General features: G+C 37.1%; 1 protein-coding gene and 1 pseudogene across 1 annotated transcript; one reads left to right on the top strand and one right to left on the bottom strand.

The window, feature by feature from the left end:
- Window positions 1–12,644: 12,644 nt before the first annotated feature.
- Window positions 12,645–14,545, top strand: LOC125112647 (polypeptide N-acetylgalactosaminyltransferase 1-like; annotated as a pseudogene).
- A 3,361-nt stretch (window positions 14,546–17,906) lies between these two features.
- On the bottom strand, window positions 17,907–42,850 carry AADACL2 (arylacetamide deacetylase like 2). The gene is given in 5 exon segments (XM_047754971.1): window positions 17,907–18,522; window positions 31,195–31,366; window positions 33,499–33,568; window positions 39,347–39,569; window positions 42,713–42,850. Coding segments are annotated over 5 exon segments (1,203 nt in total). The 3' UTR covers window positions 17,907–17,922.
- Window positions 42,851–67,963: the final 25,113 nt, after the last annotated feature.

The raw sequence follows: 67,963 nt of genomic DNA, 5'->3' as shown, positions 1-67,963 counted from the left end.
GATCTCGGCAGTCTGACAGACCTGGAGTTCAAAAGAGAAATAGTGAAAATACTGAAGGAATTAAGAGAAGATATGAACAGCAATGCAGATACCCTCAGAAAGGAACTAGAAAATAGAAGGAGGAGCCAAGAAAAACTAGAACATTCATTGGCAGAGATGCAAACTGAACTAAGGGCAGTAAAAACCAGAATCAATAATGCAGAAGAACGAATCAGTGATATGGAAGATAGAATAATGGAAATCACTCAATCCGGTCAACAGACAGAAAACCGAATCAAAAAACTGGAAAGCAATATAAGAGACCTATGGGATAATATAAAGCGGGCCACTCTACACATAATAGGAATTCCAGAAGGAGTAGAAAAAGATAAGGGGATGGAAAATATATTTGAAGAAATTATCGCTGGAAACTTCCCAAATCTAAAGGATGCTGGGTTCAAGATACAGGAAGCACAGAGGGCCCCAAACAAACTGAACCCAAATAGACCCACAGCAAGACACATCATAATAAAAATGGCAAAAGTTAGTGATAAAGAGAGGATCCTAAAGGCAGCAAGAGAAAAACAGAATGTTACCTACAAGGGAACCCCCATTAGAATATCAGCTGACTTCTCTACAGAAACACTACAGGCCAGGAGGGAATGGCAAGAGATATTCAAAGTGCTCAAAGGAAAAAATATGCAACCTAGAATACTCTATCCAGCAAGAATATCATTTAAAATAGAAGGGGAAATAAAAATTTTTTCCAACAAACAAAAACTTAAAGAATGCAGCAACACAAAACCCAGGTGAAAGGAAATATTGAAAGGGCTTCTCTAAACCAAAAAGAAAGGAAGGAAAGGGAAGAAAAAAGAAAAGAAAAAAAAAAGAAGAAGAGGAAGAACTAGGACTGAGGAAACCGCAATCAGAGAGCAGTCACTCAAATAAGCCAGCATACAGATTTAATCATGAACATGCTTCAAACAAAACAAAATTAAAAAGAAAAAAATAAAAAAGAGTCATCAAAACCATAAAATGTATGCAAGGGATGTTAGGAAGTAAATAACCCTTTTTGTTTGTTTGTATGTTTCTCTTCTTAATTTTAATGAAGTGTTTGAACTTACAGGACCATCAGGCTAAAACACACAATTATGGGAAGGGGTTAGCATACTTAAAAAACAGGGCAACCACAAGCCAAAACCAAATATTGCGTTTGCAAAAAATGAAAAAAAAATACACTCAAGCAGATAATAACAGGAGACCATCCAACCAAAAAAAAAAAAAAAGAAAGGAAGAATGGAGAACCATAGAATCAACTGGAACACGAGGTTCAAATGGCAATAAATAATCATCTATCAATTATCACCTTAAATGTCAATGGACTGAATGCCCCAATCAAAAGACACAGAGGGGCTGAGTGGATAAAAAGGCAAAAACCTTCAATATGCTGCCTACAAGAAACTCACCTTAGGACAAAAGATACATATAGATTGAAAGTGAAAGGGTGGGGAAACATATTTCACGCCATGAGACATGAAAGAAAAGCAGGAGTCGCAACGCTCATATCAGACAAAATAGACTTTAAGACAAAAGACATAAAGAAAGACAAAGAAGGACACTACTTAATAAATAAGGGATCCATCCAAGGAGAGGATGTTACTATCATCAACATATATGCCCCAAATACAGGAGCACCCAGATACATACAACAAGTATTAACAGACATAAAGGGAGATATTGAGGAGAATACAATCATAGTAGGAGACCTTAGTACCCCCCTCACATCAATGGACAGATCCTCTAGACAGAAAACCAATAAAGCAACAGAGATCCTAAAGGAAACAATAGAAAAGTTAGACTTCATTGATATCTTCAGGACACTACATCCAAAAAAAGCAGAATACACATTCTTCTCAAATGCTCATGGAACATTCTCAAGAATCGACCACATATTGGGACACAAAGCTAACCTCAATAAATTATGAGCATAGAAATCATCTCAAGTATCTTCTCTGACCACAATGCCATGAAATTAGAAATCAACCATGGGAAAAGGAAAGAGAAAAAACCTACTGCATGGAGACTAAACAACATGCTACTAAAAAACCAATGGGTCAATGAGGAAATCAAGAAGGAAATTAAAAACTACCTTGAAACAAATGATAATGAAGACACAACCGCTCAAAACCTATGGGATGCTGCGAAAGCAGTGCTCAGAGGGAAATTTATAGCCATACAGGCCTTTCTCAAAAAAGAAGAAAGATCCCAAATGGACAACTTAACCCTCCACCTAAACGAACTAGAAAAAGAAGAACAAAAAAGACCTAAAGTCAGCAGAAGGAAGGAAATTATAAAGATCAAAGAAGAAATCCATAAAATAGAGATTCAAAAAACAATAGAGAAAATTAATAAAACCAAGAGCTGGTTCTTTGAAAAGGTGAACAAAATTGACAAACCACTGGCCAGACTCACTAAAAAGTGGAGAGAAAGAACCCACATAACCAAAATTATAAATGAAAAAGGAGAAATCACAACGGATACAGCAGAAATACAAAAAACCATAAGAGAATACTATGAACAACTATATGGCAACAAGTTTGACAATCTGGAAGAAATGGACAATTTTCTAGAATCTTACAGCCTGCCAAAACTGAATCAAGTAGAAACAGACCAACTGAACAGACCCATCACTAGAAATGAAACTGAAGAGTCCTAAAAATCACTCCCTACAAATAAAAGTCCAGGACCAGATGGCTTCACAGGTGAATTCTATCAAACATATAAAGAGGAACTGGTGCCCATCCTCCTTAAACTCTTTCAAAAGGTGGAAGAAGAAGGAATACTCCCAAAGACATTCTATGATGCCACCATCACCCTCATTCCAAAACCAGACAGAGACACCACCAAAAAAGAAAACTATCGCCCAATATCATTGATGAATATAGATGCAAAAATTCTCAACAAAATCTTAGCCAACCAAATCCAACAACATACCAAAAAAATTATACACCATGACCAGGTAGGGTTCATACCAGGTTCACAAGGATGGTTCAACATACGCAAATCAATCAGCATCATACACCACATTAACAAAAAAAAAGTCAAAAATCATATGATCATCTCAATAGACGCAGAAAAAGCATTTGACAAAGTCCAACATCCATTCATGATCAAGACCCTCGCCAAAGTGGGTATAGAGGGAACATTACTGAATATAATCAAAGCCATTTATGACAAACCCACAGCAAATATAATACTCAATGGGGAAAAACTGAAAGCCTTCTCCCTCAAATCTGGAACAAGACAGGGATTCCCACTCTCACCACTGCTCTTCAACATAGTTTTGGAAGTCCTAGCCACAGCAATTAGACAAACAAAAGAAATAAAAGGCATCCATATAGGAAGAGAAGAGATAAAACTGTCACTGTATGCAGATGACATGATACTATACATAGAAAACCCTAAGGACTCAACCCCAAAACTCCTTGAACTGATTCATAAATTCAGCAAAGTAGCAGGCTATAAGATTAACATTCAGAAGTCAGTTGCATTTCTGTATACCAGCAATGAAACATTAGAAAAGGAATACAAAAATATAACACCTTTTAAAATTGCACCTCACAAAATCAAATACCTCGGAATACACCTGACCAAGGAGGTAAAGGACCTATATGCCGAGAACTGTAAAACTTTAATCAAAGAAATCAAAGAAGATGTAAAGAAATGGAAAGATATTCCATGTTCCTGGATTGGGAAAATCAAGATTGTAAAAATGGCCATACTACCCAAAGCAATCTACAGATTCAATGCAATCCCTATCAAATTGCCCAGGACATTTTTCACAGAACTAGAACAAACAATCCAAACATTTATATGGAACCACAAAAGACCCAGAATCGCCAAAGCAATCCTGAGAAACACAAACCAAGCAGGAGGCATAACTCTCCCAGACTTCAAGAAATACTACAAAGCCACAGTCATCAAAACAGTGTGGTACTGGTATCATAACAGACAGACAGACCACTGGAACAGAATAGAGAACCCAGAAATAAACTCTGACACCTATGGTCAATTAATCTTTGACAAGGGAGGCAAGAACATGAAATGGGAAAAAGAAAGGCTATTCAGCAAGCATTGCTGGGAAACCTGGACAGCTGCATGCAAAGCAATGAAACGAGAACACACCCTCACACCATGCACAAAAATAAACTCAAAATGGCTGAAAGACTTAAATATACGACAGGACACCATCAAACTCCTAGAAGAAAACATAGGCAAAACACTCTCTGACATCAACATCATGAATATTTTCTCAGGTCAGTCTCCCAAGGCAACAGAAATAAAAGCAAAAATAAACCCATGGGACCTCATCAAACTGAAAAGTTTTGCACAGCAAAGGAAACCCAAAAGGAAACAAAAAGACAACTTACAGAATGGGAGAAAATAGTCTCAAATGATGCAACCGACAAGGGCTTAATCTCTAGGATATATAAACAACTTATACAACCCAACAGCAAAAAAGCCAATCAATCAATGGAAAAATGGGCAAAAGACCTGAATAGACATTTCTCCAAAGAAGATATACAGATGGCCAGCAAACACATGAAAAAAATGCTCAACATCGCTGGTTATAAGAGAAATGCAAATCAAAACTGCCATGAGATATCACCTCACACCAGTCAGAATGGCCATCATTAATAAATCCACAAATAACAAGTGCTGGAGGGGCTGTGGAGAAAAGGGAACCCTCCTGCACTGTTGGTGGGAATGTAAACTGGTACAGCCACTATGGAGAACAGTTTGGAGATACCTTAGAAATCTATACATAGAACTTCCATATGACCCCGCAATCCCACTCTTGGGCATCTATCCGGACAAAACTCTACTTAAGAGAGACACGTGCACCCGCATGTTCATTGCAGCACTATTCACAATAGCCAGGACATGGAAACAACCCAAATGTCCATTGACAGATGATTGGATTCGGAAGAGGTGGTATATATACACAATGGAATACTACTCAGCCATAAAAAAGAAGGACATAATGCCATTTGCAGCAACATGGATGGAGCTAGAGAACCTCATACTGAGTGAAATGAGCCAGAAAGACAAAGACAAATACCATATGATATCACTTATAACTGGAATCTAATATCCAGCACAAATGACCATCTCCTCAGAAAAGAAAATCATGGACTTGGAGAAGAGACTTGTGGCTGCCTAATGGGAGGGGGAGAGAGTGGGAGGGATCGGGAGCTTGGGCTTATCAGACACAACTTAGAATAGATTTACAAGGAGATCCTGCTGAATAGCATTGAGAACTTTGTCTAGAGACTCATGTTGCAACAGAAGAAAGGCTGGGGGAAAAATGTAATTGTAATGTATACATGTAAGGATAACCTGACCCCCTTGCTGTACAGTGGGAAAAAAATAATAATAAATAATTTAAATAAATAAATAAATAAATAAATTTCTTTACCTGCCTGACTGCCCAGTTCCCCTGATGGGAAGAGAGCTGCTGGCTAAAATGGGGGCACAAATTTCCTTTTCTACTGATGGATCGGCCCAACTCAAATTGACAGAACCCCCCTCTCCTTTAATCATGGCTCTTGCTGTAAAAAGGGAAGAGGAATGGCGCTTGTACTCTTCCCCTTCAGAAATGGGGACCATTCTCCCAGAACTAGAGACTTAATACCCATTGGTTTGGGCTGAAGAAAACCCACCAGGACTGGCAAAATGCCACGCTCCTGTCTTGATTGATCTAAAACCTGGAGCTCAACCGGTAAAGCTACGGCAATACTCAATTCCCAGAGAAGCTCGACTGGGAATCCAGGTTCACCTGGATAGGCTGCTTCAGCATGGACTGTTAATAAAATGTCAGTATCCTTGGAACACCCCTTTACTGCCCATGAAAAAACCAGGAACACAGGACTACCGCCCAGTACAGAACTTGAGAGCCATAAATGAAGCAACAGTCACATTACACCCGTCCATCCCTAACCCATATACCCTGCTAGGGCTGATCCCCTCCACTGCTGAGTGGTTTACTTGCCTGGACTTAAAAGACACCTTTTTCTGCCTCAGGGTGGCACCTGCCAGTAAGCCCTTGTTTGCTTTTGAATGGGAAAATCCACATACAGGGACAAAGGAACAGCTCACCTGGACTAGACTCCCACAAGGATTCAAAAACTCTCTCACTCTTTTTTGCGGCACCCTAGCCACTGACCTGGTTGAATTTTCTGGGCAAAAATTGGGCTGTGTTTTACTACAATATGTTGACGACCTCTTACTAGCTGACACCACGGAGGCTTAGTGCCTAGAGGGAACAAGAGCTCTCCTTTCCCTACTGATGGAGGCAGGGTATTGGGTATCAAAAAAAGGGCACATATCTGTGAAAAACAAGTCAAGTATCTGGGCTTCAACATCATGCAGGGCCGACGAATGCTGGGGACTGAAAGAAAGCAGGCAGTTTGTGCCATTCCTGTCCCTACCACCCGCTGGAAGGTTCTTGAGTTCCTAGGGACAGCAGGATTCTGCCAGATATGGATCCCTGGATTTTCAGACTTGGCCAGGCCTCTGTATGAGGCTCTAAAAGGGGAAGAAAAGGCTCCCCTTGAATAGGGACCAAGCCAGGAGGCAGAATTTCAGACAATCAAAACCAAACTCACTGAGGCTCCAGCCTTGGGACTTCCTGATGTAACCAGAGAATTTAACCTTTTTGTTCATAAAAAAAAAAAAAAATGGGGTGGTTTTAGGAGTCTTAACTCAAAAATTTGGGCCTTGGTGGAGGCCAATGGCATATCTCTCCAAACAAATTGACTCAGTTGCAGCTAGATGGCCTCCCTGCCTCCGAGCGCTGACAGCTACCACCTTGTTGGTGAGAGAGGCTGACAAGTTGACTCTGGGATAAAACCTCAATGTTAAAGTCCCACACTCAGTTGTAACCCTGATGGATACCAGGGGCCACCATTGGCTCACACATGCACTAATGACTCAATATCAAGGGTTACTATGTGAGAACCCATGGGTAAAACTGGAGGTTGTACGAACTCTGAACCCAGCCACTTTTCTGCCAGATGCAGCGGGGACCCCAGACCATACTGCCTGGAGGTACTAGATGAGGTGTTTTCCAGCAGGCCTGACTTGACTGATAAACCACTCCAAAATCCTGACCTGGTGTTATATACTGATGGCAACAGCTTTATGGAGGATGGAAAAAGGATGGCAGGATATGCTGTGGTATCTGACTTAAAAGTGATAAAAGCAGAGGTGCTTCCTCAAGGCTGGTCAGCACAGAGAGCAGAATTACAAGCCTTAATCAGAGCACTGGAGCCCAGTGGAGACCAGCGAGTTAATATCTATACTGAATCACTGTATGCCTTTGCAACTTTACATGTTCACGGAGCCTTATATAAAAAAAGAGGACTCCTCACTGCTGAAGAAAAAGGGATTAAAAACCAGGCTAAAATCTTAAAGCTCCTAGAGGCAGTATGGGAACCTAAAGAAGTTGCAGTTATCCACTGTAAAGGCCACCAAAAGGGAGATGACCCAGTGACAAAAGGAAACCGTAGTGCTGATGCAGCTGCCAGAGGGGCAGCCCGGGGACAACAGCCAGACAAACTGAAGGTCTTGCTGGCCCCAGAAGTGCCAGCTGTCCCCAGATATTCTCCAGAGGAAGAAAAATGGATAAGGTGGGAAGGAGGAACTAAAACTAAAACGGGATGGTGGGTCACACGGGACCACCGAGTTTACATTCCAGAACAGCTGGCCTACAAACTAGTCCACCAACAGCATGAGCTAACCCACATGGGCAAAACTGCCTTAGAAACCCTACTGGGCTGGTACTATCTCATTGCTCGTCTTGCTGCACTCTGCTCCTCTGTCTCCCAAAAATGCATAACCTGTTTACAGAATGATGCCCGCCAGGGACCCCACACACCAGCTGGGGCACAACACTGTGGACTGTCCTCATTTGAGGATATGGAAGTGGACTTCACTGAGGTCGCCCCCTAGTAAGGGGTACAAATATTTACTAGTTTTTATCTGTACTTTTTCAGGATGAGTAGAGGCCTTCCCTACCCAGACTGAAAAGACAAGGGAAGTAACCAAGGCACTCCTGAGAGACATCATTCCCAGATATGAAATGCCTCTGACCATCGGGTCAGATAATGGACCAGCATTTGTGGCTGAAACAGTACAACAGGTGGCAAAAGCTTTACAGATCCGATGGAAACTACATTCTGCTTATCGCCCTCAAAGTTCAGGGAAAGTAAAATGCATGAACCGAACCCTTAAACAGACACTGGCAAAGTTATGTCAGGAAACTGGCTTGCCCTGGATAGACATGTTGCCGGTGGCCCTCCTAAAAGTGAGATACTCACCCCAAGTGGGAATACGATTCTCGCCATTTAAAATCTTATATGGAAGTCCACCTCCACTAATCAGTTTAAAAGGAAACACCAGAGAGTTGGGAGACTTGGAATTACATAAACAACTACAAGGACTTGGGCTCACTATTTCTCGGATTCATAAATGGGTCACAGACAGAATACCAGTGTCCTTAGATATAACAGTACACCCCCACAAGCCGGGGGACCAGGTGTGGATAAAGGACTGAAAAAAGGAGCCTTTGAGGCCGGTATGGAAGGGCCCCTATACTGTAATTCTAACCACCCCCTCTGCTCTTAAAGTAACAGGAATAGATGCTTGGATCCATCATTCCAGAGTTAAACCGGCTGGCCCAGCTGACAACCGTGGAGAGTGGGAGACTGCCCTCAATCCGGAGAGACCTCTTCGCCTGACAATACAGAGGAGGAGACAACGATCTCAAAGCCCTGCCCTGACCACACCAGAAGCTGGTCAGTCAACGCACGGCTGAAGCTTGAGGAATCGGCTGCCTGTGAGCCCAAATGGAAGGAGGTTTTCAAAATAAGCATTCGCATTGATAGACAAGGCCTTGACCCTGGAGCTCTGCTACATTTCCAGAGAATCACATTTGTGCTCCAAGCTGCCTCTCACAGGGTCTTTCATTCCTTTTATGAAGAGATAAAAAAACACCCCACCTCCCATTCCGGCCACAACTAAGAACTTGTTCTTAGCCCTGGCAGAAACTATTGCACAAATTCTCAAGATCTCCTCTTGTTATGTATGCGGGGGAACAAACACAGGAGACCACTGGCCTTGGCAAGCCAGAGAACTGCATACCCCCAACTCACCAATGGGGTATGGCTCCTCAGAACTGCTATCATAGGGAGAAACTGTCTTGCAAGGCGGGGAGGACGGTTTAATGTTTCAGTTAGAAGCCTAACATGTTTAGGCCTGAGGTATTATAATCTGACTGCCCAAAAGACTCAATGGTGGTCATCCTCCAATCTCTCAGAGCCCAAGCCTAATCCCCTGTCCAACTTTTCCCACCTCCAACAATCATAGGAAGATATCAGTGCTAATATCCAATGGCAGGCACCAAAGGGATTATATTGGATTTGTGGAGAAATGGCCTATTCCATACTCCCCCCAAATTGGGCTGGGGCATGTGTACTGGGAACAATCAGACCTTCCTTCTTCCTGTTCCCGCTGTCATTAGGGGAGCAACTGGGAGTTCCTATATATAGGGCACAGGGTGCCCAGAGAGACCGGAGGGCTCTCCAAATTGGAGACTGGAAAGATGATGAGTGGCCCCCAGAATGAATAATTCAATATTATGGGCCTGCCACCTGGGAAGAGGATGGCTCTTGGGGATATCGCACCCCTATCTGTATGCTGAACCGCATCATCAGACTACAGGCAGTTTTGGAACTTATAACAATTGACACTGCAAGGGCCTTGACTATATTAGTCCAACAACAAATTAAAATGCACAGTGCAATCTACCAAAATCGCTTGGCCTTGGATTATTTACTTGCTTCTGAAGGAGGGGTTTGTGGAAAATTTAACTTAAGTAATTTCTGTCTACAAATAGATGACACCGGAAAGGTGGTAGAAGAAATTGCTGACTGCATTTACTAAACTAGCCCATGTACCTGTACAAACTTGGAAAGGGTGGGATGCAGACAGTCTCTTTGGTAAATGGTTCTCTTGGTTGGGAGGAATTAAGACGATGGTCAGAATAATCATGGTTATACTCCCAGGGTGCCTACTTATTCCCTGCCTTGTACCTCTCCTGATAAGTATTATAAAAGGTTTTATAAAAACCATGGTTAAAAGAAAAACAGCCTCCCACCTGCTACTTATCAGAGGCTACCAAAGGGTTATGACTGATGATGATCTGTAAAGGGTGCACATGCACCCTGAACATCAAGAGGGGGGAATGAAATGGAGTTTTAACTCAAGAACAACCCCCCCCCACCTTGGCTAAGAAGGCAGCCACAAACCTTTCCAGCTATGCTCGTCACTATACCACCCTTCTTGTAATAATGTAACAACTGTGTGCCCTATGTCCAAGCCAGTAGCCCTGCTAATCATGTACCCAGCATTGCTTATCAGTTCCGCTTCTGTAACCTTGCTTGCTCAGTTTCTTAGGGAGGAACACTGTCTGCTTGGGGATGGGGGAGGTCCGGGATGCTTACATGGGAAAATCAAGACCTTGTAGTGTATAAAAGTTACTGAGAACAAAGACCTGGTGCTCAGACTCTGGAGGTGACTCCTCTGAGCCCGCACTGGTGCTGAATAAACCTTGCTTTTCCATATCTCCGAGTGCTGTTTTTCTCCTTCCATTGCCATGGTTTTTGCAATTTCTGCAACACTATGACTCCACACGGTCCTGGAATCTTCTCTAATTATATGTTACTAATTAATATTCTTATTTTTTTTCCATCTTTACAAATTGAGGGTCATTTATTTTTTCATTTAAAGGCAGCACTGGCAGCATATGGAAGTTCCCTGGCTAGAGGTGAATCGCAGCCACAGCCACAGCAATGCTGGACCCCAGACACACTTCAACCTACACCATAGCTCACAGCACCTCCCTCTGAGGGATAGAACCTGCATCCTCATCGACGCTAGTGGGGTTCTTAATCTCTTGGTCCACAATGGGAACTCTGAGGGTCATTTTCTTTTTTACATACTTATATCTTACCCATGCCTTCTGGGTTTTTAAATCTTTTGTTCTCATTGGCATTCAGCAGTCACAATTATTTTAATATTTCCTATGTACTATTTCATTCATAGTATTGTATTTTTTTTTAGTCTATGATCCTGGGCATAAGTCCTTTGTCTTATTGATCATCACAAATTACCAGTTTCTGATTTACTTATCTACAATTTTGTTTTTCATAAATGGCAAAGCATAAGCCATATTTTAACCCTGGAGAAACATTCTAATGGTTATTTACATCTTTGTATATCCCAAGTGTTATACACACACGCGCACACACACACACATCCAAATATATACACATTAATAAAATTACACCATAATTTGGTTAATATTTCCCTTAGTCTCTATGGAAATATTTTACAGACATATTTTATGACAGAATTAATGCCCAAATATTCACATTAATGGAAAAAGGTGCAATGATAAATACACCAAACCTCGTGGAATATAAAATCATACACATTTGACTCTTGTCATGCATGCCATACCTTGTGACAACAGGAAAGACAGGATACATCAACCAAAGCCTTTGTGAAGTGAGACAGTAGCTCAGGACTAAAGTCGGAAGACCCTTAGTGGGTGCAAGCTGCAGGACAAGTAGAAAACATAATGATTTGAGATGAAGCAAAAAAAGGCAGTCATATACTTGAAAGCAAATATTCTCATTGAGTTTACATAAACGATGAATATATCACACAGGGAGCAGTTGACTTGAATACTGCTGATTCATAAATAGACTGAAATGTAGCAAAATACAGCCTTATACTTACCATAGTAGGCTGAAAAGCTTAGCCACAGAACGCTCCAGCTGTGCCCGCACTGGCCTCCTAAAGACTGAACTACGCATGACCTCATCGCGTCCAAGTCTGCGCACTCACGCTGCAACTCAGCTCACAGAAAAGTGGGAAGGTCCTGCGCATCTGTGCAGCATGCGCCTTGGAGGTGGGGCTCGGCCGGGTCCACCCTCCTAGGTCTCCCGGGCCAAAGCAATGGCAGAGGCCTTAAATTGCTGATGGAGGCACTAGGAGTGTCCTCTGCTGCCGCTGCTGCTGCTGCGTGCATACCTAGGTTATAAGGGTGATTTCTGATGCACGGGAATGTCGAAGTAAATTTCTGAGAGGATTGTTCTATGTATATACATTTTTAAATATATATTTATAATATTTGAAAAAATGCCGCGAGAAAATTTGCACATAGCCAGGTGGATCCAGCCACATCCTTGATTTGGTACTCTTGGATATGTATTTGCTGCTTTACTTTAACAAATGCGATGAAAAAAAAGAGAGGACTTCCTGCTGGAGATAGTGTCAAAGTTGTACATAGGAGTTCCCGTAGTGGCTCAGTGGAAACAATCCGACTAGTAACCATGAGGTTGTGGGTTCCATCTCTGGCCTCGCTCAGTGGACTAAGGATCCAGCATTGCTGTGAGCTGTGGTGTAGATTGCAGACCTGGCTGGGATCTGGCGTTGCTGTGGCTGTGGCATAGGCTGGAGGCTACAGATTGACCCCTAGCCTGGGAACTTCCAAATGCCGTGCAGGGGCAGCCCTACCCCCCGCCCCCCCAAAAAAAATGTATCCAGATAATCTTTCTACACTGAGGCTGAGGCTGATGATTGTGTTCTGAAGTGAGGCTTGGAGCACAATTCTACAAACTCTCCTATCGGTAAGTGTCCTTAATTTCTCACCAAAGCACGTGTTATAAGAAATTGTCCTGGTAACTGAAATCAATGAGAGACATTTTGAAAAGGCCTCTAGAGAGTTATGTGAATAAAACTAAAAGTAGTAGCACATGTAATCCAAGTGAAATAATGTTCTGGATTGATCAGAGCTGGATTAAAAAGGAGTGTTGTGTCTAAAAGGCAAGTGATATCCCTTGTGTTGTGAGTGTACAGTGGGGTGGCTGGAGTTTCCCTTAGCCTTAATCAAACATCTCAGGAGAGCAGTGGTATGTCTTATTACTGATGTGATCAGGATACTTTTGAGTACCTGGCAGGCTATCATGTGACCTGTGGTATATTCAATTGGAAGCTCAATTCTTGCTGACATCCCATTGACCAGAGAGAAGTAGACAGAAGGAAAGTTGTTTGGAATCTTCATGTCAGGAAATCATCGATCACAGGAGGTCTTTTTTCAATACATTGTGTTACTTTTAAGAAATTGCAACATATGATATTTGTTATGGGTTGACTTTTATCCCTCCCATAAAAGATATGTTGGGATTTTAGCCCCCAATACCTCAGAATCTGACCTTATTTGGAAATAGGATCTTTAAAGAGGCCGTCAACTTAAAATGAGGTCATTAGGGTGGGCCCTAATCCAATATGATTAGTGTTCTTATAAGAAACAGAAATTTGGGTAGAGACATGTATACAGGGGAAATAACATGTGGTGATTGCATTTATGCTGCCACCAGCCAAGGATTTACTGGCAGTTAGAAAATAGGATAGATTCTTCCCTAGTGCCTTCAGAGGGAGCATAACCCTGCAGACACTTTGATTTCAGACTTCTGGCCTCCAGAGCTGTTAGACAAAAAATTAAGCCACTCGATTTGTGATATTTCATTATGGCAATCCTAGCAAACTAACACAATTCTGGAATGAGTATTTGAGTTAGAGAACACCTAGAAATTTCCTTTAAGATTGGGTACTGTTGACATACTTTGGAAAGTGGTACTTGCTTACATGTTGGATATGTGCTTTAGAAATCTACACTTTAGGAGTTCCCGTCGTGGCGCAGTGGTTGACGAATCCGACTAGGAACCATGAGGTTGTGGGTTCAGTCCCTGCCCTTGCTCAGTGGGTTAACGATCCGGTGTTGCTGTGAGCTGTGGTGTAGGTTGCAGATGCGGCTCGGATCCTGCGTTGCTGTGGCTCTGGCGTAGGCCGGTGGCTACAGCTCCAATTTGACCCCTAGCCTGGGAACCTCCATATGCCGCGGGAGCGGCCCAAGAAATAGCAAAAAAACAAAACAAACAAAAAAAAGAAATCTACACTTTATATTTCTAAGAGGCACAGGGCAGATTATCAGTAAAAATAATAGAAGACTTGCATAGGTTAGATAGATGAAATAAAGAATTGCTTCTATATAATTCACAGATGTTACAAAGGTAGATAATAGAGATATATCAAGACTTGGTCTAAGACACAAACTGCAATGTAAAACTTTCTCTTGTTACCTAGAGAATAGTTACACTGATTCTCAAGTTCTATATCACTATTTCTCTTTGGGAGACATACAAAATGTGAAACAAATAAATATCTGGGTAACATAGCTAGAGAAGATAATGAAAAGCTTGGTAATTTTAGCTGTTGTGGTATGGATGCAATCAGATCCTCATACTGCCAGTAAAAAAAATAGAACAGATTACTTTGCTTAGATGTTTCCAAACTTAATGGCTTGATCACAATGCTCAAATGCCATCACATAAAAGGCAACCAACTTTGGGAGTATGGCTCAGTGAAACTAACCTGAAGCATGTTATCAGTGTGCAGATAAAACCATGGAAGAGGATAGCCAGATACACAGTGTTAGAGATTGTGATAGAAGCCTGTCCAGGCTCCTATGAGAGGTCTCTCTTCCAAAAGTGTTCTGAGATCAAATTTACAAAATAAATAAATAATGGCTGACTAGACCACTTTAGCATACATATCTTAGCTACCTGCCACATTCTTTTTTTTTTTTTTTTTTTTTTGCTATTTAGGGCAGCACCTGTGGCATATGGACGTTTCCAGGCTAGGGGTCGAATAGGAGCTGCAGCTGCTGGACTACACCACGGCTCTCAGCAATAGAGGTGGGGTTCATAACCCACTGAGCCACAACAGGAACTCCCTATCTGCCACATTTTTAGTAATAACAACAAAGAATAAAAAAGCAAAAGTGCTTTCCTGCTCTATGGGATCTCAAGTTTTTCAGAAATTTAAGCATAAACTCCCTGAGCTTTTCTCCAGCTGTGGGCCAGACTTCTTGTCCAAGGATGTGAATCTACATGCTAGTGAGACTTGCACTAATGCTTACAATACTGAAAGAGTCTTTCATCAAGAATCCCTGTAAAGGAGTTCCCGTCATGACTCAGCTGTAATGAACCCATCTAGTATCCATGAGGACATGGGCTCAATCCCTGGTCTTGCTCAGTGGGTTAAGGATCTGGCATTGCCATGAGCTCTGATGTAGGTCACAGATGTGGCTCAGATCCTGTGATGCTTGTGGCTGTGGCATAGGCTAACAGCTGCAGCTCCAATTCCACCCCTAGCCCCAGAACTTCCATAGGCCGTCGGTTCAGCACCCCACCCCCCAAAACACTGTGAAGAATATTCAAACAGTAGGACACCCAACAAAATGTTCTTTCTGGAGAGCTACACTTTATGGTTTGCTTGCAGATCAGTTATTTTTGTTGAATATGCTGTCATATAGAAGAGATTTCCAAGAATGTTTTTCCTGAGAACTGGTAGTATTCTAAATGATGACAAAAAACTGGAAGCAGATTCAGTATTATGAAAAAAGAAATACTTTTACAATAATTTAAAAAATATATTTTAAAAAGGTTTAAAGGAAATTAAATTAGAACTATGAGAATATAATTTGTTATATTGTCAAATTTCTATATAGATTTTATAAACCTCAATGCAGAAAATAACTGATTCCAATGACTTTATTTTGTTTTTATTTATGCTAGTCATGAATAATGTTTTATCCTTTAGGTGCTGAAACTGAGCTGAAGAAAAGTAGCTCTTTGTACATAATTAATTTCTTTCTACATTAAAAAAGAGTATGTAGTTTGTGGACTGTTGAAATTGTCATTCTTAATTGTCTTCTGAAAAATGTATATTGGTCATAATGTCTGGTCTCAACTGAAGAAGTTAGATATCTTAGTTGCTCTTGGGTCAATTGGGTTGTAGATTTTTTTGCCCCTCCCCCTCAATACACACACACACACACACACACACACACACACTCACACTTCTCACTACATTTTTAACTTCTAACTTGATCCAACTGATTATACTTAATACCCATGATTCATGCTCTTGTAGTACAGATTTGCTTTTACAGCAATAAATATTCCATTTTACTTAATAATTCCACTCAACAAAAAGCTTACAGAAGTGATTTATTATTTATACATTTTGAGATGACGTATTTGATAGTTTTTAGGATGAGCCTCCACACTCAGATGAGCTACACTGTTCAGAGTATATTTGGATTAGATTGAATTATAGTGAATTATAATGTTGATCTCCTGCCTTTTTTCAAAAATAAAAATTTACTGAAAATGTGAAAAAAAGACCTCCTAAAATGCCGAGACCAGCTCAGTAGGATGGGGCTGAAGAACGGGTGCTATGAAACTTAAGGAAAAAAGTTAACATAAAACAAGACACAGAGACATTTATCTTAAGTAAAGGTGGGAACAGGGGGACTCAAGTTCTCAGGGACCAAGAGAGCCACCTCAAGAAACCACACTGCTTTTATTGTGCTCTTTAGGATTATGTTAAGTGAGGAGGGGGCTATGGGTGGAGGATATAGGGTTTGTTTATTATTTTATGTTCTTTTATTACTTTAAAAGTCACTTAGCTGGTAGATGGTTAAGCTTTTGCTCAGACCTTTAGGCATTTAACAATCATTAGCAATTGGGTTAGCTATCTATGCATAGCATTCCAGAGAATCCTCACTGTGCTTCCACAAATGGCATGCCTATTTGCCCAACCCAGCATGCATAGGTTTGCACCTTGGTTCTCTTTGCTGATGCATTCTGTTAAGGACAGCTCATAAACCACTTGGCCTTGAGGTTCCTCTTTCTCTTATTTTTAGAGGACATGTCATGCTTGTGCAAACGGTGTTCCAATCTGTGTGCATAGACCAACACATTATGTCCTCATTCAGCTGACCCTATGAATAGCCTATGCCTTCAGGTCTTTGTTCTTAAACTTAAGTCATTTACCAGCACTGTGACTGTTTTTCAAGCAGGAAGATGGGGTAAAGTAAAGCAGGACAAGATGGAGTTTTCAGCAAAGAGGCTAAGAAAATATTGTAGAAACATGTCTCATGACACTAAAAAATACCTAAACCCTAATCCCTATGAATGTTACCTCATATGGGGGGGAAATGGGATATCTGCAAATGTAATTAAATTAAGGATCTTGAGATAAGGAGATTATCCTGGATTATTGTGGTGGACCCTAAATGCAAACACATTATCTTTCTAAGAGGGAGACAGAGGAGAATACCCTGTGAAGATGGAGCAAAGAGAGATTGGAAGATTCTGGCCTTGGAGAATAAAGTGATTGTTTACAGTGAGGAACATTGGCAGCCACAGGAAGAGAGTCAATGAGGTCCGGCTAGAGCATTAAGAGGGAGCATGGCTCTTTCTAGCACCTGGACTTTGGCCCAGCATTACTGCTTTTGGACCTCAGGCCCCTAGCACTCTGAGAGAATAAATTTCTGTTGTTTTAAGCCACCAAATCTGTAGCAATTTAGTACAATAGCTATAGGAAATGAATACAATTACCTTGCAATTTCCCCCCTATTTTTCATCTTCCCACTACTGCAATTTCTGGGCATGTCTGGAAACAGTCTTCTCTAACTTTCCAGTAACCATTATAATTTCTATAGTTTAGTAAGCATTTGTCCCTATTAGAATCAACATACTTAAACTGTAAGTAAAGAGAAAATAGAGGATTATGTACATTTTACATATGCAGGTTCTATGAATCAGAAAAATTAATAACTATTTCAAGGAATACAGTGAATGTTATAAATGATTCAAATCTAGATTTAGATAATATAAATGATATTGTTTGCATTATAACTACAAAATATTATAAATTATAACCCATTACATATTTTATGTATATTTATAAATTCTTATCCAGCCAATTAACATACATATCTCTTATTCTGAGACCTAGATTTAAATACAATGGTGATGTCATAAATGATAAGGCTGCGTGGAATCCATCCTCAACATGGTCATGAGCAACTTGAACTCCAACATTTTGACGTCTTTAAACATATATAAGCCTGTCATCTCTCAGGATATCATATTCACAGGTAAGAATATAGGTTAATGGCAAATTCTGTAATTGGGTGTCATCAGCCAACAATGGTGATGCTCTGATATCCATAAGTGCTGGCAATGAATAACTAGATCTTCCAAGAATTGGTTCAGTATAAACATGGTCTTTTCTATACTTCTTGGGTAAGAGAGTACTCCAGTTAACATACTTGAACAGATGTCTTGATTCCAGAGGCATGTGTTGGTTTCTTATTGCCTGGGGAAATTCTTCATCCTTTGTTAAATATAAACTCACAAGTTTTAGGGCTATCTCCCTTGTCAGAATTATACCATGCTCATTTTCTTGGTAAGATGGCAAATAAGAATCAATTAACTGTAAGTGAGAATAAAGTAGAGCTTGTATCTTGATTTTATGTTTTATTTCAAGATCACTCTGCACCTGGAAAAAAAAAATGATGATGTCCTGTAAGGCAAAGACTTTCAAAACACCAGGAGGAGGAAATTTAATTTTAATAATTTACACATTCTTGAAATAAACAAATCTATATAAATTGATGGTTACTATAATTAGTTTCACAATATTTATGTCTTTCAGTGGCATGAAAAAAATGTCAAGCTTATTTCAACAGTAGTTTCCAAAATTTTGGTTGTATGTATGAGAAAGAGAAAGAAAGATACAAACTTTCAATTATAAAATAAATAAGTATGGGATATAGTGACAGCATGGTGGCAATACCTAGTAATACAATATTGCATATTGTAAAAGTTGCTAAATCTTAAAATTCTCATCACAAGAAAAAATACTTTATGTGTTGATGGACGTTAAGTAGATTTATTATGGTATGTATGTATATAATTATTATGTTGTACATTTTTAACTAAAACAATCTTATTTGTTAATTATATCTCAATTTAAAAAAACTCTAAAGCATATAGCAGGAGGTGAGGCATTATTGGTCTGTACTAAGAGCAATTGGGGAGACCAGGAGCAGTAGATATCATATCGTGAGCTCCATGACCATGGTAACAGCACAAACTATTGGTAGATTCGCTTTAGCAAATTGGTGCATTATCATTAATCGAGTTGGTGTGTAAAATGAGTTCTGTTCAGTGGAAAAGTGGGGGGAAGAATGAGAGAGGCAAGAAAGAGGGGAGGAAGAGCGGGAGATACATATATCTAGTGATGTTTTGTCAAAAATCACCAATGGAAATAACCTAAATATGATATTCTTAGGGTAAATTGACAGTATATACAGGTTTGTGGAAATTCTGGAAGTAATCAAAATGTATAGGAGAAATAAACATAACTATTAAAATAATCTTATTTTAATTCCAAAATTTAAAATAATATTGAAAATAAATATTAGTTAAAATATTCTAAAATATTTTAAAAGCTTAAAGTAATATTATTTGGCTATTAAACAAAAGTTCCCAACATCATGCCATACATTTTTTAAATTTCTCAAAAATTTTATTATAGTTGATTCACAATGTTCTGTCAATTGCTGCTGCATAGCAAAGCAACCCGGTAATACATGATATACACTTTCTTTTTCTCATGTTACCTTTTACCATGTTCTATCACAAGCGATTAGATATAGTTCCCCGTGCTATAGAGTAGAACCTCATTGCTTATCCATTCTAAATGTAATAGTTTGCATCTACTAAGCCCAACTCCCTTCCATACCACTCCCTCCCCATTGTCAACTACAAGTCTGTTCTCTATGTCCATGAGTCTGTTTCTGTTCTGTAGATAGGTTAATCTGTACCATATTCTAGATTCCATGTGTAAGTGATATTGTATGGTATTTTTCTTTCTCTTTCTGATTTACTTCACTTAGTATGAGAATTTGTAGTTCCATCAATGTTGCTACAATGGCATTTTTTCATTCTTTTTTATGGCTGAGTAGTGTTCCATTGTACGTATGTACCCCATCTTCTTAATCCATTCATCTGTCAATGGACACTTAGGTTGTTTCCATGTCTTGGCTCTTGTGAATAGTGCTATAATGAACACAGGGGTGCATGTATCTTTTTGAATGGAAGTTTTGTCCAGATATATGCTAAGGAGTGGAATTGCTTGATCATATGGTATTCTATATCTAGTTTTCTCAGGTACCTCCATGCTTTTTTCCATAGTGGTTGTACCAATTTACATTCCCATCAACAGTGGAGGGCTCCCTTTTCTCAATACCCTCTCCAGCATTTGTTATTTATGGACTTATTAATGATAGCCACTCTGACTGTGGTGAGTAATTACAAATTATTCATTGTAATTTTGATTTGCTTTTCTCTAATAATTAGTGATGTTGAGCATTTTTTTCATGTGCCTGTTGGCCATCTTTATGTCTTCTTTGGAGAAATGTTTATGTCTGTTGAGGTTTTCTGCCCATTTTTCAGTTGGGTTTTTTTTTTTTTTCCTGTTGAGTTATACAAGTTCCTTATATATATTGGAGATTAAGCCCTATACCATAATTTTTAAGAAACATTATCCAAATGCAAAAGTGTATAGACAAAAATAAATAAATAAGCCAAATTTATAGATAACAGAAAAGGAAACGGGCATCCTACCACCTACCTAGTGGCACTCCCAAGATGCTAGAAGCTTGACAAATTTGGAATGAAAATAAGCCAAGAGGAAGTCTCCTGACACAAACTCCCCTAGATCCCAAACCTCTCCCAGGGGCCATCAGGTAGATGATTTACTAAGCAAAGGTCCACCATCAACATCTTACCTTCAATATCCTAAACTTAGGAAAAGAAACAGACAGTAGTCAGAGACACAGGGATTGGGCAGAATAGAATCCACAACACCCTTATCTGGCCCTAAGCTTCCTTTCTGGAATGTCACATGAAATAAATTGCTTTCCCACAAATGTGTCACTATTTGCCACCTATATGTCCCTACGATGTCACTTTTTGCATTGCAATTTGAGTACTTTTTCCTTACCTCTCCTGTCCTTTAAAGCTCATTTCAAAGTCAACCTCCTTCAAGACATTGGAAGAGTACCTGCTGGTTAGATCCTCTACATTTGGCAGTTTTACTGTAGTCTCAACAACTATGTTATATCTTGTGTGAATCTTTTTGGATATTTTATATACATTTTTTATGTTTATAACCACATATATGTGATTATGCATGTAAACACCTGATCCAAGTTAACTTCTCTTTCTTTAAACTCCTTTTCAAGTCCAAATACCTTTACCACTTTGAAGCCAGTGATCACTTTCCCCTTATAAAAATGTCCATAATGATCCTTCTGTTGGATTTTGAATTCCACAAACATTGGTTTAGTATATGTTATTGTATCTGTTACTGGGTCTAAGATAGTAAAGTCGTTAATACAGTTTGAAAAAAATAATAGAAAATGAATGAATAAATATCGATGTTCAGTCTACAGTTTATTTTAAAAGAGGACATTATCCTTGGGCTCAGAGATCATAGGACGTAAGAAATAGTAACAGGCATGTAACAAATAGGCCCCAACAATAACATGAATTATTGTACTCTAGCTGTAGCTTAGTTCGTTCCTTCTAGACCCACATGGACTCAAGAATAACCAGATAATCAGAGTGCAAAGGTACCAATAAACATTAACACTTAACCAAAAATATTAATAGTGAAAAAGCCCTGAATGGACTGTGTTATGAATTTGACATGAATATCACATGAATAGATGTATTCCTCATTTTGTGGGCAGCTCATATGTACCTGAGTGCAAAAATATATGTAATACATTCATTTCAAGGTATTATTACTTTTGGGCTGTGGGATGGAAATCCTGTGAAATCAGATTGTTATGATCATTATACAACTACAGATGTGATAAATTCATTTGAATAATAAAAAATAAAGTAAAAAAAAGAGAAACAAACAAAAAAGATATTATTACTTCAAAAAAACAAGAATGAAAGTAAAAAGTGAAGAAAGTTGAGAGAACATATCCAACTCATAGTAATATCCTTGAAGGTTAGATACCAGCACCAGTAACTGTATTTAAAATGTCTGTTTTGATTTTTATTACTTTTTCAATAAAATAAGGACTTTCAGATAACTCAGTAATTAAGTGATTATGGAAGATGTAAGCCCATTCTTACTCTTGATCTTTTTCAATAGTCTTTTTCAACATTATTTCAGTGGGAGCACAGTGGATGTGATGCATTTAAACGTTTATATTTAAACACCATTAATCCTAAATGTATGATATTTAAAGTAAAATTCTCCTATGTAAATTATTCACACTGTCCCTCTTTTATTAAATTACCCAACTGGACTCTCTAATGAATTGTTCAAATTATAGGTCACACCACTGATATTATTGTCATTGTGAGAGTAGTTTATTACAGTTCTTGCACTAAATCCCTAATCAGCCACTGCTCCTCAACCCACTGGTTCACAAGGGTCCCTTTCATTAGCTGCCTGGTTTGATGGGTGTTGTCCAAATCCCTACACATCCACAGGAATTTATCTACTGTCTGTCATTCACAGAAAGATGGACATAGGAGAAATATTAATTTGTGTGATGTCTTTTTGTTCACCTAACTTTTCAACCCTGAGCACTAGCTTCACAACAACTGTGTGCTTCCCTGCCAACTAATTTTCCTCTCCATCGACCACTCCTACCCAATCACACCCAATTTCACCAAAATACAGAGAGTCAGTGTCTGGATGAACTATGGACCACCATAAAGGAATTTCAATATTAGAGGGTTTTTGGCCTCATTCTTGGACACTTGTTCCAACCATACTGGAAGCCAGAGAGCTCCTACACTGGGCCTGCCATACTCTACATTTTGATGTTCCTCAAAAATTCATATATTGACAATCTATTGACCAAGGCGATAGAATTAGGAGATGGGGCATTTGAGAAGTGATTAGGTCATGAGGTGGAATCTTCATGAATGCGATGAATACCCTAGTAAAAGAGGCCTCAAAGAGCTAGCTCCCCACTTCTGCCATGTGAGGATACAATGAAAAGCCTGTGAGCTGGAAGAGGTTCCCCATCCAATCGTGCTGGCATTCTGATATTGAACTTCCAACCTCCAGAACTCTGAGAAATAAATTTCTGTTGTTTATTGGAAAATTAGTCAGTGGTATTGTGTTAAAGCACCTCGAACAGACTAAAATAAGGCCGTTTAAAGAGCCCATGATGAATGTACTCTCCTCCTTATGGAGTCATCCTGTCTTTTCCTGCTCTTTATTCTTCTCTCAAAAATCTCACCTCCCATTTATGTTTTAAAAGTAGGACAGTAAAAGGGAGCATATGACTTAAAAGTGCTGGATTCATGGTGACACCATGTCCAGGTGCAATGCTCAGTCAACTGGGAAAGGGAAGCCTAAAATCAGTGTTGTTCAATGGTTCAGATTTTAATATCTGGTTTTGCCATCTGGATTTACAACATATTGGTTCTATGACCTTGGACATGTTATAGTAAACCTTAGAAACCCTCAGTTTCCTGACATCCATAGTACAGTTCTGAGCATACAGAAAGCCCTCAGTAAATATCAACTATACTTTTTATTGTCATTGAAACAAATGTGCAAAGAACCCAATAACTTATCTTTGGAATGCTTCAGGAAATATTTGTTGATCTTCTGCTGGCAAACCATAGGAAAAATTGGCTCAACTCCATTTTGTTTGAAGATGCAGAGGTAATGTCTGAACTGGACAAGCATCTTAATAACTCCTGTATAAACTGTGGTTTAGACCATGGGAAGCTTCTGAAAAACACACACTCCCCCAACCCTGTGTAAGTATCATTATATGATGGAGGAACATTGTCATACATTGTTTCTTTTCACCATTTTGATCACTTGCTTAATCTGGTCTGTTACCTAATTCTCTCCTATTTTCATTTCCCTTATTTCTCTAGAATAGACATTTTTTACCAGCCCCATCTCCACTTTTAAACATAAGCCTAGCTTTCAGAATTTACTTTGGATCAGAACCCATCTACTCTTTGAGAAATCATGATTGCTAATGTTCAAAGAGCGTTTACCACAAGCAAGACATTCTGGTTAGTGTGTTATAATGAATTTCCTCTTGTATATAGCACAAAACACCAAACCCACTTCCTTGACTCTTCTTTATTCATCACTCTTCAAATGCAGTTTTGAAGTTCCCTATGCCTATTGGTTCCACGTCTTTTTATTTCATAATCCATCCATTTTCTCCATTCCCACTGCCACTATTCTAATTTACTATTCTCTAGTCGTTCCTCAAAGTATTGTAATTCTTTCCCTAAACTCACCTCTATCAAATTCCAATCCAACACTAACAATTGTTTGTTTGTTTTTTAAATACAAGTGTGATTGAAACTTTTCAATGACTTCACAGTGCACTTGGATTCAAGGAAACAAAATCATAAGGCCCTTTCATGATTTGCCCCACCAACCTTTCTAACCTCATCACTCACTAAACTTTCCTTCTTACCTCTGATGTAACATTATGGACTTCTTTTTTTTTGACCAAGAGCCAAGGTAAAAAAACAAACAGTGACCACATAAACAAGGAAACAAAATTAATCCACCCATGTTCTTCTCAGGCAAAGGGCAAAACCAACCTGATTCCAAAAAGGAACAAGTAGTTGCTTGTTGCAGCAGTGCCTTTATGTAATCTCTAATTTTTTTCTACAAAGATACAATGAAGATAATCTGAGGGATTGTGTTCTATTAAACAATGGTACAGGTTAAAGAAAGTAGCTAATCTGGTAAAACAGGTTGAAGAGAGGAGGAGTTCAAACCATGGGATAGTCTGAAGGGTGGAGGTAGAAGACAGGAGGTACTACACTCAGGTTATGGTACTGTTCCCAGGGTTTGGTAAATTTAAAGATTTTTTTTTAAAGTATTATCCCAGGAGTTCCCGTCATGGCACAGCGGAAATGAATCCGACTAGGAACTGTGAGGTTGAGGGTTTGATCCCTGGACTTGCTCAGTGGGTTAAGGATCCGGTGTTGCCATGAGGTGTGGTGTAGGTCGCAGACGTGGCTCGGATCTGGCATTGCTGTGGCTGTGGTGTAGGCCGCAGCTGTAGCTCCAATTAGACCCCTAGCCTGGGAACCTCCATATGCCAAGGGTGAGGCCCTAAAAAAAAAAAAGTATTATCCCAGATTCTGAAACATTGAGTCCAGTTGGGATATGTACATGCAACAAATAATATAATCACTATACCTGTAACCATATAAACTGTTTCAGGTAAAATAGAGGCAGTACAGAGGAGGTTTGCCTGGAAGAGTTTCTGGAGTTTATAGAACATCTAGGTGAAGAAATACATTTGGATATATGGGTTTTGAGCTCATGATAGTGGTCCCCGTAGGAGGCATAGATTTCAGAGCCTTCTGCAAATGAATCAGAGCAGAAGCCAGGAGACTTGGCAGAGAATGGGACAAAGGACAGAATGACCAAAGGTTGAGCCCTAGAAATACAAAATTTAAAGAGAAGTTTGTCTCACATAAAACCGAATGGAAGAGAAGTAAGAGGAGAACACAGAGAGTGATGTTATAGACCTCATCAGAAGTGTTTCTAAGACAAAAGCTAACAAGGGTTTTAAATGGTGAAAAAAAGTTGTATTAAAAAGAATGACAAAAAAAATTTAGGGAAAAAAATATGATTGACAAATTAGGCACAGCAAGTTAAAAGGAATGACCAGGACAGAACACAAAGTAACAGACAAGAAGGATATATATATGAGAGGGTTGCTTAGTTCAAGAGCTAACAAATGGTGCTGGACTATACAGTGGCTTCTGTGATTCCTCTTGATTTGGTTAGCACAGATAATAGAAGCTTCCAGTACAATAGTGATACAAGATTCAAAGTAATACAGGACAGGTGTTTCTGCTTTCAATGAATTTCAGGTGGTTTGTGTAACATGGAGCTGTTGTGATTACTTAGAGATAAACAAACAAAAATGATAGAAATATGGTGCTAGGTGTCAATTTTTTGTGTCATCATTAATTATATTTTCCAATTAATATATATTATTAAGACTGTCTTGATAAATGGCCAAAAAGTACATGAAAAGATGCTCAGTATCACTAATTATTAGAGAAATGCAAATCAAAACTAAAATGAGGTACAATCTCATATCAGTCAGAATGGCCATCATCAAAAAGCCTACAGACAATAAATGTTGGAGAGTGTGGAGAAAAGGAAACCCTCCAACACTGTTGGTGGCAATGTAAGCTAGTGAAACCACTATGGAGAACAGTATGGAAGTTCCTTAAAAAACTCAATATAGAACTACCATATGATCCAGCAATCCCACTCCTGGGCATATGCCCAGAGAAAAACCATAATCTAAAAAGATACATACACCCCAGTGTTCATTGCAGCACTATTTATGATAGCATGACATGGAAGCAACCTAAATATCCATTGACAAAGGAACGGATAAAGAAGATGTGGAGATATATGTGTGTGTGTGTGTGTATATATATGTGTATATATATATATATTTATATATATATAACTAAGACACGAAAAAGAACAAAATAATGCCATTTGCAGCAACATGGATGGATCTAAAGATTATCATAGTAAGTGAAGTAAGTCAGGCAAAGAAAAGCAAATATTATATGATATCACTTATATGTGGAATCTAATAAAAATGATTCAGAGGAACTTATTTCTAAAGCAGAAAGAAACAGATTTAAAAAATCAAACTTATGAGTACCAAAGGGGGAACCATGGGAGGGGAAGGGATAAATTAGGAGGATGGGATTAATGTATACACAATATTGCACATAAAATAGATAACTAGGATTTCCCATTGTGGCTCAGTGGGTTAAGGACCCAGTATAGTCTCTGTGAGGATGCAGATTCGATCCCTGGCTTCCTTCAGTGGGTTAAGGATCCAGCGTTGCTGTAAGCAGTGGTGTAGTTCACAGATGGGGCTTGGATCTACTGTTGCTGTGGCTGTGGCATAGGCCTACAGCTGCATCTCTGATTTGAACCCTAGCCCAAGAACTTCCACATGCTGCAGTAAAAAGAAAAAAAAAATAGATAACAAGGAGGTACTGTACAGTATGGGGAAATCTCTCAATATTCTGTAATAACCTATATGGGAAAAATGAATGGATATATGAATATTTATAACTGATTCACTTTGCTATACTCCTGAAACTAATACATTGTGAGTCAACTATACTCCAATAACTTTTTTAAAAAAGACTATCTTGTAAAATTTTTTATTTATTTATTTTTTTAGGGCCGCACCTATGGTGAATGGAAGTTCCCAGGCTAGGGGTCGAATAGGAGCTGCAGCTGCCAGTCTACGCCACAGCCACAACAACAGGGGATCCTTAACCCACTGAGCGAGGCCAGGGATTGAACCTGCCTCCTCACAGATACTAGTCGGATACATTACCAATGAGCCACAAAGGGAACTCCTAAAAACTTTTTAAATGATGTTTAAGTGTCAAACATGTAAGATCATATGTGGCCTTAGAAATATTGTTATAAATCAGATGGCAAGGCCATATCTTGACAAATGATCCAAATTAGTATGAATGGTATATTTAGAAAAGTCACAACTATAAACTTTAATATAAACACCTTATGGAGTTCCTGTTGTGGCTCAGCTGAAACAAATCTGACTAGCACCCATGAGGATGCAGGTTCAATCCCTGGCCTCATTCAGTGGGTTAAGGATCTGGTGTTGCAGTGAGCTGTGGTGTAGGTTGCGGACATGGCTCAGATCCCACATTGCTGTGGCTGTGGCATAGGCCAGCATCTGTATCTCTGATTCCACCCCTAGCCTGGGAACCTCCATATGCCGCAGGTGCAGCACTAAAAAGATAAAATAATAATAATAATGTAAACACCTTATATCACATCTTCCTTTTTAAATGACCTATATTGAAGTACTTAATTAGTTTTTTAAAAATTGAAGAGGGCTAACTTAATAATTACTTCAAATAAAAATGATTCATATTATGTACTAAAATTAGAAAGATATTTGTGACCCTAAATAAATAAAACAGTGCATAGATTATTTAAAATAAAAATGGATGAAATGGCCATGAAATTAGATGTATATGCTATGAATACATTTTAAAATATTTGTTCCTCTTAATTAAAGATTAAGTGACTATGTTCAGAAAAGTGACAGGCAAGCAACATTAGTGGGTTTAGGATACATTAAGTGACATTGCCAAAAAAATCTCAAAGTTGTCTTGACATTCATTCCCTTTTAACAATGGGGGTATAAATGAAAAATGGAAAAAGTCCAAAAAGGAAAGTTACATTAGAATCTATTTGCCCCCCTAATCTTTTTATATTGTGAATTTTTTTTTTCTTTTTAGGGCTGCGCTTGAGGCATATGGAAGTTCCGGGCTAGGGGTTGAATTGGAGCTGCAGCTGCCAGCCTACTCCACAGCCACAGAAATGCTGGATCTGAGCTGCATCTGTGACCTACACCATACCTCACAGCAATACCAGATCCATAACACACTAAGCAAGGCCAGGGATCCAATCCACATCCTCATGGATACTAGTCAGGTTCTTAACCCTCTGAGCCACAATGGTAACTCCTATATTGTGATATTTATATGAAATAATGTCATCCTTTTTATCCATATAGGAAAAGCTAATCTAATATACCGTCTTGAAGTCTTCTCAAGTACACAACAATATTGATCTCTCAGTGATGTACTCTTACTGAAACTGAGTTTTTCAAGCCATAAATCTGTAACATACCATTAAACACAGGATCATAAGACTTCGAAAAATAAAAAAGGTTGATAATAATTACAAAGTAAAAGTTCATTCTGATGACCCAGATCAAGAATAAGTTTAGTACAAGTAATACAATTTTGTGTAAAATATAGCTCATGTAGAAAGCTTAGCAGACCATGAAGAACAAATAACTTAAAATATGGTTATAAAAATAAATAGGAAAGTATTTTATGCTATTTAAGCATTCTGAGTTCTTATGCACTATTTTCAGTAGCAATCTCTTTAAACAGATCTGTACATTAAAGAGATACTGTGTTCTTGTATAATTAATAGAAAGACTAGAATAATGACAAATTTATACTGCTCTACAAATTTTACTAAGAATTGCATCTGTTTTTGGTGCCTTTGTTAACATTTAGGATTGCCCAGTGGGAAAGCTATAAGGCAAGTCTTCACATCTTCAAAAATCTCTATGGCTACATCTAATTATCATTGCTAAAGCTTTCTCCACTTACCAAGCCAAGCCAATATAATGTGCGAGCAGAAATTATAGGTGTGGCAAGGTGTTGCTTGATCATTGTCAGGTAATTGTTGGGCAATTTTCAAAATCTCTGCAGCCACAAAACCAGTTTTAGATAAAGTTCAAGATCAGATTGCTATATGACTTGGCATAGCAATTGGTAATATAATCTCAAAGAGGAGATAGTCTCCAACTTTCATTCTCTATCACACTTCCCATTCCACCTGAGCAAGAGCCTTCTAATAAGTGATATATTATTTCAAATACACTCCAAATTAGTTCAGGTTGGAAGATAGCTCAGGTAATTGTTTGTAAACTGTCTTTTGAGCAATGAAATTCTTTTTTTTCCCCATAAGAAAATTCGTATAGGACTCTAAACATGAAGGGGATTAAGGTGGAGTGTCTTGGGTTGAAAGAAGGCCCAGGGTACACAGCCAAAGGTGAAGCTTTGCCACACTGCCATTCTGGCTCCACAATAGGGCTTTGTATGTGTCTGTGATGTTACAGATTGGTATATACATAGATATTTATAGATAGATAGATAGATAGATAGATAGATAGATAGATAGATAGATAGATGTGTTTGTGTGTGTAGGTATATTTGCCTGTCTATGTATATTTGCCTGTCTATGTATATATAAAATATAAATATACATGCATATTTATAATATTCCTCCAAGTGCTCCAAGCCTGAGTATTTTATTTCAAACTTAAGAGGAAAAAATTTTTCTTTTAGAGAAGTTGGATTGCTTCCCAAGTGATTTGATGAGGCCAATATAAGCCTATGTCAAAACCTGACAAAGAATTTTTAATAAATAAAACTAAATCCCTCAAAACCACAAAATCTTTAATTTTAGCAAATGAAAAACAACAGTATATTAAAATTTCAACTCATCATAATCAAATGAGGCTCATGCCTGGAAGGCAAGCATACTAAAATCTGAAAGTTAATTGACATAATTTACCACATTAAAAAAATATAGGAGAAAGACTTTCATGATTATCTCAATATATACATTAAAAACATTTAGCAATTCAGTACCCATTTATGCAAAAACTATCAGTGAATTAGGAACAGAAGAAACTTCCAGTTTGACAAAAGCCAACTGTGAAAAGTTTTTAGATGTTTGTTGTGAAATATTATTTGTTGAACTATTTCTTCCTACGAGCCAGAGCAAGATAATTATATTCACTGTTGTCCTGGAAGCCCTAGCCAATGCACTAATAGTGAAAGGAAAGAATGAAAACTGTCTATAGTTAAGAAGATATGATTGTATAGAAAATCCTAGAGAATGTTAAAAAACCTAGAATTTATAAGTGAAACTTTCAAGGATATGGTTGGAAAGGCCAATATAAAAAGCAAATATATTTCTATATACCATCAATAAACATTTAGAAAATATTATTTTAGATGAAATTTTTTCCAAAATAACTCAGGAATAAATTTGAGAAAAGATGTGCTAAACTTCTACACTGAAAATAGTAAAATATTACCGAGGAAATTGAAGAGGACCATAAGCATTAATTGGAAGTCTCAATATTACTCAGCTGTCAATCCTTCCCAAATTTATAGATTTAATGTAATGCCAATCACAAATCCTATTAGCCTTTCTTTTTTAGAAATTGATGAAACATCCTAATATTTTGATAGAAAATATAGAGAGTACTAGAAAAAATTTTGAAAAAATATCACAAAGCTGAAGTCAGCAATAATATTAGCATTAAGTATAGACAGAAAAGAGAAGTCAGAAATAGTTACATTATGGTCAATTGATTTTAGACTTAAGCATCATCATAACCCAATGAGAAAGGATGGGCTTTTCAATGTATGGTGCTCAAAGAACTGGGTATCTGGGGGGAAAAAAAAAAGTGAACTTGGACCTCCACCTCCCAATATGAAGACAAATATAACGTACCTGTTGAGTCACTGCTGCTGCTATGGTTCCTCCAGAATTATCTCCTGAAATACAGATTCAGGCAGGATCCACTCCATATTTTTCAAGAATTTTATCCTGAAGAAAAAACTTGATTGCAGTGATACTATCTTCAAACTGAGCAGGAAAGTGGTACTGAGGAGCTAGTCTATAGCTTTAAAAAAGAAAAACGTATTTAAGCAATTTTTGGAAGTACTGTTTATGACTTTATCTATCCATGTAGCTTTAAGATACCAAATAGATGTAACTTAATACCACTCTCTATTCTATTGTTTAATCTACGAAAGATTAAATCTAAGTTTTCTATTAGTTCTTTTATGAAAAACTTAAAAGTTGATAATACAGTTTTCAATCTTGTATCTAAGGTCCATGGATGGCATTGGATGTGAGGAGTAAGGAGAGTGTTATAAACACCCTGGGAATGTAAGCATAAATTTTAATCCAAGTATATTTTAGATCAGAGATACTCTATAGCTTATATCCTATTCTCAATATAAATAACAATCCAACTGCTAAAAAAAAAAAAAAAAAAGCCCTTTGGATTTTTGAAGGCAGCAGATGAGCACATACTGCAAGCAAATGCCCTATTTTTTTTTCAAGGTCATTAGATAAAAACTCTACATACTGGTAATACACATATCTCATCATGGGTAATGCCCAGGAGTTGATTCTAGATAAAATTTTTGAAATAAATAATATTTAAATATGCTAGGAAGCCTTCTTGTTTCTGGAAAATTCATTTGTAAGGTAAACTATCACACCATTCTTTCAATGGATACAAATGGATTCCCCCTCCCATTTTTTTTTAACCAACAAAAACAGGAGAATACGTCTATTAGCCTGTTCTCATAGCTAACTTTTATTTTTGTTCTCCAGAATGTTAAAATTTGTAAATATCTGTGGTAAACATTAAATTTTGATGAGATGATCCTTAAATTTGTATTATAAATCGTATTTTGAAAATCCTAAACAAAGTATAATTTAAACATAGGTATGGCCCAAAAAGATGTTTGTATCTATTACTTTAAATCCAGTACACTTAGACTTTTTAGAGCAAAGAACAACACAAATCATAAGGATTTTCTAGATTATATAAAACAGACACAAAAATATCACTATATTAAAACATGTATAATTGATAAGATTTTGGTTACTTCAAAAACTATGGAAGGTAAAAAAAAAGAGTTCCTAATATTATAAATTAGAAATATCCCTGAAAATAGGAAGTTCTTCTTTGTGCTGTAAGTAACCATAATGACAGTAATGACAATCATTGTTTAGATGATCCATTTTTTACTTTACTTTTCTCTCTAAAGTTCCATAGCTTCCAACTAAAGAAACATTACTACCACACCAACAACAAATTACAACTATGTCACTATGTCCTCTAAGAACTATGAGATTAGAAGTTTCCAATGTATGTTTTTGTTACTATGGACTAAAGAAGAAAGGGAATAAAAAAATTCCTCCTGAGAATGTTGGCTTCAGAAATCCAGACTATACCAACACGGTAAGAAAATGCTGACCTGGAGTTCCCGATGTGGCACAGCAGAAACAAATCCGACCAGTAACCATGACATTGCGGGTTTGATCCCTGGTCTCCCTCAGTGGGCTAAGGATCTGGCATGCCATGAGCTGTGTTGTAGGTCGCAGATGCAGCTTGGATACTGCGTTGCTGCAGCTGTAGCTCCAATTTGACCCTTAATTAGCCTGAGAACCTCCATATGTCACTGGTGCAGCCCTAAAAAGCAAAAAAGAAAAGAAAAAAAGAAAATGCTGACCTATCCTAAGACATTATGTTATGCTCTAGTAAAATACAAATGAAAGATCATTTTTCCTGAGAATGACTTAAAATTCTTAGATGATCCTATCCTTTACCTCCTCTGCTACTTTCAAACAAGAATTATTCTAAAGTAAAACATTTTATTATTAGCCCCAGTACAGCCTAACACCCCCAATGTTAATGAACTTATTTCTTTCCTCCTATGTTACTTCTGTGTTACTTAGGGCATAATTAGGGCCTTATGGAGCCTGAGTTTGATGTGTTTATGGCGACAGTCTTTTTAAGAATGCTAACCCTGGTGTCACTCAGAAATTCTCACAATCATAGGAGAATAACAAGGTATAGGACCCCTTGAGGAATGGTCTATGTTGTAAAGATGACAAATAAAATACATCAATCTTTTAAAAAACTATATTTGAGGAGTAGCTGACTTGATTTGGAAATCAATTCTCTACTTGGTGAAAGCAGAAATCATAGTAGCCAAAGAAAAATCATTCTCCTACTCTACTCCCACAACAAGAGCATCAAGTTTGTTTGCCATCCATCTGTTCAGGAAGTCAAAAGACTTCTGCTCTGAAATGAAGAAATTAGTGTCAAAGTACTTCCTGTAATTAAAAAGCAACAGATATGCTTATTGCTATGGACTTGGAAAGAAATGTGACTTGCATAGGAACCTTTATCTCATACCCCAGTTTCTCTGAAGATGTATGTATATCAGCATGACACACTCTGCAGGAGAGTATCTTCAGTCACTCTCTCCAGGGGTAAAAAATGACTTTGCCAATTGGTGTTCTGAGGAAGAGAAGCCAGGTTCAGGCTTTCTCCTGTTGACTGCTACGCAATGATCTTCCCTAGAACATTTTGTGGCCTGTTGCATTCTATTCTGCTCTGCTCCTCCAGGAAGCAAGTTTCTTGGGCACTGCAGATAGGTTAATCTAAGTCAAGTGACATAATAACACCTAAATACACATTCTCCAAAGTCTTCTTTAGAAGTAATGGTTATGTTTTGACTTACCTTTACTTGGATTTTCTGTGAAGTCTTTCAACTGATGCAGAATTCAGGGGAGAAAGAAATAGATGTACTAACTCTAAAACCACAACACTGAATAATATGGTTCCTCAAAACTTTCATATTGTTTGAAAATGCCACATTTTGAAATGGCCCAATAACCTGGGCATTTAAGACAGTCTAATGCAAAGCACTAGGTTTTGAGAGAGCCTCTAGCAAGGGAGTGTGAGGCCTTAGAAGTATATATTCATTTTGGCATGCTTGATACAGGAACATGCTAGATTCATATTGGCTCTCCCTCAGTTTGGACACACACACACACACACACACACACTCCTTCCCTATGTACCCACAAATCCTTTATCTTGCCCTGGCTACAACACTTTGGCAAATCTGTGACATTTTGCTATTACTTTATTTACCACAAGGTCCTAGATATTCAGAGAATGCTAGAATCATGATCAGATTCCAAACTTTTCTAAGGTGTTTCCCACGTATCAGCAAAACTTCAAAGTAAAGCTGATTAAATACTGAGTGTGTAACAACCTTGAAAATATAAAAGCAAATCATCTGATGTTAAGTAAAAATATAGTATTTTCATTAAAGATTAGGTTAACAGTTTGTAAGAAAAGGCAATGCATAAATGAACACCAAAATGTACAAGATATAAAGAGACTTCTGACCCTCACATTTAAAGCACCTCAATGACATATTTCAAACTTATTTTCATTTTTATCTCCCAATAATTTTTTACTTGTAACCAAAGTCAGTTTAAGTTTTTGTTTCCCATTCATTATCTTGAATTGTTCTAAATCAAACAGTATTTTCTGATATAACTTGTCAGCTCATGTTCTTCTGTCATTTATGCTCATTTATTGAATTTATATCACTTGAGGAGCCCAGGTACAAAAAAGAAAATAATAGGATAAGTTAAAAAAAAAGTATGTAAAAAGTTTACTAGAGAAATATTTTCTTATATTTATTAGTTCTGAAAGCAACTGTGGCAAGTTTTACAGAAGAAAAAAAAAGAAGCCTAGAAAAAATTGCAAATATTAGAGAATGGGAGTAGTATCTGTCTTGATTTGTCAAAAAATAAAAAGTTTCTAAGTCCTTTATAGTTTACTTATATAAGTTCTAGCATACCTACAAACAAATAATATGCAAGTGTAAAACAAAGACATAGAAAAAAGACACAACTGGGGAAGTTCCTGTTGTGGCTCAGTGGTAAGGAACCAGACAATGATCCATGAGGATGTGAATTCAATCCCTGAGTTCACTCAGTAGGTTAAGGATAGTGTGATGCCTTGAGCTGTGGTGTAGGCCACATACACAGCTGGGATTCCTCATTGCTGTGGCTGCGGTGTAGGCAGGCAGCTGTAGCTTTAGCCTGGGAACTTCCATATGCCATGGGTACAGCCCTAAAAAGCAAAAAAACAAAAATAAAAACAAAAAAACAAAAAACAAAAAGATTAGAAAAAAGACAATTGGAATTCAGTTGAGCAGAATGTTGGAATATTGTGTCCTGAAAATAATTCTCACAATTTTAGGAATTACTGGTCACAATCATTGACCTTGTCAAGGAAGAGGAAATCAATCTAATATTCAGGAATACTTCTAAGAATTTTTCAAATCCCCATCTGTGGGAATTTCTCTTATGGTTACTGAAGTTCCAAGTAATATGTTTATGAACACTTAGATATTTCATAAACCTTAAAAAACTTTAGTGTTGTGAAAGCACATTTTGGGGGGTATGCTAACCATCTTATGCCTGATATAAATTAAATTATAGATGAAATCTAGCTTACTGAGAACATTTGGGAAATGAAAATGACATAAGAGATAGTACTAGGAAAACATTTTGGATAATAATCCCTCTAGAGATCAACAACAGTAGTCCTTTTCAGTCATTCAGTGTATTTTTTTCCCAAAACACATTTGCTGAACATTCATTGTATGGAAAGTGCTTTGCTAGCTACCAAGAGGTGATGCCACTTACTGGGGAAATGCTAAAACAAACACACAAGGGAGTTATGAAACACAATAAGGTTTGTTGATATCAGGCATATATAAACTGCAAAGTGACACTGTTAATCTTTTAAAGCCACAGAAGACCACACACACACACACACACACACACACTGGTACTTTACTTGAATATAAAAGGATAAGTAAGAGTTTTCTTGGAGTGAGTGGGAAGGGCATTCTAGAAAAGCACAGTCAGGAAAAGATTTATAAGAATACATGGAATGTTTGGTGAACTATAGCAGCTCAATGTGGTAGGAACAATAGAGAAGAGAGTTACCAAGAAAAAGTTTTTAAAGAGTGTAAGAACCTGGAAATCTGAATGCTTTTCTAAAGATTTATTTCATTCATTGAAGAGAATCACTGAAGAATTTAGAGAAGCCTCCTTTTTAAAAAAATTTTTTTTGTCTTTTTGTCTTTTTAGGGCCCCACCAGCAGCATATGGAGGTTCCCAGGCTAGCAATCGAATTGGAGCTGTAGCTGCCAGCCTACACCACAGCCACAGCAACACGAGATCCGAGTAGCATCTGCGACCTACACCACAGCTCATGGCAATGCTGGATTCTTAACCCACTGAGCAAGGCCAGGGATCAAACCCTTGTGCTCATGAAGCTAGTTGGGTTCGTTAACCTCTGAGCTACAACAGGAAATCCAGGAAGCCTTCTTTTAATGCATGTCAGAATGATCCAGAGTGCTAAAGGTAGAAAATAAAGTTGAGCAGGAAATAGGTGGAGGCATCAGAAAGGAGTACTGTAAAGGACCAGGAAATGACATAAACTGTGTTAATGAAGTCAAGGTGTTCAGAAGTGTAATGAATGGGATATGGTAATTTAATGTGAGCACTAGGAACAGTGTATTATTGACCATAATTGTTATTTATTGAAAGTATTCAAGAGGATGAGTGATTTGGTTGGATGGTGGTTTTTTATTTGTTTGTTGTCTAAGGCTGTTTGGACATAAGAGGATGAATTGTGTGTGACCATATTGAGCTTGGGAGGTTTGTGGTTCATCCAACTGTAAATATCTAATTGATAGTTGTATATGTGGATCCAGAGCTCAGAAATAGTGTCAGAGAAGGAGATTCAGAACTGCATAGCAGTAGCATGTGGATATTTGGAGAAGATAAGGAATTGGAAAAGAGAGTGTGCAGAGTCTAAACCGGAAGGGAGGGGGAGGATTCTGGGGGACAAGAACATTGATGAATAAATATGGAAAATCTGTTATTGTGTTTGTTTTGTTTTTATATGAGAGATTAGGGTGGGGAGGAAGGGGTGGGGGAGAGAGAGACTGGGAATATAATGACTGGCAGAGGAAATCTAGGGGATATTTTGTCATAGAAAACAAAGGGAGGAGCAGTGAATGTCCAAGAGGAGAAATAGCAGTCTTTATCAAATGCAGTGGATTGTTGAGTTTGAGGAATTAATTAAAAGTGGAAAAACAAGGAAAGAGGCAAGGACTAGAGCCTATATGTATAGAAATTTATTCGACAAGTACAGTTAAAAGGGGCTAATCAGAGAGAGGAATTCATGGTCAAGCAGGGAAATTTTTTTCAAGTTAAGAATGACTGTAACAGGTTTAGGAGGAGTCATTTCAAAATTAAAAAAAATAAGACAATTGATGGCAATACTATGATGAAGCTAAATAATAGTGTGGGAGCCATATAATATCAAACAAAATAGAAAGACTAATTTTGTCAAAAGAGGAGATGTCTCTTCCTCTGAAAGTATTAGAAGGAAGGGAGTTAGAGATGGTATGGTTGGTAATCAATTTATAGAAGAGAGGGATAGAGCTAAAGATGAAAGTTTCAAAAATCTGAGAGCATATAATCCCTCATACCCTACTTCCTCTGAAAAAGCAATAAGTTTGATCTCTAGTTGGCTGGAAGGCACTAGGAGCCTGGAGATACACAGACTTAAAATAGTCATTGACAGGAAGAGAGAGAGCTGATGATCAGACACACTGCACAGGATTTCTGAGCCAGAATGGGCCACAGGTGGCAGTGACCACCAGAAAGAGGCTAGCACAGTGTGGTGTCCGTACCAGTAGCACAGCAGTAAGTGGAAACTAATTTATAATTGGAAGAGCAGATTATCAGGTCCCACCATAGACTTAATCTAAAATTCTGCAGGTGAAACCCAACAATATTTTAACAAGCCTTCTAGCTGTTTCTGAGGCGCTAAAATTTGAGAAGCACTGTCTTAATACTTTATACCTTACAGGCAGTAGAAAATGACTGTTCTTCCCTTCCCTGTCATAGTATATGCTTTAGAATTCTTTTTTTTTTTTTTAGATTCTTTCAAAATCATCGAGAAGGAAAACAAATTTTATGAGGATTCCTGAAGAATATACAGATAACCGGAGTTCCCGTTGTGGCGCAGTGGTTAACGAATCCGACTAGGAACCATGAGGTTGCGGGTTCAGTCCCTGCCCTTGCTCAGTAGGTTAACAATCCGGCGTTGCCGTGAGCTGTGGTGTAAGTTGCAGACGCGGCTCAGATCCCGCGGCTACAGCTCCGATTCGACCCCTAGGCTGGGAACCTCCATATGCCGCGGGAGCGGCCCAAAGAAATAGCAAAAAGACAAAAAAAAAAAAAAGAATATTCAGATAACCTGTTAACCTGGATATTATAAAATTCTTCCAAATCAGTCCCAAAGAGTCTTTACCAGCACCAGTCTGTGATAGCTTTCCAGAGTTTTAATAAAAGTTAAATCTCTACATGTTTTTGCTTTGAATATGCTGTATATGCCTTTTAGAATCACCACCAGGGATAAGTAGGCAAACTAGATTTCATGGGAAGAGCTTATTATAACATGGGTCTGTTTTGTGTTTTCTATTTAGAATTGAGACTAGCGACTGTTCTAAACTTTACCACTGTTAGCATTGTTATTATCAACACTTACAAACTTGATCTTGTAGCCACCACCATTGTATGCTTCTGATTTACATTTAAGACATCTGTGTTGCTTCAATGTTTTGGCTCCTGAAAATATTCTGATCCCAAAGATAAAAAGTTTTACTAGTTGAGTATCTCATACCCTACTTTCATTTGATAGAAGTTCACTTAACATAAAAGCTGAAAAGAAGAAAAAGCTTACCAAAATAAAAACAGAAACAGAAATCACAATCTCCATGATACATTTTTGCAAAACATATGTCTATGCCTATCTCTCTATTAGCTACCTAGTATTTCTCGCTATAGATATTATACATATAAGTATGCGTATATCATGTATGCATGTCCATATATTTATGTTAAATATTGAATACTTCCTAAATCAAAACACAGCCAGTTAGACTTTTTCCTTATATGATGAACTTACTGAAACTTCCAAAACAAAATGCAACACCATGAATGTAGATTACAGCTCTTCTTGGGGTTTCTGACTTTCTCTTTGGCAAGTACAAGTGTACTGGGATATCATTAAATGCTGTGTCAGTCACAGAGATGTATTCATCTGAAAGTGGTTGGGTATAATCCAGCCTGAATATCATGGACATAAACTCTTCATATCTCATAATACCTATATTTTCAAAACACAGAGCCTGTAAGAGCAAAACAAAATTAAACATTTTCATCTTTAAATAAACTTAAATGCATAAAAGAGAAAATTGAAAAAGAAAACATAAGCAAAATAAGCAGTTTGTAAAATTTATTTCCAAATAATACTCTGTAGATCTTATTGCATAAACTTGTTGCCTTTAAAAATCTCAACTTTATGTATTTTATATTAGTAATTGTGTCATTCAAAAGCTGTCAATTACTGGCAAGTTTTTTATGTCTGTTGTAATAATTTCTTAATTGTACTTTTTTTAATCAGAAAAATTTCCAGGTCTTAAACTATCTTTTTTTTAGGGGCATGCTGTCATATTTTAACTTTTTACAGCATATTTTATTTAAACCAAAATTTTATGATCACACTACTAAGGATTCAAATGTCTTGAGTTTCAATTCCAAATAGACTCCTGTACTTCATCCCTCACTCCCACTCCCACAATCCCACATTCAATCAAACTCTTTTGGGGAAGTTCCTGTTGCGGTGCACAGAGGAAATGAATCCTATTAGTATCCATGAAGACTCGTTTTGATCCCTGGCCTTGCTCAGTGGGTCAGGAATCCAGCGTTGCCATGAGCTGTGATGTAGGTCGTAGACCTGGCTCAGATCCCATGTTGCTGTGGCTGTGGCAGGCCTGTGGCTGCAGCTCCAATTCGACCCCTAGTCTGGAAACCTCCATATGCCACAGGTGTGGCCCTAAAAAGCAAAAAAAAAAAAAAAAAGGTCTTTTTGGTTTTATTGTTTTGGCCACACCTGCATGTGAAAGTTCCCGAATCAGGGGTTGAACTTATAACACAGCAGCAACCCAAACCACAGCCGTGACAAGGCTGAGATCCTTAACCCACTGTACCACCAGGGAACTCCTATTTTTGATATTTCTAACCAGCTTCTCTAGGACTTTTGTGACATGACACTGTACAGTTTACTCAAAAGAAAAACCTGAAATATCACATGGTCAGTAGTACATTAAACAGCTGTTATTACTATAATCATTCTAAAGGGTTTAAGATAATCCAGGGTCTTAGAGAACATTTTAATCCCTATACTTTAATAATGGGGAAGTATGCAAAAACTCCAAATTGCAGTCAGTAATGTCAAAGCCAAACCTGTGCCCATTTTTCTAGACTGGCCTCTTCTGACATCACTTACTGTCTGTAAGAGTAAACAGTTTACTCTCTGTACTCCAATTTCCTTATCTATACAATTGTAATAAAAATAATAAATCCCTCAGTGGTTTATGGTAGATAAGTTAGAACTTCTAATGCACATGGAAGAGTGCCTAACACCTAAGTATTCATTGAATCTTGTCCTACTTAATTATTTAATTATTCCTCACTAATGAGAATTCTTGAGTGTTTTCATGCTAATTGAATATAATCAAGTAGAATATCCCTGAAAGTAAGTTTTGGATAAATATGAATTCAGCTAATTTTTCATTTTGGTGAATTGGTTTGTAAAAAGTTAGATTTTTTACAAACTGCCTCGTTTCTCATTCCTCAGCTGTTTTCTGTTTTTGAACAGATACTTAAGCATTTTCTGAACAATAAAAAATATACCACTTTAGAGATTATTTTACTAGATTAAAGGTTAAGCATACATAATCTTTCATTCTCAGAGCAATCCTGCAATGTATGTACTATTATCATTCCAATTTCCTAGGTTAAAAAAAGTACATGAAGGGTTAGAAAGTTTTTAAGTGTTGGGCAAACTTTCTTTTACCAGATCTATCTTCCATTTTAACATACAAATGCATAGTAGTACATTTATTTTTCAAGGCCACTTAATCAAAAACCTGTAATTTTTATTTCCCATTTATATGTTAAAAATTAATCTTTCTTAATGGTATCACAACTTTGAGCACAAAATTTCAGTGCTGACAAGAATAAAATTGTTTTCCCTAGAAAAGCTAAAGATTGTTATTTTTTCTAAAATAATATTTAATTACATGTAGGCTCTTATTATCTTTTAAAAATAAAGGGTAATCCATTTATAATATTGAATATATAAAGTGCATAATTTTATTACAGCTGAACAATGTGAGGATAATTTTTAGGTAAAAAAGTAGAATTTTAGAGTTGAATAGTCTGCTAATGTAATTTTGATGATAATATCAATATCAGTCACTTTGACTTTTAAATACTCATAAAATAACCAGAAAATATAACAAGTGTGGAGCTGACACTTGTTTCCTCATATATTCCTCCCCTTTATGTTAAATAAAGGCTTAAAAGCGCTGGGGAAAGAGACAGTAATGGCAGAGGTATACCTCTGGAAGTGATCAAAGAGAAATATATAAGGATTCAGCAGACACATGTAGGAGTTCCTGAGGTTTCACAGAATTGTCATCTGTTGTCCAAAGCACCATAGGACACAACTTCTCCCTCTTATGATGTGGATTACTCTCTTTTCCCTGATCATCTGTTGTTGTTCTTATTTTCTCCTACTGCTTTTGAAATGAGGCAGTCCTATATTCAAACTCTGAAATTGTCACTTTTTTAGCTGCATGAACTTTTCTGAGCATCTTTTTCCTCCTCTATAAACTGGTAAAATAATCAGAGGATAATGGGATATGAGTGCATTAAATATTATAGAAAGCCTATACATTCTAAAAGTTCATAAATGTTAGTTTCAAACCACATCCATCCCTTTCCAAAGAGCTATTTTTGCTTGAATTGAGTCCTCCCTGAGTACTCCAGGTTAGAAAATTCCTGAAATCTGGCAATTTAGAATTAAAGATGGACAGTGAAAGTCATTGAAAAGGTAAGAGCCCTAAATCAATACCAAACAGGTACAAAAATGAATGACACTTATCTGTAACCTACAGGATAAATATGGAACTAGGATGTCCTGAAAACTCAAAGTCAAGTTATCAAAAAATTTCAAAGCATTTATTTATGATGCATGTCACAATACAGGTGTATTTACATTTAGACATAAAATCCTTGCAGGCAAAAATTCTCTTTTTCACAGATATAGCAACTTTTATTTACTTAATTTAATGTGGTTGATTTATGCTTACAAATAAACAAGCAGTGGTTATTTTAAAATGGTAATTAATGGAGCATTCATAAGCACTTGTTTTTTGTCAACAAGTCGCAATATCCAGGAGAAAAAAAAAATTGTTAATCTTACCACACATGTACAAGTTTTAGCAATTGCATCCAAGGCCATTACTTTCCAATATTCTTCAATGTTGCCTGGTACAGGTACATAAATATGAGAGGCAAAGAGAACACACAGTAGCCCAAAAAGGAGAGCTTTGAATCCCATCCTTTTTTCCAGTCTCTTCACAATGCTGAGATTTAATATTTTTCCATAAATGCTGAATAATAATATGTAGCAGAACAAGTGTAGACTTGGCATGTCTTTGGGTAATATGATCATCTTAACAAGAGGGTAATCCTCAATTCAAACATGACAGCATTAGCAGAAACTTGTTCTGCAAGTACACAGACTCTGAGACAGATTTCGTAATAATTCGTTAATTCTTGTCTTGTATTATTAGCATGTAGTTAAAAACTCTCATCATGATTCTTCACCTGATACCATCATCAGCCCCAAACATTTATTTTTAAGACCCAAATCAGAGTCTAAATGACATTTCTCAAATTCTGTGAATCCTGCTACCCAACGAATGTTTGGGCCTCGCTAAAATTCACATGTTAAACATCTAATGACCAAGGTGATGGCATTAGAAGGTGGAGGCCCTAGAAAGATGATTAGGTTCTGAGGCAGAGCCCTCATGAATGGAATAGTGCCTTTATCAAAGAGACCTGAGAGAGCACCTTCTACCCTTCTGCCACATGAGGACATAGCAGGAGCATGGCTATGAACTAGGAGGTAGTCCTTCACCAGACAGCAAATCTCCTGATGCTCTGATCTTGGACTTCCCTGACTCCATAATTGTGAGAAATAAATGTTTGTTGTTGAAGCTACTTGGTCTGTGGTATTTTGTTATAGCAGCTGGGATAGATTAAGACAACCCAAAACAACAATGATATTAATGCATTATCCAATTAGGCCTTACAAATAAAATGTAACTATTGTTTATATACATAATAAATACTGTATTTTATAATATTGTTTATATACAAAATAAATATATTTATACTCTGTATCTGTTCTTTTACCTGGGAATATTTTACTTCTGTCTGAAGAACATTCTTTAATATATTCTTACTCTTAGTATGCTGGTGAAAATTCTCTTCACTTTTATTTCAATAAAATTGTCTTTATTTCATCATCATTTTTGAAGAATATTGTGGAGAGTGTAGAATTCTGCATTGACAGGTTTTTTTCAGCACTTATATGTGGTTATCATTGTTTCTGTTTTGAGTTCATCTCTCATCTGATTATTGCTTCTTTGAAGGTTATCTAACTTTTTGTCTCTGTGTTTAGTTATTTCTGACTTCAGTTTTCAGTAGTTATGATATATACAGCAAGGCATCTTTACTTACCTCATTTTATGGATTTCATTAGTTTTACAACTTGTCAGACTTCTTTTTTTTTTATCTTTTTAGGACCACACCCTCGGCATATGGAGGTTCCCAGGCTAGGGGTCGAATTGGAGCTGTTGCCACTGGCCTACACCACAGCCACAGCAATGCAGGATCCAAGCTGTGTCTGTGACCTACACTACAGCTCATGACAAAGCTGGATCACTAACCCACTGAGCGAGGCCAAAGATCGAACCTACATCCTCATGGATGCTAGTCAGATTTGTTTCCACTAAGCCATGGCGGGAATGCCAGGCTTCATTTTTAATTAAATCAAATATTGAGTTAAAATTTATCATTTAAGTATAAATTACTACAGTGTTTACAAACATATACACCTGTGTAATTTTATCATAATAAAATATATACCACAATTCTATTATCTCAAAGTGTATCCTGAAAGAAGCAAGAGAGAAGAAACTTGTCAAAAAAAAAAAAAAAGAGAGATCTTCAATAAGTTAATCAATTTTCTATCAGAAAACTTGGTACCAGGAGTCAGTGGGTGGATGTACTGAAAGCACTGAAAGAAAAAAGAAAAACTATCAGCTGAGAATTCTACATCCATCAAATATGTTCTTCAAAAAAATGGGAGGAATTAAGACATTCCCAAATAAATGAACACTGAGGAATTTTGTTTCCACTAGACCTGCCCCTTTATATTTACATCTTGGTTTGTACAATAAATTATTTGGTCATCCATCTGTAGAAGTTTTTAGGTAACAACGTATTTGATCTCAAGTAGTTAGACTGACAGGGAAGAGATATTGGAAAGACACCCAAACACCCACAGAATATATGATGACACTGAACTGGGTGTGAGGGAGACCCTGGCAGAGGGTAAAATAGGAAGTATCTTCCTGCTACTTCATCAGCTTGAAATCAGAAGGTAGAAATTCACAAATTAAGCTTCCAGATCCATTAACCTGACTGTTTACTTGAACTGTAGACTTATATTAACAAGAAGGAGAAATGATAAAAGCTGAGTGGCTGATAGCTCATGCCTATAGAAAAATGCTCATACTGAGTCTGGAATGAGGAGGGGTGAGTTCTGTGGCTTTGTCTAAAATTAGCATAGGCTGCTTAGGGGACCAGGATAGCATGTAGGGATGAGCCAGAGAGAGTTAAAAATGGGTTAAATTCTTCAGGGAACTTCCATCATTTTCTGCACCCTCTCCTTCACTCACCTTCAAAGTTCTGAATTCCTCCAGTGACCACCCTTCTCAGATCTTCCCTTTCCCACAGTACTCAGATACTACCTAAGTCACCTCTCTTAAGTAAAACTTCCTTTCCTTTAAAGCAGCTGATTTGATTTTAAAACAACAGTAATAATAGTAACTACAAATTAAAATTGACTGTCTGAACATGTATACACAGGCAAATTTGTATATGCTGATTAAAATAATCACAATCAGCACTTCACACATCTCATTTTTTTCACCTTTTAAAAATTAAAGTATGGTTGATTTACAACATTTTATTACTTTCAAGTATACAAAGTAGTGATTCCATACTTTTTAAAATTATAGTCCCTTTAAAGTTATTTTTTTAATCTTTTGAAATTCAAACCAATCTTTACTAGAGTTGACTTACAGTGTTGTGCCAATTTCTGCTGTACAGCATAGTGACCCAGTCTTACACACATATACATTCTTTTTCCCATACTATCTTTCATCATATTCTACCACAAGAGATTGGATGTAGTTCCTTATGCTATAAAGTAGGACCTCATTGATTATCCATTCTGAATGTAAGAGTTTGCATCTACCAACCCCAAACTCACAGTCCATCCCATGGCTTCCCCCTTCCCCTTGGCACTCACAAGTCTATTCTCTATATCCATGAGGCTGTTCCTATTTTGTAGATAGGTTCATTTGTGCCATATTTTAGATTCCACAAGTAAGAGATATCATATAGTATTTGTCTTTCTCTTTCTAACTTACTTCATTTAGTATGAGTATCTCTAGTTGCATCCATATTGCTGCAAATGGCATTGTTTTATGGCTGAGTAGTATTCCATTGTAAACTTATGCCACATCTTATTAGTCCATTCATCTGTCAATGGACATTTAGGTTGTTTCCATGCTCTGGCTATTGCGAATGGCGCTACAATGAAAATAGAGGGGTTTGTATCTTTTTGAATGAAAGTTTTGTCCAGATATATGCCCAGGAGTGGGATTTCTGAGTCATATGGTAGTTCTATATTGAGTTTTCTGAGGAACCTCCATGCTATTTTCCATAGTGGATGTACCAATTTACAATCCCATCAACATTGAAGGATGGTTCCCTTTTCTCCACATCCTCTCCAGCATTTGTTATTTGTTGAATTGTTGATGGTGGCCAGTCTGACTGGTGATTTGCATTTCTATGAGTACTAGTTTTGATTTGCATTTCTCTAATAGTGATGTTGAGCATTTTTTGATGTGCCTACTGGCCATCTGTATGTCTTCTTTGTAGAAATGTCTATTTAGGTCTTCTGCCCATTTTTCAATTGGGTTGTTTGTTTTTTTTTTTTGTTGTTATATGAGCTGTTTGTATATTTTGGAGATTAGACCCTGGTTGGTTGCATCCTTTGCAAAGATTTTCTCCCCATTTTGTGGGTTGTTTCTTCTTTTTTTAATGGTTTCCTTTGCTGTGCAAAAGCTTTTGATTTTAATTAGGTTCCATTGGTTTATTCTTGTTTTTATTGTCATTATTCTAGGAGGTGGATCAAACAAGATGTTGCTGTGATTTATGTCAAGGAGAGCTCTGCCTATGCTTTCTTCTAGGAGTAATAGTATCTGGCCTTATATTTAGATCTTTAATCCACTTTGTGTTTATTTTTGGGTATGGTGTTAGAGTATGTTCTAGTTTCATTATTTTACATGTAGCTGTCCAGTTTTCCCCGCACTACTTATTGAAGAGACCATCTTTCCTCCACTGTATGTTCTTGCCTCCTTTATCATAGATTAGTTGACCATAAGTGCTTGGGTTTACCTCTGGGCATTCACTCCTGTTCCATTGATCTATATTTCTCTTTTGGTGCCAGTATAATACCATTTTGATAACTGTAGCTTTATAGTATAGTCTGAGGTCAGGGAGCATGATTCCTCCATTTTCTTTTTCTTTTTTTTTTCAACATTACTTTGGCTATTAGGGGTCTTTTGTGTTTCCATACAAATTTTAAAATGTTTTATTCTAGTTCATTGAAGAATGTCGTTGATAATTTGATAGGGATTGAATCTGTAGATTGCCTTGGGTACTATAGTCACTTTGATGATATTGATTCTTCCAATCTAAGAGTATGGTATATCTTTCCATCTGTTTGTGTCATCTTTGATTTTTTTTTATCACCGTCTTATAGTTTTCAGAGTACAGGTTGTTCGTCTCTTTAGTTAAGTTTATTCCTAGGTATTTTATTCTTTTTGTTGCGATGGTAAATAGGATGGTTTCCTGAATTTCTCTTTCTGATCCTTCATTATTAATATATAGAAATGCAATCAATTTGTGTGTATTAACTTTTTATCCTGAAACTTTGCCAAATTCATTGATGAGTTCTAACAGTTTTCTGGTGCTGTCTTTAGGGTTTTCTGAGTTTAGCATCATGTCATCTGCAAACAGTGGTAGTTTTACTTCTTTTCCAATTTCGATTCCTTTTATTTATTTTTCTTCCTTGATTGTCATGGCTAGACTTCCATAACTATGTTGAATAATGGTGTTGAAAGTCAACATCCCTGTCTTGATGTCTATCTTAGCAGAAATGTTTTCAGTTTTTCGCAGTTGAGAATTATGTTAGCTGTGGGTTTGTCATATATGGCTTTTATTATGGTGAGGTAGTTTCCCTCTATGCCCACTTTCTGGAGAGTTGTTATCAGAAATGGGTGTTGAATTTTGTCAAAAGCCTTTCCTTCATCTATTGAGATAATTATATGGTTTTTATTTTTCAGTTTGTTGATGTGGGTATCACACTGATTGATCTGTGGATATTGAAGAATCCTGGCATCCCTGGGATTGATCATGGTGTATGAGCCTTTTAATATATAATTGGATGGGTTTGCTAATATTTTGTTGAGGATTTTTGCATCTATGTTCATTAGCGATATTGGCCTGTAATTTTCTTTTTGTGTGTGTTATCTTTGTCTGGTTTTGGTATCAGGGTGATGGTGACCTCATAGAATAAGCTTGAGAGTATTCCTTCCTCTGCCATTTTTTGGAAGAATTTCAGAATAATAGGTGTTAACTCTTTTCTGACTGTGATGGAATTCACCTAGAAGCCATCCATTCCTGGACATTTGTTTTTTTGGAAGTTGTTAATCACATTTTTAATTTCAGGGCTTGTGATTGGTCTATTCATATTTTCAGTTTCTTTCTGGTTCAGTCTTGCTAGGTTGTACCTTTTTAAGAACCTGTCCATTTCTTCTAGGTTGTCCATTTTATTGGCATATAGTTGCTTGTAGTAATCTCTTATGATCCTTTGTATATCTGTGGCATCGGTTTTAACTTCTCCTTTTTCATTTCTAATTATAATGACTTGAACCCATCCTTTTAAATAGTAGATGATTAAGCTTTAAAAAACCCCGATATCTTATTTTCAAAGTAGTCTCACTTCATTTTTCTTTTTTGCTTTTTAGGGTCACATCAGTGACATATGGAAGTTCCCAGGATAGGGGTCAAGTTGGAGCTATAGCTTCAGCCTACACCACAGCCACAGCAACACAGAATCTAAGTGAGCCACATCTGACTCTGCACAGCTCATAGCAATGCTGGATCCTTAACCCACTGAGTAAGGCCAGGGATTGAACCTGTATCCTCATGGATACTAGTCATATTCGTTTCTGCTGCACCACAATGGGAATTCCAGTAGTCTCACTTCTAATTGCTATTGCTGTTATTGTCGCTTTAAGCATATTTCCTAAAGCTCTCTAATTTCCTCATGCATCCATCTCTATATACCTGCAGATGTAATTCACCTAGCAAATTTTTCATGTGGTTTAAAGAGTAGAGAGTTTTATTCTCACCTTGGATTTCTTTCACTATAGAAAAAAAAATGTGCTTCAATGAAAATCTCTATATTGCCTAGAAGATCTCTCTCCCTGGGTCATTGGTATATTTCTCTAGGCTATCTGGGGTAGTCCTTTATGCTTTTTGAAATATTTCACAATTATGTATTGTCTACATTAGGCACCCCCCTCTACTGCTACTGAATATTGTCTTTGAGCTTTTTTAAATTATTATATTGGTTCTTTGGATTCTCTTTTGAAGAAGTTAAACATCTGCCTGGTTTCCTCACTGAATGAATTAAAATATAGTCTAACATGTGTTCACATTTCCATCTGAATGAGAGTCATAATTTTTTTTTGTCTTTTTAGGGCTTCACCCATGGCATAGGGAAGTTTCCAGGCTAGGGATCAAATCAGAGCTGCAGCTGCTGGCCTATGCCCTAGCATCAGCAATGCCAGAACTGAGCCACATCCGTGACCTATGCCACAGCTTGCAGGAACACCAGATCCTTAACCCACTGAGCAATGCCAGCAATCAAACCTGCATCCTCCTGGATACCAGTCAGATTCTTAACCTGCTGAGCCACAATGGAAGCTCCAAGAGTCATATTTTTGATAGTCTGAAGATTATCTTTAATGGCACAGACCTTTCCTCATTAATCACTTGTTAATCATTGTAGTATTTACATATCAACTTGGTGCTTTTTAATATTTACAGTTATAATGTTTTGATTTTATTTTCTATTAAGCCTTGTAATTAATTCTGATGTTTTAAATGGGTTTATTACATTCTTATAATACCAACACATTGACCCTGCTAGTAGTTTCATATTGCTTAATGCTACCTCTCACATAGATATTGTTGCATTCTTACTCATAGTGGTATAAGCTTTAAAGTGATAGGCCAATGAATGTATTTCCTAGCTTCTGAAATTCAGTCAATAAGGATAGGACATGACCCGTGGCTATAGTATCTGAAGTGATTCTGAGAAGCAACTTTCTGGGGGGAGTCAGAAATACCAAGTCTTGGATTAAGATGTGATGTCATATGCTATCGTATATCAACATCAAGTGGTACATTAGTTTTAAACTTTTATCCCTAACCCATATGAACAGTCAGCATGTAGCACATTCCAAAACTGCATCTGTATCTGCCACCCTTGTTCTGAGCCTTCTGGAATCACCCCACAGCACTACATGAATGATTTCTGCAAAGTCATCTTAATTTCCTGTGTGACTCTAAAAATATAGCAGAAGTTGTGCCTGATGTGCACAACATGGCAAAAAAGACATGAAATTTCACTTTTTCTTACATATTTCATTGGGAAAGTCTGGTTTCACAGTGCTCAGAAGTGGAAAATATAAAGACTTACTTTTCCATCTAGATGTGACCTCATACTGAACATGAGGTAACCTGCAAAGTCATCTTAATTTCCTGTGTGACTCTAAAAATATAGCAGAAGTTGTGTTAGTTCATATTATTTTCTTTCCTCAATGCTGAGAACTAATAGATGTAGTGAAGTTAGATCTCCAGGTGTAAAAAGAATACAAGTAGCCCATAGCTACTTTTATCTGTACATTTCATGGAATTTCACTGAATGATAACATAAATATAATTCACAACTTTCTGGGCCATACAAGGCCTTCCTATGCTCTGTCTTTGAGAGACCTACTCTTTCTAGTCTATCTGTTTGTACCAGCATAGAAAATGTCAAACACCACTTTTACAAAAACTATAATGGGGCAGTCACATAAACAAATTTAGTTACAGAATAGTTTAGTTTTTGAAAGTGTTTAGTTCTCTTCTAGTCACTTTGGATGTTAAGATTCCTCTTCAAGTTCCATTCTCACTCTTCTTTTACAGGTTTTTTTTTGGCTATTTTGAACTTTTTTTTTCCATAAATTTTATTTGTTTGTTTGTTTTAATTACTCAATGAATTTATTACATTTATAGTTGTATAATGATCATTACAATCCAATTTTATAGGATTTCCATCCCACAACCCAGCACATCCCCTCTCCCCCTGAACTGTCTCCTTTGGAAACCATACGTTTTTCAGAGTCTGTGAGTTAGCATCTGTTCTGCAAAGAAGTTCATTCTGTCCTTCTTTCAGATTCCACATGTCAGTGAAAGCATTTGATGTTGGTGTCTCATTGTACGGCTGACTTCACTTAGCATGATAGTTTCTAGGTCTATCCATGTTGTTAAGAATGCCGGTATTTCATTCTTTTTAATGGCTGAGTAATATTCCATTGTGTATATGTACCACTTCTTCTTGATCCACTCCTCTGTCGATGGACATTTAGGTTGTTTCCATGACTTGGCTATTGTAAATAGTGCTGCAATGAACATCATAGTACATATGTCTTTCCAAGTCATGGTATTCTCTGGATAGATGCCCAGGAGTGGGATTGCTAGATCCAATGGTAGTTCTATTTTTAGTTTTCTGAGGAATCTCCATACTGCTTTCCACAGTGGTTGCACCAATTTACAATCCCACCAACAGTGTACTAGTGTTCCTTTTTCTCCACACCCTCCCCAGCACTTACTGTTTGTAGACTTTTGGATGATGGCCATTCTGGCTGGTATAAGGTGGTACCTCAGAGTGGTTTTGATTTGCATTTCTCTAATAATGAGTGATGTTGAACATCTTTTCATGTGTTTTTTGGCCATCTGTATGTCTTCTTTGGAGAATTGTCTGTTTAGATCTTCTGCCCATTTTTGAATGGGGTTGTGTATTTTTTTGGTATGGAGCTGAAGAAGGTGTTTATAGATTTTGGAGATTAATCCCTTGTCAGTTGATTCAATTGCAAAGATTTTCTCCTGTTCTATGGGTTGTCTTTTCGTTTTGTTTAGGGTTTCCTTTGCTGTGCAGAAACTTTTAAGTTTGATTAGGTTCAATTTGTTTATTTTTGTTTTTACTGTCATTACTCTAGGAGGTGGTCTAGGAAGATGTTACTGTGGTTTACATCAGAGAGTGTTTGGCCTATGTTTTCCTCTAAGAGTTTTATAGTGTCTGGTCTTATATCTAGGTCTTTAATCCATTTGGAGTTTATTTTTGTGTATAGTGTTAGGGAGTGTTCTAATTTCATTCTTTTCCATGTGGCTGTCCAGTTTTCCCAGCACCACTTATTGAACAAGCTGTTTTTTCTCCATTGAGTATTCTTGCTTCCTTTGTCATAGATTAGTTGGCTGTAGGTGTGTGGGTTTAATTCTAGGCTTTCTATCCTGTTCCACTGATCTATATTTCTGTCTTTGTGCCAGTACCATATGGTTTTGACGACTGTTGCTTTGTAGTATAGTCTGAAGTCTGGGAGCCTGATTCCTCCAGCTCCATTTTTCTTTTTCAGGATATCTTTGGCTATTCTGGGTCTTTTGTGCTTCCAAATAAACTTGAAAATATTGTTTGAGTTCTGTGAAAAATGTCCTTGGTAATTTGATAGGGATTGCATTGAATCTGTAGATTGCCTTAGGTAGTATAGTCATTTTGATAATATTGATTCTTCCAATCCAAGAGCATGGTATGTCTTGCCATCTATTTGTGTCATCTTTGATTTCTTTCATCAGTGTCTTATAGTTTTCAGAATATAGGTCTTTTGCCTCTTTAGGTATGTTTACTCCTAGGTATTTTATTCTTTTGGATGTGATGGTAAATGGGATTGCTTCCCTAATTTCTTTTTCCACTCTTTCATTGTTAGTGTATAGAAATGCTATTGATTTCTGTGTATTAGTTTTGTATCCTGCGACTTTGTCAAATTCATGGATGAGCTCTAACAGTTTTTGGTAGAGTCTTTAGGATTCTCTAGGTATAGTATCATGTCATCTGCAAATAGGGATAGTTTTACTTCTTCCTTTCCAATTTGGGTTCCTTTTATTTCTTTTAGTTCTCTGATTGTTGCTGTGGCTAGGACTTCCACAACTATGTTGAAGAGTAGTGGCGAGAGAGGACATCCTTGTCTTGTTCCTGATCTCCGTGGGAACTCTTTCAGCTTTTCACCATTGAGAATGATGTTTGCTGTGGGTTTGTCATATATGGCCTTTATTATGTTGAGATAGGTTCCCACTATGCCCACTTTCTGAAGGGTTTTTATCAGAAATGGGTATTGGATTCTGTCAAAGGCTTTTTCTGTGTCTATTGAGAGGGTCATACGGTTTTTGTTCTTCAGTTTGTTAATGTGGTGTATCATATTGATTAATTTGTGGATATTGAAGAACCCTTGTATCCCTGGGATAAATCCCATTTGATCATGATGTACTATCCTTTTATTGTATTATTGGATGTGGTTTGCTAGTATTTTGTTGAGGATTTTTGCATCAATGTTCATCAGTGAAATTGGCCTGTAGTTTTCTTTTTTTGTGGAGTCTTTGTCTGATTTTGGTGTCAGGGTAATGGTCACCTCATAGAATGAGTTCAGGAGTATTCCTTCCTCTGCAATTTTTTGAAATAGTTTCAGAAGGAGAGGTGTTACCTCTTCTCTAAATGTTTGATAGAATTCGCCTGTGGAGCCATTTGGACCTGGACTTTTGTTTGTTGGAAGATTTTTAATCACAGTTTCAATTACAGTACTTGTGATGGGTCCGTTCATCTTTTCTGTTTGGTCTTCGAAGACTGTACTTTTCTAAGAATTTGTCCGTTTCGTCTATATCATCTAATTTATTGGCATATAGTTACATTTAGTAGTCTCTTATTATGATCCTTTGAATTTCTGTGATGTCCATTGTAACTTCTCCTTTTTCGTTTCTAATTTTATGGATTTGAGTCCTCTCTCTTTTTTTCTTCATAAGTCTGGCTAAGGGTTTATCAATCTTGTTGATCTTTTCAAAGAACCAGTTTTTAGTTTCATTGACCTTTTCTATGGTTTTCTTTGTTTCTATTTCATTTATTTATGCTCTGATCTTTATGATTTCTTTCATTCTGCTAACTTTAGGTCTTGTCTGTTCTTCCCTCTCTAGATGCTTTAGATGTAAACTTAGGTTGTTTATTTGAACTTTTTCTTGTTTCCTGAGGTATTACTTGTATTGCTATAAATGTTTCTCTGAGAATGGCTTTTGCTGCATCCCATAGGTTTTGGAGTGTTGTATCCTTGTTGTCATTTGCTTCTAGGTATTTTTTAATTTCCTCTTTGATTTCTTCAGTGATCCATTGGTTGTTTAGCAGCATGTTGTTTAGTCTCCACATGTTTGTGTTTTTTGAAGTTTTTTCTTGTTGATTTCCAGTCATATAGCATTGTGGTTGGAAAAGATGCTTGATATGATTTCAATTTTCTTAAAGACACTGAGGCCTAATTTGTGGCCCAGAATGTGATCAATCCTAGGGAATGTTCTGTGTGCACTTGAGAAGAATGTGTATTCTGCTATTTTGGATGGAATGTCCTACAAATATCTATTAAATCCATCTGGTCTAATGCTTCATTTAGGTCCTGAGTTTCCTTATTGATTTTCTGTCTGGATGATCTGTCCATTGCTATAAGTGGGGTGTTAAAGTCCCCCACTATTATTGTGTTATTTTCAATTTCTCCTTTTAAGGTTGTTAGTAGTTGGCTTATATATTGAGGTGATCCCATGTTGGATGCATGCCAGAGGCCAGCTCCAGCAGCCAGGGAGTGTACACTTTTCCCCGAAGGAGAGGGACTCACGTTGGCAGATGCACATGGAGACAGCCTCTTTGTCCCTTTCAGGGCGCTGGACTGCTCAAATTTTATTGGCATAAGTGGTTGATTATATAGACAGTTTCTAACTACAGATTACATCATAGTGTTAAAAGAACATCAGTTAACTTTTACATGGTACAGCAGCTATACATCACGTTCTAAGATTTTTATCTTAACTAAATTTAGTGAGTACAATTTAAGGGCAATTAAGTAAAATACATCATGTGGAAAGGAGGAGACTCAGTACAAATCGTCCCATGGCCAGCCAGTCTCCACAAGTTGAAGAGGTCACAGACACAAGAATTTGGCTTTCACAAATCTTGTTTTTAGACTGGTGCTTATCTTTAAAGCATTATGGCAAGGAGACGGTGTAAGAAAATATAAACCAACTTAACTAGCTCTCACTTAAAAGCTTTTATAACTCATAGCTAGGTGTCTTTTGATCAAGAATAATATATGTCCAACTTCTATGAACCTCATTAAAATCCTAACTCTAAAGTTTACTATATAACTAGTTAGTAGATAAACACTATGTTTTTAATTAAGTTGGATTTAAATAGGGGAAAGTCCTTCAGGATGAAATTCTTATTATATTTTCATTGTAATTTTGTTAAATCACAAATCACCACAGGAAAATAAGAATGGAAATTAAGAATAATAAGTAAATAATCAGGAAAGACTGAGGAAAAAACTGAATAGCAAAACAACAGGAAAGACTAGGTCACCTGAGAAACAATCCATGTTCTCCAGCACAAACATGGAAATTGTTTTCCCAGGAAAGCCCCAATTCTTCCACATTGACATCAAAATGAGAGTTGTGTAACCTGAGGACTGCCTTCGGCTTGTACCATACAGGCAGGCTTTCATCCTGACCAGAAGCCCACCTTCAGCATGCACCATTCAGGCAGGCTTTTATCTTGACCAGAAGCCCACCTTCAGCAAGTACTGTTCAGGCAGGCTTTTATCCCGACCAGAAGCCCACCTTTGGCTTGTACCATTCAGGTGAGCTCCCTTCCTTGGTTAGGAACCTGGCTTTAGGTTTTTCTGCCGTCAGGCAAGGTCCTTTTTTCGAGTCCCTGCATCTTCTCAGCTCCCCACAGGTGCATATATATTTCCCATTGTTTGTCTTCATATTGGAGTAATCCTTTGATCATTATGTAATGTCCTTCTTTGTCTCTTATAATATTCTTTATTTTAAGGTCTGTTTTGTCTGATATGATTATGCTACTCCATTTTCTTTTGATTCCCATTTGCATGGAATATTTTCTTCCATCCTCAATTCGTATATGTCCCTAGAAGTGAAGTGGGTCTCTTGAAGAAAGCATATACATGGATCTTGTTTTTGTATCAATTCATCCAGTCTATGTATTTTGGTTGGTACATTTAGTCCATGTACATTTCAGGTAATTATTGATAATGTTTGTTCTTGATGCCATTTAATTGACTCTTTTGGATTTGTTTTTGTTGCTCTTTTTTCTTCCCTTCTTCTCTTGTTCTCTCCTCTTCTGGTTTGATGACTATCTTTAGTGTTGTATTTGAGTTGATTTTTCTTATTTATTTGTGTATCAATTGTAGATTTTTGGTTTGCAGTTATTCTGAAATTTTGATATAGGGAAATATATATGATTGTTTTTTAAGTTGTTGGTCTCCTAATTGCAAGTGCATCTCCAGTGTTCTGCATTTGTATTTTCCTCTTCTCACAATTTCTGAATTTGGTAGCATATTTGTGTGTGGATGATTTCTGACCTTTACTGTATATATGCCTTTACTGTTGAGCCTTGTCATTTGTGGTATTTTTGTTTCTAGTTGTGGCCTTTTCTTTTCTGCCTAAAGAAGTTCCTTCAGTATTTGTTTTAAAGCTGGTTTAGTGGTGCTGAATTCTCTTAGCTTTTGCTTATCTGTAAAGCTTTTGATTTCTCCTTCAAATCTGAATGAGAGCCTTGCTGGGTAAGGTAATCTTGTTTGGAGTTTTTTTTCCTTTCATCACTTTAAGAATATCCTGCTATTTCCTTCTGGCCTGTAGAGTTTCTGCTGAAAAATATGCTGATAACCTTATCAGGGTTCCCTTGTGTGTTACTTGTTTCTTTTCCCTAGCTGCTTTCAATATTTTCTCTTTGTCTTTAATTTCGGTCAGTTTGATTATTATGTGTCTCGAGGTGTTCCTCTCGAGTTTATTTTATATGGTACTTGTGCTTCCTGGATTTGAGTGAGTGGTTCCTTTCCCATGTTAGGGAATTTTTTGGCTATTATCTCTTTGAATATTTTTTCTGTTCCCTTTTCTCTCTCTTCTCCTTCTGGCACCTATATAATATGGATGTTGGTGTGTTTAATGTTGTCCCAGAGTTCTCTGAGACTCTCTTCATTTGTTTTCAATCTTCTTTCTCTTTTCTGTTCTGCATCAGTGATTTCCACTAGTCTGTGCTATATTCTGCTGTTGGTTGCTTCTAATGAATTTTTTATTTCGGTTATTGTATTTTTGCATCTCTGCTTGCTTAAGTTTTAAATCTTGTATTTCTTCACCCAATGTTTGTTGTAAATTATCAGTCTTTGCCTCCGGTTTATTTCTAATGTCTTGCATCATCTTCACAATCATCACTCTAAAGTCTTTTTCCTGATAATCTCCAGATCACTTGGCTGTTTTTCTATTTTGTTTTGTTTTTTTCCTTGTTCCCTTTTCTAAGTTATAGTTCTCTGCCTTTTCATTTTTAAGGTTTTTGATCTGGTCTCCTTTTTGCAGACAATAGAGTTGTAGCCTCTCTTACTTCTGATGTCTGCCCCCATTGTGGCTGAAGTTGGTATATGGGCTTGCTGTAGGCTTCCTGATGGGAGGGACTGGTGCCTCCCCACTGTTAGGTGGAGCTGATTCTTATCCCTCTGGTGGGTGGGGCTTTGTCTCTGGGTGAGATTAGAAGTGGCTGTGTGCCTGGGGGGGAGGTCTTTAGGCAGCCTGTTTATTGATAGGTGGGCTGTTTTTGTGCCAATACCATACTCTTTTGATAACTGCAGCTTTGTAGTACTGTCTGAAGTCACAAACCTTGATTTTTCTTTTTCTTTTTCAGTATTGCTTTGGCTATTCCTCTTGTGTTTCCATACAAATTTTAAAATATTCTTTTTCTAGTTCTGTGAAGACTGTCCTTGATAATTTGATAGGGATTACATTGAATCTGTAGATTGGCTTGAGTAGTATAGTCATTTTGACAATATTGATTCTTCCAATCTAAGATCATGGTATAACTTTCTATCTATCAGTGTTGTCTTTGATTTCTTTCATCAGCATCTTATAGTTTTCGGAGTATAGGTCTTTTGTCTGTTTAGGCAGGTTATTCCTAGGTGTTTTATCCTTTTTAATGCAATGGTAAATGGGATGATTTCTCTAACTTCTCTTTCTGATGTTACATTGTTAGCACATAGAAATGCAATTGATTTCTGTGTATTAACTTTGTAGCCTGCAACATTGCCAAATTTGTTGATGAGTTATAACAGTTTTCTCATGCTATCTTTAGGTTTTTCTAGGTATATTATCATGTCATCTGCAAACAGTGATAGTTTTACTTCTTCTTTTCCAATTTGGATTCTTTTTATTTCTTTTTCTTCTTAGATTGCCATGTCTAGGACTTCTAAAACTCTGTTGAATAACAGTGGTGAAAATGGACATCCTTGTCTTATTTCTGATCTTAGTGGAAATATTTTCAAATTTTCAGCATTGAGAATGATGTTAGCTGTGGGTTTTTCATATATTGTTTTTATTATGGTAAGGTAGGTTCCCTTTATGTCCATTTTTTTGAGAGTTTTTATCAGAAATGGGTGTTGAATTTTGTCAAGAACCTTTTCTGCATTTATTGAGATGATTATATGGTTTTTATTTTCAATTTGTTAATATGGTGTATCATATTGATTGATTTGCCAATATTGAAGAATCCTTGCATTGCTGGGATAAATCCCACTTGAACATGTGTATGATACTTTTAACGTATATTTGGATTCAGCTTGCTAGTATTTTGTTGAGGACTTTTGCATCTATGTTCATCAGTGATATCTGTCTGTAATTTTCTTTTTTTGTGGTATCCTTGTCTGGTTTTGGTATCAGGGTGATGATGGCCTCATAGAATGAGCTTTGGAGTATTCCTTCCTCTGCTATTTTTTGAAAGAGTTTCAGAAGAATAGGTGTTAACTCTTCTCTGAATGTTTGATAGAATTCGCCTGGGGGAGTTTCCATCAAGGCACAGTGGTTAATGGATCCAACTAGGAACCATGAGCTTGCGGGTTCCATCCCAGGCCTTGCTCAGTGAGTTAAGGATCTGGCATTGCCATGAGCTGTGGTGTGGGTCACAGGCACAGCTCGGATCCTGCGTTGCTGTGGTTCTGGCATAGGCTGGTGGCAACAGCTCCGATTAGACCCCTAGCCTTGGAACCTCCATATGCCATAGGAGTGGCTCAAGAAAACACAAAAATATTAAAAAAAAAAAAAAAGAATTCACCTGGGTAGGCATTAGGACTTAAGCTTTGGTTTTTTTGGAAGATTTTTAATCACTTTTTTTTTGTCTTTTTAGTGCCACACCTGTGGCATATGGAGCTTCCCAGGCTAGGGGTTGAATTGGAGCTACAGCTGATGGCCTATGCCACAGCCACAGCAATACAGGGTCCAAGGCACATTTGTGACCTACACCACAGTTCATGGCAATGCCAAATCCTTAAACCACTGAGTGAAGCCAGGGATCAAACCTGTGTCCTCATGGATATTAGTCAGATTCATTTCTACTGAACCATGATGGGAACTCCAGTTTTTAATCACATTTTCAATTTCAGTACTTGTGATTGGTCTGTTCATATTTTCAGCTTCTTCCTAGTTCAGTTTTGGTAGGTCGTACCCTTGTAAGAATCTGTCCATTTCTTCTAGGTTGTCTATTTTATTGGTATATACTTACTTATTGTAGTCTATTATGATCATTTATATTTTTGTGGAGTCAGTTGTAATTTCTCCTCTTTCATTTCTAATTTTATTGATTTGAGCCATTTCCCTTTTTTTTTCTTGATGAGTCTGGCTAAGGGTTTATCAATTTGGTCGTTCCTTATGAAGAACCATGTTTTGGTTTCTTTGATCTCCTCTACTGTTTTCTTTCTCTCTATTTCATTTATTTCTGGTCTGATCTTCATGATTTCTTTCATTTTTCTCATTTTTGGATTTGTCTCTTCTTCCTTCTCTAATTTTTTTAGGTGTAAGGATAAGTTGTTTATCTCAGGTTCTTCCTGAGATAAGATTGTATTGCTGTAAACTTCCCCAGCAATCCCACTCCTAGGCATATATCCAGACAAAATTTTTACTGAAAACGATACATGGACCCCCATGTTCATCACAGGACTATTTGCAATAGCCAAGACATGGAAGCAACCTAAATGTTCACTGACAGATGAATGGTTTAAGAAGATATGATACATGTATACAATGGAATACTACTCAGCCATAAAAAGATAAACCAATGCCATTTGCAGCAACATGGATGGAATGAGAGATTCTCGTACTAAGGTGAAGTAAGCCAAAAAAAAAAAAAAGGAGAAATACCATATGATATCATGTATTTGTGGAATCTGAAATATGCCACAGATGATTCTATCTACAAAACTGAAATAGATTATGGCCAAGGAGAGCAGACTTTTGGTTCCCAGTGGGGAGGATGGAGGGAGTGGGATGGGCTTCAGGGTTTTGGATGCAAACTGTTATATTTGAAATGAATGGGCAATGGGGACATACTGTATAGCACAGGGATCTGTGTGTGATTGGGTCACTTTGCTGTACGACAGAAATTAGAGAAACATTGTAAATCAATTATATCTTAATTTTGAAAAGGTAGATAACTAACAAGGACCTATTGTAGCACAGGGAAATTTACTCAATACTCTATAATAACCTATATGGGGAAAGGAATCTGAAAAAGAATGGATGTATATATATATACATATGTACACACAAACATATATAGATATGAATATATGTATACACACATATATAGATATATATCTATATATTTGATTCACTTTGCTGTATACCTGAAACTAACACAACATTGTAAGTCAACTATACTCCAATTAGAGTTTTTAATGTCAAAATATATATGTATTATATTTATATTTATAAATAATAAATTACTAAATTCTGTGAAAGAGCCTAAAGGAATTCAAAGAAAAAAGAGACTAATGAAGACTAAAGAAATCGGAAAAGGCTTTTCAGAGAAAAAAAAACAAAACTTGACTTTTACTTTGATGACTACCTCAGATTATCAAAGGTGAATGAAACATAATGAATGTAAAAGACATGCTGGGTTGTCTCCAAGGAGCTGTATGGCACATTGGCACTTGAAACTGAAAATTTTATCATGGAAATGTTCCTTTGGTAACTTTGTCCTTGTTTGATTTGGGGAACTGCCACTCCCCCTTGGATGGAGCCTCTGTCAGGGCTGTAGATAGAAACTGACCTCTTTCACACAATAGATGAGAAGTGTTGAGTCACATTCTAGCTCACTGGGATTTCAATCTGAAACAGAAATAAAAAGTGTGAGAAGGGTTGCAATTATTTATTCCTGTAACTAAACACTGGCAGTCAATCTAGTTACTTCTACTGACTTCTCTGAAATTGCTCCAGCTCCCACACATTTTAAAGTGTGATACTGTGGCTTTCCTTTTAGTTCTGTGATATTCCCAAAGTCCTACCAAAATGGAGTAGTATTTTTTTTTCCCTTAAGCTAGTCACAGTCAGGTTCTATTGCTAGCAATCAATACAATCTACTAGATAACAAGCAATATGTGAGGTAAAATCATGGTTGGATAGATTTCTCATTTTCTTTCCCAGGTAAAGAAATTGAGCTACACAGTGATTAAGTAGTTCCTATTGACTGGATCCAAAGTTTATACTGTTTCTTCTGACAGACAAAATACATAAATTAAATGTCATTGCCTCCTCATGAATATTTTTTCAAACAACTTTATCAAAAAGTGTGATAACTGGAGTTCCCCTCGTGGCTTAGCAGAAACGAATCTGACTAGCATCCACGAGGATGCAGGTTCGAGCCCTGGCCTTGCTTAGTGGGTTAAGGATCTGGCATTACCATGAGCTGTGGTGTAGGTCTCAGATGTGGCTCGGGCATTGTTGTGGCTATGGTGTATGCCAGCAGCTATAGGTACAATTTGACTCCTAGCCTGGGAACTTCCATATGCCAAAAAAAGAAAAAAGAAAAGAAAGTGTCACGAGACATGTTTCTACAATACTTTCTTAGCCTCTTTGTTGAAAACTCCATCTTATCCTGCTTTACTTTATCCCATATTCCTGCTTGAAAAACAGTCACAGTTCTGGTAAATGACTCAAGCTTAAGAACAAAGACCTAAAGGCATAAGTTATTCATAGGGTCAGCTGAATGAGGACATAATTCATTTGTAGACCTGTGCAGATTGGCATGTTGTTTGCACAGCATGACATGTCCTCTTAAGAATAAGAGAAAGAGGAGTTCCCGTCGTGGCGCAGTGGTTAACGAATCCGACTAGGAACCATGAGGTTGTGGGTTCGGTCCCTGACCTTGCTCAGTGGGTTGACCATCCGGCGTTGCCGTGAGCTGTGGTGTAGGCTGCAGATGCGGCTCGGATCCCGCGTGGCTGTGGCTCTGGCGTAGGCTGGTGGCTACAGCTCCGATTCGACCCCTAGCCTGGGAACCTCCATATGCTGCGGGAGCGGCCCAACAAATAGCTAAAAAGACAAAAACAAACAAACAAACAAACAAAAAGAATAAGAGAAAGAGGAACCTCATGGCCCCAAGGGGTTTATGAGCAGTCCTTAGCAGAATATGCATTAGCAAAGAGAACCAAGGTGGATTGTCGCAGATAGGCATGCTGTTTGCAGAAACACAGTGATGATTCTCTAGATGCTACGCATAGATAGCTAAGGCCAAGCTTCCTCAATGCCAATGACTGTTAAATGCCTAAATATCAGAGGAAAAGCTTAACCATCTACTAGCTATGTTACTTTTAAAATAATAAAAGAACTTATAAGATAATAAAAAAAAAACTATATCCTGCACCTATAGCCCCCTCCTCACTTGACATAATCCTAACGAGCACAATAAAAGCAGTGTGGTTTCTTGAGGTGGCTCTCTTGGTCCCTGAGAACTTGAGTTCCCCGGTTCCCACATTTACTTAAGATAAATGTCTCTGCGTCTTGTTTTATGTTAACTTTTTCCTTAAGTTTCACAGCACCCTTTCTTCAGCCCCATCCTGCTGAGCTGGTCTTGGCAAGAAAGAAAAAAAAGAACTGTGATTACTTCCAATTTCCTGATACATTAAAAGATTTAATATCTCTCCTGGAGTCATAATGGTGCTGCTAAAATTCTATCTAGTCAGAGGGAAAAAAAAATTGTATTTTGTCCTGAATAAGCAAAAACCATTCCATTATTAGACAAGTCTTTAAATTAATTCCTCTGCTTTTCTTGTTTTTACTTTTAGAAATGCCTATGCATACACAGAAGCATAAAAAATAAGTAAATAATTCAATCCTGGGAATTCCAGCTGTGGCATGGTCATAGGATCTGGTGTTGCCACAGTTGTGGCATAGGTCATAGATGCAGCTTGGATTTGATCTTGGCCCAGGAACTTCCACATGCCAAGTCCAAAAAATGAAAAAATAATTATGATTTAATTCTAGAAGGAGAGTTAAGTATATATTTTAGGGTCACAGGTATGGCATATGGAATTTCCCAGGCTAGGGGTCGAATCAGAGCTGCAGCTGCCAGCCTACGCCACAGCCACAGCAACGCCAGATCCGAGCCACATCTGTGAACTTCACCACAGGTCAAGGCAATCCTGGATCCTTAACTCACTGAGTGAGGCTAGGGATGAACCTGCATCCTCATGGATACTAGTTGGGTTTCTTATTGCTAAGCCACAAGGTGAACGCTAGTATATTTTTAATTAAGAAAGTAAAAATATGGAAAAAATAAAAATCATTTAGAAAGTAAATGTAGAATTTTAAATTTGTATGTTCTGAGACTGTCAAATACTGATAATTAAATAAGCATGAGGAAATATTTAAAACAACAATGACTGAGAATTTCCCTAAGCTAATTATGTCAAACACCAAGCTATAAATCCAGAAAGTTCAGAGAACACTAATCAGGAAAAATGCCCCCAAACATCACCTCAGGCATATCATTTTCAAACTGTAGAAAATCAAACAACATTTAAAAAACCTTCTGAAAGAAACCAGAAGAAATGTAAAAACACCTTTCCTATGGAGGAGAAAAGATTTACTTCTGACTTCTCTTCAGATGTAAATAAGAAACCCTGTAATTAATTATTCAGTGAACTATTTAAAGTGCTGAGAGAATAAAAACCACCAACTGAGAATTCTGCACTCTATGAGATTATTCTTCAACAGTGAAGGAGAAATAGAGACTTTCTCAGACAAACACACACTGAGAGAATTCATTACTAGTCTGTTGCTGCCTTGCAAGAAATGCTAAAGGAAGTTCTTTAAAGAGAAGGAAAACAATATGTGTCAGAAGCTCAGATCTACATAAAGAAAGAGCCTAGAAGAAGGGATAGTGAAGGTAAAATTAAAATTTTAATTTTTTCTTATTCTTTTTTGTTTGTTTTGTTTTTTTGTCTTTTTTAGGGCTGCACCTGTGGCATATGGAAATTCCCGGGCTAGGGGTCGAATCAGAGCTGCAGCTGCTGGCCTATGCCACAGCCATAGCAACCCAGGATCCAAGCTGCATCCAAGACCTACACCACAGCTCATGGCAATGCCGGATCCTTAACCCACTGAGTAAGGCCAGGGATCAAACCAACGTCCTCATGGATCCTTGTCAGGTTTGTTACTGCTGAGCCATGAGGGGAACTCCCGATTTTTCTTATTCTTGATTAATCTAACAAATGAAAGTTTTGTTCAAAATAGTAAAAATAATAATTATTCAATTATGTGTGGTTATGTACATAAGGTATGTACATATGCATAAGTATTCTTATATATAAGTGAAATGAATGAGAGGAGGGATATAAGCAACAAGAGGGAAGAGTTAGAGTTATTTTATTATTATAAGGTATTCTCACTACCTGTGACATGGTATAGTGTTATTTGAAAGTGGACTTGGGTTAGTTGTAAATGTATATTGCAAACTCTTGGGCAATTACTGGGGCGGGGGGGAAGGAAAAAGAAGCAGCAGAATTGATGTGATAGAAAATGAAATCATGCAAAATTCTCAATTAAAACCACAAAAGGTAGGAAAAGAATACAAACAAAAAATAAGAATAAAACAAGGGCAAAAATATAAAATAATAATAGATATAGTACATATTAATACAACTATATAACATATAAAAATAACTTTGAACGTCAGTGATCTAAAGGCATGAATTAAAAGACTGAAATTGTCAGAGTAGATCAAAAACAATTATATATTGACTATAAGAAAACCAGTTTAAATATAAAGACACACTTAGACTAAAAGTAATTGGATAGAGGAAAAATATACCATGCTAATACTAATCAAAGAAAGCAGGAATAGTTATATCAATTTTAGATATAGCAGACATCAAAGCAAGGAAAATTATTAGGGATAAAGAAGGGTCATATTAGTGATAAAGGGGTCACCTCTCCCAGAAGACATGAAAGTCCTTACCACGTATGCACCTAAAACAGAGCATCAAATTATATGAAGCAAAAACTTTAAACTGCAAAGAAAAATTGATGAATCTACTATCAAACTGGAGACTTGAATACCTGTCAAAAATGAACAAATGCATGGCTAAACATATTCTTACCGTGTGATCTAGCAGGTTTTTTTGGTATTTACCCAAAGGAGTTAAAAGTTTATGTCCACACAAAAACCTTCACCCAGATACTTAAATAAGGGAGCTGTATTCATAATTGCAGAACCTGAAAGCGAACATGTTCTTCAGTAGGTGAATGGGTAAATAAACATCCATACAATGGAATATTATCCAGCATTTTAAAAAAAGAGATACCAAGCCATGAAAAGACATGGAGAAATCTTAAATGCATCTTACTAAGTTGTAGAAGCCAATCTGACAAGGCTGTGTAATGACAACTATATGACATTCTAGAAAAAGATGGAGACAGAAAAAAATATCTGATAACCAGGGGCTGGGTTTGGAGCAGGGAAAATAAATAGGTGTAGCACAGAGGAGTTTTAGGGAAGTGAAAATATTCTCTATGTCACTATACTGATGGATACATGTCATTAAACATTTGTCCAAACCCATTGAATGTACAACACCAAAAGTGAAACCTCATGTAAACTATGGACATTGCATGACTCTAATGTGTCAATGTAGGTTCATCAATTGTAACAAATACACCATACTGTGGGGGACTGTTGTTAATGAGAAGACTGTGTGTGTAGAAGCAGGGAGTACATGAATGTGTTCCTTATCCCTCTTAACATCACTGTAAATGTAAAACTGCCTTAAAAAATAAAAGCTATTTTAAAAATTTAAAAAGAAACAAACATTAGCCACTCTGAAGTTATATTAGATAACCAGGAAAGATAATTTACTAGTATATTGGTAAATCGGCTTACCCACTTCTTCCTCACTCCCTTTCAAATAAAAGTGTAGCAGTGTCAGTGAAAGCAAGGATAGGAAGAATGTGAGGCTGTACAAATGATTAGATAAAAAGGGACTCAGCAGACGCTGGACTTTTAGTAGGAGGTGCCTAATGTATCTGACTGATACATTGTCATCTGCTATGGGAAGAACGATAGGATGTACAGGAACCACCTCATACTGACTCATAACATTATTAAATGTTCATCTATTTTTGTAGACCAGTTGTTAAATACAGCCATTATAAAAAGTTAGGTTATATAAACATACAACTAAATTAAAAACAAAGGTGATAAAAACTCAAAACTGATCACTCCCTGACCGATTTTATTACATTTACAATTATCTATCCTAATAGGGTTATTTATGTCTCTTGTATCTGCATGGTGGAAAAAAATATGTAATGGTATGCTACTGCCCAACTTTCCCAACTTTGCATTTGGTTATAACACATTGCTCATTTGAAATCAGCCATGGTTGTAGTGTTTATCGCACAGAACCAGAAAAACTAAAAGTTGGGACTTTTTTGGAGATCCAGTTATTACACATTTACCAGTACATGACTCCCTCTGGTTTACCTTAAGTTACTGACCCCCTACTCTTAAATGGCATCAGATGCCTGTCAAGGTCTCCTATTATCACAATCATAAGACCCCAAGTCCTCCAGGAAATAGGGTGATTTGGCGAAAAGGACATGGGCTCATTTTCTAGCTTTATGATCTCTTCTGAATCTCGGTTTCTTCCTCTATAAACTTTCAAATACATGGAGAGACTAGTGGAAGATGGAGTGAGAGAACATCAAAACTTGAAACATCTAAGGAATTCAAAAATATTATTTCTAACTGTATTTCTCCTTTATGGGGAGCCTATTTTGAATGAGCCTGTCAGACACCCTTTACTATCCAAATCATAGAATCCCTAAAATTGAGCAACTTAAAATTGAAAATGGACAAGAAGGCATTAAATAGTAAAGGCACTAAACAAATACCAGCAGAATAAATCAGAAGTAATCTACACACACAGCCTGTAAGAGAAGATCAATGCAACTTCATGTGTAACCATGTTACTTAACCACTCACAAAACTCCCGCTTAATCAATGCCACTTCATGCTTGTCACAATATATGCCATCTTTCCACTCAGTTGTCTACAGCATAACTGACATCAGTCTTCTCTTCATCTTTATCCTTTCTGAAGTTGGGTAGGTAGTCCAGAAAGACTCTCTGAGCTACCCACAAAAATTTTGTATCTCAGAAATCCTTGGTCTATGGGCGGTTATTATTAATTTCTGTGGGTCAAAGCCCTCTAGTGACCAATTTGACATTTGTTTTTCATTAGGGTATATGTGCTTCTTCTTTATGCTGATGAAGTGCTTCTACCTGGCTTCTATTATTCCAGAATTTTGTCACACCCCCACTGACACTTACGGAACCCAATATGGTTCTTTTGAAAAACTCCGGGACGTAGTAATAGGTGTACTATGGTATCTCATTGTTTAATTTGTATTTCCCTAATAACTAGCAATATTAGGGAATTTGAATGTACTTTTGTGATATATTCTCTTGTGAGAGCATTACATGGCAATTTTGTTCATCTGGGGAGGGGGAGCCCTTATCACAAATCTGTACCTATATTTTTGTTGTAAGATAACAGAAA

The sequence above is a fragment of the Phacochoerus africanus genome, chromosome 1, assembly GCF_016906955.1.
Source record: "Phacochoerus africanus isolate WHEZ1 chromosome 1, ROS_Pafr_v1, whole genome shotgun sequence".
Taxonomy (NCBI): Eukaryota; Metazoa; Chordata; class Mammalia; order Artiodactyla; family Suidae; genus Phacochoerus; species Phacochoerus africanus.
This window is presented reverse-complemented; position numbering and strand designations above follow the sequence as displayed.